This window comes from Brienomyrus brachyistius, chromosome 7, assembly GCF_023856365.1.
Source record: "Brienomyrus brachyistius isolate T26 chromosome 7, BBRACH_0.4, whole genome shotgun sequence".
Taxonomy (NCBI): domain Eukaryota; kingdom Metazoa; phylum Chordata; class Actinopteri; order Osteoglossiformes; family Mormyridae; genus Brienomyrus; species Brienomyrus brachyistius.
The window spans coordinates 9647744-9719832 of record NC_064539.1 but is presented as its reverse complement, the minus strand read 5'-3'; the positions used below and the strand labels follow the sequence as shown (position 1 = coordinate 9719832).

The window sequence follows — 72089 nt, the reverse complement described above, 5'->3', positions numbered from 1 at the left end:
TTGCTCTCACAACAGAATTAATTATTCATTTAGGGGTTGGAAACATTCCTTAGGGATTCTGGTCTGTGTTGACATTATTGCATCACATTTTTGCCAGTGGTGGAGGAAGTACTCAAACAATTTACTTAAGTAAAAATAGAAATAAACAAGCAAACATGTGCTTAAGTAAAAGAAAGTACTTGCTTGTAAATAATCTTAACGTATTAATGTAAAAGTACTTGAACTTGTAGCCTCTCATGCAGCTGTATAACATGGCAATAAGCGTATCTACTGCTTATATATTTTTGTTAAATACAAAAGTTCAGGCATGCAAATTTATTTTCCAGTCTAAACATTCTAAACATGCAATGCTAGTTTATAATAAGAGCTGCAGAAATATCATATCCTGAAATTAGTTTTACATAATTAACCAGCTACATTGATTAATGCTGATAAGCACATCTAAGCTGAGCAAATGCTCTTAGCCACACAGTTCAACAATAGTTCTGCCACTGATATATGTGTGCAGGGCTGTGTGATATGACAATATATATCAAATGACAATTTCTTTGTTGTGTCGCAAATCACAGTCTTATGTATGGCACGAATACAACCAGGAAATTTGCTTTAAAGGCCCTAATTATCACTGCCTGATCTGCAGCTGCATGCGCACTAGGTTTTGCACATGCATGCACTGTGCAACAATTCACAGGGCTGCATGACCTTTACTGCGCATGCAGAAATGCAGTTCACGCTTTTCTGTCGACCTTTTTATATTCTTTAGAATAATGTCTTATATTTCATTACATGCTTAATTAGAAAACTGCATAACTGTTCTAAATAAAAGGGAAAAATGATGAAATATGAGTAAGTACCTTATATTTACCAAGTAAATAATTCAAAGCATAATAATAAATAGGTCTTTTCATGTGATCATTTTATATGAAAAATTTATTCATCGAATTTACAGAAAAACGTGCTGTTTCATGATATTTATCATTATTGAGATATGAGATTTTGGTCATATAGCAAAGTCCTATATGTATGTGTTATTAAATAAAACTTACTAGCTAACGGCCACAGGATGCAGATTTTAACACTTTTGTCATAACATTATCAACATACTATTCACAATTCACCACTAAGCCTGATCACAAACATCCAAGGATCACCTCTTGCCATTTCCAGAGCCACTATCCATAATGAATCAAAAGGCATTGTATGTCGTACAAACTATATAGCAATCAATCTCTCCAACCAGGAAAAAAGCAAACTTTTTATCTTGCTTTTCCAAAAGTTTCTAAGAGCTGACAGGAATCGAAACCTCTGACGCCTACTCCCTGCTTTAAGCCTCTGAGCTTTACTTTGACAAGACAAGCTCTAAAATCTCAGTACTATCTGTCCCATTACTGCCTTTCCGTGGCGTCATCCAATTAAAAAAAATCAGCAGTGTGATTGTAGAATGTAACACAATGCTAAGTAGAAATGTAGTAGAAAGTAAATGTTTGCTGTAAGATGTAGCGTGACTAAAAGACACAAGTGTCCACGGCTAAATCTACTGAAGTACAGATATGTGAAAAATGTACTGTAACAAAGTAATTCATTACGTATTAAGTATTTCACTACTTTCCAATACTGATTATTGTAGCAAATTTGTGAGCTGCTAATTCATGCTGTGCATCTCCTGTTCCGCCACTTTCCTACGGTGCTCTGTTGAATTCAAATCTGGTGACTGGGGAGACCACAGAATTACAATGAGTCCAGTGCCATGTTCCTGTAACCTGTCTGAGATGACTTTTGACATGGTGCATCACCCTCCTGGAAGCAGCCATTAGTACAGGGCTGGACAGGCCATCTGGCTCAGCAAAATTTGTGGGGAACGCTGAAGTCTGGGGCTGATTCTGAATATCAGTCCAGCCCTGCATTAGAATATGGGGAAACTGTGGCTGTAAATAGATGCACATGGTTAGTAACAGTACTCATACATGCTGTGGCACAATGCTCGACTGGTGTTAGGGGGCCCAGTGTGTGCCAAGGAATCATTCCCCGCATCATTACACCACCATCACCGGTCTGTTGACATAAGTCAGGTCGGGTCCATGGATAAATGCTGTTTATACAAAATTCTGACCATACTATCTGCAAATTGAGTTTAATCAGGAACATATTCCCGGTTTGAGTAAAGCCTGCGTCCACTGCAGCCTCGGAAAACCCTCATGCGGTCTTCTGCTGCTGTAGTCCAGTGACCTCAAGGCCCAAAGCATTCAAAGAATCATTTTCCTCTGACCTTTCTTATCACCGAGGCACTTCCACCTACATAGCTGCTGCTCAGTGCATTTCTTTTTTTTTTACTTCTGTTATTTTTTTTGTTTTTCATCATTCAGTATAACCTGAGAGAATGCTGCATTTCAGTTTCTGAAATATTCAAATGACCTGTCCTGGTATCAACATCCAGCTAAAATACTTTATACATTTGTTTTGTAATTTCTTCCCCATTTTCCCAGTTCTGATATTTAATCTGACCATTAACTGAAGCTCTTGACCTATTTCTGCCTGATTTTATTCACTGAGCTGCTGCCACATGACTGATTGATTAAATATTTGCATGAATATACAGGTATACAGCTTTTTCTAATAAACTGGCCAGTGAGTGTATATACATGTAGGTTTAAGAAGTCAGTGTTTTCAAATGCAATTGAATGAGTATTTTTTTTCCATCTAAAGCCTGTACCTAGAAAGGGAATTTTGCTACACAGTATACTGTCCATGTAAGACACACATACACACACACACACACGGGCATGGAAAAAATTAAGAGACCACAGCACAATTTTTTGTTTCACTTATCATTCATTTATGGGTGTGCATCTGCTCTATATATATTGCAAACTGCAGCCTGGTTCTTCTCTATTTCTTATTAATGAAGGGCTTCTTCCTTGCTTTATGAGACTTCAGTCTTGCCTCTAGGAGCCTGATATGAACTGACCTAGCAGTGCACATCATACCACTTAATGTTTCCCATTCCTTTTGAAGGTCACTTGGAGTCATGAGAAACTGTATGATAACTTAATGGTCATCTCTGGCATTAGAAAGTCTCTTCTGCCCTTTACTTGGCTGGTTTCTGGTCGTTCCCAGTGTCTCCTGCTTCACCTTGTTCTTGTGTACTGCTGTGTTACAAACAGCCTGCCTCGCAGTGCAGCCTTCTGCCAGGATAACCAGGATTAAACCCAGATTAAACCAGGAATCCAGTGTCTCCTGCTTTACGTTATTCTTGTGTACTACTGTCTTACAAATTTTGAAGCAGAAAGTAATCTTCTGCTCAGTGCAGTCAGAACCGCTATTAAATCAAGATTCAGGAATGTAGATTTGCTCAAAAATATACAGTGGTCTCTTAAGTTTTTTTCCAGGGCTCTGTGTGCTTGAGTGTGTGTGTGTGTGTGTGTGTGTGTGTGTGTGTGTACACACACATGCGCAGTATTCTGAAAGTCTTGAGCCACCCATCAGTTCTTCATATTTTGCTTACAAAAGAGCCAGACTTTCTTGTACTTTTAAATATAGTCTTGATGAATAGTTCACCAGGCTTCCTGAAGGACTTTCAAAGTTTTTGACTCTCTTTTTCAGTGTAGTCCTTCTACGTGTCCAGTTTCAGAGGAATGTTTTTGTTGGTTAAGCCACACAGTGACCTACTTATGAATCATTCAAGCATAACAAAGCCATCTTACTTAAGGCATGAACCAGTGAAGAAACAGGTGCAGATGATTACAGAAGATCAGGCCGGTGATTAGTAGAATGCCGAGGGTTGGAACAGCTTTATCTGGGCACCTTGTAGCTCTAGGCACTTTGCAGGCTGCCGCAATAAAACATTTGTTCCCGTTTCTTTAATTTAGTCTATTCAGTATGCCAAGATAAGACAGCTTGACGTAGCATTTTTGCATGAAAAGGTGATTCCCAAAGAGCTATTAGCCAAAAACTTGGAATATCTCAGCATGGTATACAGCGTGTCTTTGAAAAATTTAGGGAAACTGCACAAGTGGAGGACACAAGAAGAAGTGATAGGCCCAAAAATCTATCTGCAGCTGATGAACAGTGTGTCAAAGTCACACGCTTAAGAAATAGGAAAAAACCAGCAAAGACCTGACACAGGACCCGAGAGATGCATCTGGCCCTTCAGTTCATCCAGGCACTGTTGGCTGAAGCCTCAGCAGAAATGGTCTCACTGGTAGGGTGGTTGTCAAAAGGCCATTCTCAAGGAAGGGAAACAAGGAGAAAAGGCTGAAGTTTGCCAAAGTACACAAGAACTGCAGTGAAAATCAGTGGCAACGGGTCGTATGGAGCGAGGAATCCAAATTTGAAATTTTCGGTTCAAATAGAAGTCAGTATGTATGGAGGAGGTGAGGAGAGCGCTACAACAGTGAGTATCTACAGCCATGTATAAAACATGGGTGGGGCTCCGCGATGATTTGGGGTTGCATGTCAGCCAGAGGTGCTGGGAATCTCATCAAAACTGATGGAGTTGTGAACGCTGAAAAGTACTGCATGCAATACCATCTGGAAAGAGTCTGATTGGCAATGGTGTCATTTTTCAGTATGATAACCATTTCAAACACACTTCCAATGCAGTCAAAGCATAACCTCGATAGAAAAAATCATGATGGAACACTGTCAGTCATGGATTGGCCTCCCCAAAGCCCAGATCTCAACATTACTGAAGCAGTGTGGGATCATCTTGACAGAGAACAGAACAAAAGGCAGTCAACGTCCAAAGAAGAACTTTGCAATGCCCTTCAAGAAGAGTGGAGATCTATTCCTGAAGACTACTCAAAGAAACTACAAGAAAGCTTGCCTAAGAGAGTGTTGAAAAATAACGTTGGTCATAGCAAATATTGACTTTGAAGCTTGTTATAATTATACAAACTCTGTGTTATATACTGCATATACATGTATGTCTGTACATGTTGCAATAAATCACTTTGTCCATTGTGCCATTTTCTATAAAGAAATGAGGTGACTTTTGCACATTACTGTATATAAACCAGTTCTTATTTTACTCTTTTAGTTGCAAAATTCATAGTTTAGAAAAGGACAAAACTAAGGGTAACACTTCTGTCCTTTATAAAAGCTTCTAAAGAAGAATCCAAATGTAATAAATGGAGCAGTTATTAATAATTATTTTTTGGTATTTAATCTACAATGCACTGAAAATTTAACAAAATGTGGGCTGCTCTTTTCATCAGACTTATACCCAGTTGTCAATCACTTTATTTTTTTTTTCAAGGAAATTTCAAAGACCATTTCGATATGAACATTACACATATTTAAATTTAACTTTTGACATAAAATTACTTTCCCTGTCAATGAGATATTAAATCTATGATAAAACAGCAAAATGAGGACTTCCATTTGAACACAAAGCTCTAATCTTCTTACAAAGAATATCAAAACACTGAGGTTCTTTGTTACCAGAAAGACTGGCAAAAAGACTTGTTGTACCTTTGGGTAGATAGATAATCCAGTCTCTGTACTGATGTCTGAGGTCCTAGACATAGAATCCTTTTTTATGAATTCTTTTGGTCATTTCACTTTTTGCATACAAGGTTGGAGTACTTTATATAAAGCAAGGTATAAACATTGAAAAGAAATATATAAAGAGGCCATTCATGTAACATGCGCAATGTGTGTGTGTGTACAGTGGTGCTTGAAAGTCAGTGTCAGAATTTTCCATATTCTTGCATAATATATATTTACTCAAAACATCATCAGATTTTCACTTAAGTCCTTAAAGTAAGTGAAGAGAACAAAATTGACTTTTAATTATGGAGGAAAACGATCCAGCAACCTGGCATGTAATTTGAAGGTGAGACTAGACTCAAGTGTTGTCAATCAGTGTGATGACAATCAGGTGTGAATGGGCACCCTGTTTAAATTAAAAGAGCATCAAGGGTTTCATGTTCAAGTATGTTTGCGCAGTATCAGTGCACCAATCCACAGTTAGACAGATTGTGTACAAATCGAAGAAGTTTAAGACTATTGTTACTCTCCCCAGAAGTAGTTGACCAACAAAGATCACTCCATTGGCAAGCTGTCTGACTGTCTGCGAGGTCACAAAAGAACCAAAGGCAACGTCTATGCAACTAAAAGCCTCTCTCACATTGGTTAATGTAAATGTTCATGAGACCACCATCAAGAGAACACTGAACAACAGTGATGTGCATGGCAGGGATGCATGGAGAAGGCCATTGCTTTCCAAACAAACATTGCTTCCCGTCTACAGTTTGCCGAAGAGCTTGTGGACAAGCCTGAAAGTTATGGGAGTAATATTTTATGGACAGATGTAAATATATCTAATATAAAAAATATAACTTTTTAGTTCAAATGAATAGCTTTATGTTTGGAGAAAGGAAGACACTACATCCCAGTATTGTTTTCCACCGGCGCAAGACCCCACACAAAATGGTTTTGCTAGTTTTGTACCAGCACATTGCTCATTTTCATGCCGTGTGTGCACGTCGTCAAAATAGCAAATGATTTTGTAGCTGCTTTCCACTCTTAGGAGTGCTTTGTAAATGAGGCGTGGCCGGGTGCATTGTCGGCACATTGCTGTTTTAAGGCGCGAAATGACATTGTGCTTTTGACCAACAAAAGTTACATTCACAGTCAGTGGACCATTGTTAAAAGGTATTTAATCAGCATGTTTTAGAAACATGCAGGCGAATACTGCCTGTTACGGACACGGCTACACCCTTAAGGTGCGCCAATGATTTTGTTTTGTTTTATTTTATTTTATTTTATTTATATGCATTTTCTAATACAGTACAACTGGTCCTTTCACTTAATCACAGTGTTCAATGAAACTTTATTAAGTAAAGAATAAACAGCATCATTAAAAACCTTCAAGCACATTATCAAAATTACGCAAATACTATAATTGAAAGGATTTTGTTTCAACCAGTTGAGTATAAAGAGTCACAGTCGCAGAGTAACTCAACTAGTTGGCTGAAACAAAATCGTGGTCTAAATTTTTACTTTCTGGACCTGAAATGTCCGCCTCTGACCAGCGAATTGTAAGAGAAACGGTCAGGACGTCTGACCATAGACCACATCCCAAGATGCAGCTCATTTGAGAAAACCAGCAACATCTCTGACTCGAGGCGATTCTGTATGGAGGAATGGGCTAGAATTCCTCCCAGACGATGTGCAGGACTGAACATAACCTACTGAAAACTTTTAGTTGCAATTTTTGTCATGCCACATACTAAAAGCAAAGGTCACAGGTTTGTGACATTGGATCATTGTCCTCAATAAATAAATGACCAGTATGACATTTTTTTCTCTTATATGAGTGTGTGTGTGTGTGTGTGTGTGTGTGAGAGAGAGTGAGTATACCTATCCTTATGGGGACACAATGTCCCCATAACGTGATAAATATCTGTTTTGGTCCCCAAAAGGGAAAACTCTATTTTATAAAAATCAGTGACTATGAAAAAACTAAAAATGCAGAAACTCTTGCATTTTGCTTGTTTACTTATGGTTATGGTTAGGGCAGGGTGGGGGTTAAGGTTGTCATGGTTAGCGTTAGCATTTTTCCCATTGAAGTGAATGAGCGTGTGTGTGTGTGTGTGTGTGTGTGTGTATTTGTGCGTTTATGCTGGCTGCTTCCAGACTCACAGTTTTTAAGACAGCAGTACAGAAGAACAATGAGACACAGAAGACACTGGCAATACCCAGAAAGCAGCCAGGCAGAGGGCAGAAACGACTGCCTAATGCCAGAGGTGACTGTCAACTTACCGGGCAATGACTCATGAATTGGAGGATGACCTCAAGTGACCATCAGAAAGAATGGGAAACATTAAGTGGTGTGAAGTGCACGGCTAGGACAATTCATAACAGGCTCTTAGAAGCAGGACTGAAGACCCATAAAGCAAAGAAGAAACCCTTCATCAATGAGAAACAGAGAAGAGTCAGGCTGGTGTTTGTAAAAAAACAAATTCTTTACATGGGCACATACCCATAAATTGACAAATAACTGAAAATGAAAGTGGTCTTTAAATTTTTTCCAGAGAAGTACATATACACACACACACAATGTTTATATATGTATATATAGTGCATGTATCTATGTGTGTGTGTGTATATATATATATATATATATATATATGTGTGGCCTAGCGATCTATAATACCCCCTTTTTTTCCCCTATGAGTAGCCGACTACGCCACCCCAGGGACACTGCCCTGGGGACCCTAACACCCCAACCCTCAAAACAGCACACAGGTTCGAATCACCGGAAAGGGCCAGAGACGCGAGCCAGTAAAAGTTATTTGTTTTATTACATTCAATGCAAAGGTTCAGTAGTCCACACCATAAATCTAAAACCCCGTAGGCGCCCAATCCCTGCCATCAACCCCGCACCCGGCGTAATACACCAACACCGGTGACGTCCACCATACACCAGGCGGGTGCTGCGCAAGGCTACTAGCCCTGAAACACAGATGAGGGAACAAGACACCAGGTTATTAGGGTACCGCCACTTTCCATTACCCCGCTAGGCCTGCTTAACCGCCCCCAAGATAAATACAAAATCACAATCAAAATAAATTAACAAACCAAGGCACACAAATAATTAAACATGCAATAAAATAAAGCATACCAAAACAACCAAAATACAAAATCTTGAGGCAGTATATGCATGGACTAGATGCCGCAATCGGCAGCGGAATTGCAGCACTCCGAGCAACTCCTGGCACCAAAGTCCCGCTCTGGCCACCCCACGAATCCACGTTCTCCACAGGATGCACAGATGTCGATCGCTGGTAACCAGACAGACAAAACAGCGGCGAGGTCCACGTTCCCCAGTAAACCTGCAATATATTAAAATACTTACAGGCCACGCTAACAACTAAATACCCCGCTAATCTCCCCGATATACATACCACCAACCGGAAGACTTAAACCACTGCTGGGGCTGCCTTCACCACCTCCCCAACAGCAACAGGACGCAACTCCCCAGCGGCATGCATTTCCCCAACCATGCGATCAATATACCGCAACCAATGGCTAAGGGATGGTTACGGAAACCAATTAACCCCCTGCCCACTCACAGCACAGCTGCTGCTTCCACCGCCAGCAACAGGAACTGCGTCAGCACCATACCTACCCGAATCCACCCTCTATATAGCGCTAAGCCCCACCCAAAACACAGGGGAACCAATAGGGCAAAGGGATCAATTTTCCCCACTTGGCTACATTCATATATATATATATATATGTGCAAATGAGGAATGCCAGTTTCTTTAGGTGTATAAATGATGCAATCATAGATTTGCCATGGATCCATGGATTTGACCGTTGCTGTATCTGACCTCATCCCTCTTCCACAGTCTGTACACTAAAATCCTTGGATTCGAAATTCCTCAGGGTTCCAAAGTTTAGATTGTCTTCTGTGGGTGGCAGAGCATTTACTGTTGTTGCCCTGAAACTCTGGAATGCCTTTCCACAGAGTTAGCAAATATACAGTGCACTACAACATTCTAGTTCCAGTTAAAAACACACCTTTTTCAGCACTGCAGTCCTGGGGGCACTTAAAACATATTTGATTACTTTCCCACAGATTACTTTGCTCCAGACCTCATTTAGTTTGGCAACACAGGGGAAAGCATCTTATAATCACAACAAGTCAATGGATTAAGTTGCTTCTCCATGATGATGTTTTTGAGGTCCTGAAATGGTGAAATGTTTATGCAGAATGAAAATGTGTTGCTTGTGTAAATAAGTGAAAGAAAGGAGCACACAAATAGCCATAGCCCCCCCCCCCCAGAGCTGCTGTGCTACAGTGTAACTGATAATACTGGGGGAAAATAAGCATAAAAATTGCACTGCTCATTGGGTATTTACAGTATACTGCTTGTCATTCCATCCGTAATTATGCAGGAATATAAATGCAGCCTTCCAGCCAAGTTATCTGACAGGAAATTAGACAGACCTATTTGCAAACAGTCCCTGCAGTCCCTCTGTCAGTTTGTGATGAAATAAGCAAGGTATGCTTGAAGGTATGCTTGAAGACAGATTTAAGAAGCTGCTACACTGCAGGTATGATTTTCTTTAGGGCTCTGGACAATTTGTATATTGTTATGGATATATATTCTCTCCAATGTATTGCTGGCATTTCATAGAATGGAAAGTTTGATGAACAGGCTGTACAGCTCCTGACTAAAAATTTTGCAATAATGTTGATGTATATGCTTTTTTCCTGTGATAAAACATATACATATTTGTCTGCTGCCTATGTGCATGTTCCAAGGGTCTTTGTTGGTTTTCTTGTTGTTGGTATGTGATGCATTCTGAACCACAAATTCTATTTCAGAAAGCCCTACCAAACATTGGTAACGTTTGGCTTGATGGGGCACAAATAATGTAGTATTACTTATGTATTAATTAACCACAAACTAAGTCTTGTTTACATACTGATCTCATGTTAATTCATCATGATGCATGTTATATCTCAAGCAGCTACTTTGTTACTATATCTGTTAATTCTGCAAACCTTTGTGAACTACTAAGGAACTATTGAAGGAACAAGTAATGAATAACGCAATAAATACTGATCATGTTTGCTCATCATTAATGAATCGCACCATATCTTTTATCTCAAGTAGCAACTATATTTGGTGGTGATTTGTTCATAATTTGTACTTCAGCAGTAACTGAGTTATTATTAAGTATTTGTGCCCCGTCAAGTAAAGTGTTGCCAAAATATCCTTTGTTCAGCCCACTTCCTATTGGTTACATTGGTGCTTCCCATTAGATTAGCTATTTAGTAATAATTCAGCCCATCCTAGGTTTCAAAGTGTAATGTATCCTATCACCAGGCCTGCTTGTCTTTGTAATGCTTTGTGTTTTTATAAATTCTTAGGCCTACAGCTTTGATGGACACCAATTAAAAATCTCATAATCGCATAGTTGCTTTAAGAAGATTAGGTTGTATTGTGTGATTTTTTTTTTAATGCCTTTTCTTCTAGATTTTCTTTTTCTATTGTCGGATCCAGAAATCCACACTCATTAAGTCCAGAGCTATTCCCTAGAGCTCTGTTAAATTAAACCGCTGGCAGCCGTATTACCCAGTAAGCGATCCCTGTCAGGTGAGAGATTAATAAGCCTCGTCAGCAGCTGGCATATAGATCATGTAAAAAGACCAGAATGCAATAATGCAATGTTCCGGTTTGCTAGGTACAGCACTGTGGATTTCCTCTTCACTGTCCTTAAAAAAAATAATCAGAGGCAAATACTCTACAACAAAATCTGTGAATTTAATAATGTAAGGAAAAGTGCTATAGAGAATTATTTTGTTGAATATTGTGACAGCTTATATAAGCCTGCCAGCCATTACAAAACCCAGAGTTATTACAGGAGAGCAAAAGATTAAAATTCTACAATTATCTCTGTATTGTTGTTTATTGCACATTATTCTTTGCTTGAGGAAAATAATGTACTATATGCAGGATAGCCAAAAATAGGCTTAGAACTGAATTGTCATTGTTTTCTAAATATGTTTATTAAAGAATGAAACACCAATTAGAGTTAATTTAAAAGTGGGGTCGGCATCATGGGGGGAGATTTGTGGCCAATTTGCCTCCAAAAGAGCCCCCGTGCCCCTCAGACGCTGCCTACCAAGGACAGACTTTTATTCTATTTTAAATAAATGCATTCATCCTCAACCAAATAAGCTTGGTCTCTCCCAGAGGCGTGGCTACATACCGTCTGTTAACCCCACACTCTTTTACTGTCTCCACCCTTGCTGTGTGCCCCCCAGTCACTCTGATGCTGGCACTGCTCAAAACAAAATTTCCCGCCATAGCAGTGTTTATGAAAACTGGGAAACAATCAAAGGAAATGGGAAAAATAGGTACCAGAGAATGGACAGAAACATTATATACAGTGTATATATATACACATTGTACTGTGCAAAAGTCTTAGGCAGTCCAAAGAAATGTTTAAAGCTGTTTATCTAGCAAGTGCACTTTGGCTTAGAACAAAAAACACAATTTAACATTAGAACATGTGCAAATTAAGAATAACACAATAAAAACTAGTAATAATTTATTCTGTTTTCTAAAAAGTTACTGATATCTGGTTGGATGGCTAGATGAACACCGCTTCAGTTCCCAAACTTCTCCTCAGGGGCACCTCAGCCGCTCCATGATTTTGTTAAATTTCACCAACAGCTCAATTAAACATTTAAATACATTGGTTTTTGAAGTCAGTGACAGATCGACTAGCTGTATGAGGTGTGCTAGTGGCCAAGTCAAAAAATACATGGCTGCACTGGACGGTCGCTGCAAATACCAGGATGATTTTAGCAGAGGTTCTGAAATGGCTAAGCTGACACACTTTGACAGGCATAATATCATAGTTTTACACCAACACGAGGATAATCTAAGCATCATTTTTTTTGCCCGCCTAAGACTTTTGCACAGTACTGTATATATATACATATATATAAACTGTCAACTGACTTTTGAGTCACTAGAAAAGTAGCCTGTTATTAGATTGACCTTAAACATAGTACATATGAACTGGTAGATCTGTCATGAAAAACTTAAATAATACCTTGACCTTACTCCTCTACTTTTGCCTGATTGGTTCCCATGTGCAGCTCTGCATGTGTTTGTGCATATCCTACTCATGTGAGTTTCCCTAACCTCCCCATGTTCATGTAGCAGTCTAAGCAGGGATGCCCAGACCTCCATCTCACCAGCCACCTACAACTCCTCCGGGGGAATACCAAGATGTTTCCAGGCCAGCTAAGGGATGTAATCTGTCCAGCATGTGCTTGGTCTGTCCCGGGGCCTCCTGAAGTGTGGAACATGCCCGAAGCATCTCTCTGGTTAGGCATCCCTGATAGTCGCCGTCCACGCGGCAAGTGGCAAACCGTTTGGCGCGGATGAAAAATGTGGTTTCCTGTTCACACGGTCAGCAGCAAACTACCCAGCGCTCACAAAAGGCACTGGATGGGTGAACATTGCATCATGAAAGAGCGCTTGCTCTAAAAATAAGTGCGATTGTAAAGTGTTTTTCAACTTGAAACTAAACATTACATTGTTGGTTTACACCAAAAAAGGCTCTCGCTCTCTTTCGTTTAGGTTGAAAAGAGGCGAAGGTTAAAAGAGCTCATGATGGGTTAGCGAAACTTTACTTTCAATACGCGAAACTAAATGTGAATTGTGAGTTGAGGGAACTTTGTATGTATGGTGAGGGTAGGTGCATTTTTTCTGGAATTAAGTCTTGATATGATTCTCAGGTGATGTTAAATAATTTGGGGTACTGAGACACTGCAATTATCTGTTTTTCTCCTCCATGTTGTTAAGTGGTTTGATTTCCAAATCACCTCACATACCCAACACAAACCGAATATTATTGCTCATGCCAATTTGCTAGAGGTCAGCAAACTAAGTCAAATTTCAGTTGTTTTGAACTTTGAGCAGTGCAGCAAAGTGGCAAAAACCTGGTGGCGACTGGCACCCGTGGTGGGACTGTGCCAGTGGACAGCGGCACCATCCTCCCCATTAACATATAGCGGCACAAACATTTAGCCGCTTCCAATGTGGATGGTGTCATCGATGCCCGAAGCACCTCAACTGGCTCCTTTCAGTGCGGTGAGGATATGAACTAAAATTGACAAGTACATCAGTAACTTTCTCTTCCTGCTGAGTTCTCTCTTTACCTTGACAGCACGGTACAGCATCCGCAGCACTTCTAATTCTGCACTGATCTGCTAGTCGATTTCCGACTCCCTTCTTTCCCCACTTGTGAACAAGACCCCTTAGACTCCTCTGCTTGAGGAAGTAGCTCATCCTCCACCAGGAGAGGGCAATCTGCCCTTTTTCAGTTAAGAAACATGACCTCAGACTTGGATGTGCTGATCCTCATCCTAACTGCTTCGCACTCAGCTGCAAAAAATGTCCCATGAATGCTGCAGCTCACAGTCCAACAAAGCCAACAGGACCAAATCTGCCAAAAGCAAAGACCCGATCCTGAGGTCACCAAACTGGACCCCCTGCCGACTCTGACGCCCTCAAGGCTGAAAAAACATTTTTTGACTACTTCAGTGACTTCAGCTTTACAGATACATAAGTCCTTCTCTGGGTCTTCCAGTTCTGCTTCCTCCAAGCAAGATGTATTAGTGGAATTTAGGAGATTCTCGAAATACTCCTTTCACTACCGCCCCATTTGAGGTCAACAGTTCTCCATGCCTGCAGTAATCGGCATGGGTAAAGCTCTGTTACCCAGTCCTAAGTCATCTGATAGTTTGTCAAAAAATTTTCAAGACTAACCAAATGGTCATTTTCCTTGGCCTCACCAAACTCCTTCCACACCAGAGTTCTTGCTTCAGCAACATCCAAAGCCGCATTCTGCTTGGTCTTCCAGGACCTGTCAGCTTCAGGAGTCCCACCAGCTGACCAAACTTAGAAAGCCTCCTTCTTCAGCCTGACAGCTCCCTTTAGTGTCCACTCCCAGGTTTCACTTTTACCACCGGGACAGGCACCAACAACCTCCCTGCCACAGCCCTACACAGCCTCCTCAGTAATGGAGTACCGGAACATCACCCACACCCTGATTCCCTAGGGATACAAGAGAAGCCTTTGTGGCACATGCAACAAGAACGTCTGCCAGACGCTCCGAGCACGACCTCATTATATACGTTTGGGTCTTCCAGATCTGTCCAGCATTTTCCCCTGCCATCTGATCCAACTCACCACCAGGTGGTCATCATTCGACAACTCAGCTCCTCTCTTCACCTGTGTGGCCAAAACATACAGATGCAGATCTTAAAATATGATTACAAAATTCTCATCAGACTGAAGACTAGGGTGCTCTGATGCCAGGTGCCTTATGCTCAAACATGGTGTTCATTATGGGGCGGCATGGTGGTGCAGTGGTTAGCACTGTTGCCTCACACCTCTGGGTCCCGGGTTTGAGTTTCCGCCTGGGTCACATGTGTGTGGAGTTTGCATGTTCTCCCCATGTCGTCGTGGGGTTTCCTCCGGGTACTCCGGTTTCCCCGCACAGTCCAAAAACATGCTGGGAGGCTCAGCTGCCAGATGCTCACCTGTGAGCTCCCCACCTGGCGTCATTCCAGGACGGTGCTCCTGAATCCCCAGTGATCATATTCATGGGGGTCTATGTAAATCACACTTAATCTGGCCACTCATCTAGGAGCATTCTACCTTTGGAGACCCTACTAGGCAAATGCCCCTGACAACATAGCTCCTAGGATCATGGAGGCACACAAAACCCTCCACTATAGTATGGCGGTGATTCATGGAGGGACACACACACATACATACACACACACACCACATCATTCTATAATAATGAAGAACATGTTTGCCATTAACACATTACATTTGCAAAAATCAAACAGTCATTGGACACATGAAATATCATATTTCAGTATACAGAGAAACAAGCTAAGTGCTGAAAAATGGCAAATTAAATTCAACTGAATAAAACATTACGGCTGCCACACTGGAAAATGCCACTTTAATGATATGCCCTTGCAACAAGGAGTGGTATTTTTGACAACTGTTGGAAATAATTATCTTTATAAGCTGTCTTCAATTGCTTCTGCAATCCACGGTGTGACTGCCTTCTCAACACATTTAAAAACTAAATCAGACCCCTTTTGATGTAAACTTCTGCAATCCTAAGTGCATTATCTGCAAACCAAAGTGTGACCCATGCAAAGCAACAGCAGCTGCAGATAAAGACGCCTTATCCGCAGCCTTAACCTCTTCTTCGAAATGTACTTGACCCGTTTCCACCTCCAAACATTTGCATATGAAAATTCAGCTAATTTTCATGCACCATCAAGATGCATTTGGGGGAAAATGTGTTCTACAGATAATTACACATATTTTCATATTTATGTTTCATTTCCCTTTGCAATTAACACATTTTTTTTCTGCCTCTGTGTTGCCAAATGTGTGTGATAGACGATATGGAACATACCATGTGTGATTGTTTACCATAATGCAATACAAGAAGGCTTAATCTTGAGTAATGGCAGAGTACTGTTTCACTATGCCTTATATGGTACATCTGCAAATTATGCAATACAAAAATGTATTTTAAGTGATATATTGTGATAGTTCATTAGCACTTCTAATAACATAAAATATACAGGCTTGTAATTGATATAGGTATTTGTAAATGTAAATGTTTCTTTTTATTAGACATTTGTATGGGTAAATGGTACCAGTAGAAATTATAATCCAATCACAATGAAAAACAAATTGGCAATATACTTTAACACATCATGTAGTACTGATTCCAACACATCAAAAGACACATCACGAGGGAACATAGATGCCAAACTTTTACTTCTACTCTCTTGTTTTGTTTAAATGATTATTTTTCTCCCTAGTGCAGCAAATTAAAACTTATATACATGCAATATTACATTTTATGCACAAGAGAAACAACTTTTATATTTCCAGTACAGAACAGCTGTTTATTCTTGATTGGTCTCTTGGTTCGTCCATAATCAATTCATTTTGAGAATGTTTGTCTCACAGGAAAAAAATAAGAAACTAAACATGAGTATAATGTGAATTGTAGCACATGCTTGTTGACAAACCAACATAAACAAATCCAAGAGGAATACTGAGGATGCAAATTATTTTTACTTGATGTTCACTTCTACTCAGGTTTATATACATGTCACCATTACTGCAGCATAAACAGGGATGTGAGTAGAGGAAAACATTTCAGTGAAAATTGTGTGCCGTCAAAAAAGATTCCTCTTGCTTTTATTTAGCTTTTATCTTTAGCTTTTATTTTTAAGTATAGTTACCACAAACCACAAAAGTACAGTTTGTGGTTAAACAGACACTGAGAAAAACATCAATATGACCAATAATGTCTATAACTGCAGAATATAACTGTAGACTACAGATATGCCTCCCCCGCCCATCCCAGAAATTAATGCAGGGAGGCTAAAGAGGGTGGCATATATTATTAATATGTATTCCAGTAAGTAAGTTCGGATACTGAGATAAACTTTATTGTTTAGTTTAAATGCATCACAAGCCATGACATTTACAATCTCACAGCTGTGCGATAGCAGCAAAGGGAAAAAAGTGTCTCTTACAGGTAAAACGTGAGATTTTACACCTATCGGATCTTCTACTGAAGTGTAAAGGAATAGAAAAGAAAAGCAAACCATGGGGTTTGCAGGAGAAATTGTCACCAGCGCTTGATTTCACACCCCGATGGTACCTTTTCTATCCCAGGGACGATATTTGTTATTAACAACTGAATCGCAAATAATTTTAGCTGTTGTACTCCTCAGTTTTACATTTTTACAGTGAATAATATTATAATGATGTAATTGTGCATATTACTCCTATAGCTGAACATGGCGTTCTAATAGCCATTTATGAACCATGCTTCTTTTCACAAGTATGAGAGCTCTGACGTTACATGACTGATTGTGTAGAAACCCATTGATTACTGTTTGAATGATTAACTAATACTAAACAACCAATTTCTCTCAACACACTCTTGCTTAGAGTCAATAGATAAGGAATGAAATGTGCATGTATGAGAATGTAAAACTTTTTTAATTATTTAGTTCTTGTAATTACTATTATATGTAATTATTTTGTTGTGAGCAGCAGAGTGCTTTGCTAAACTAAAGTGAAAAAAGCACTGGAAGCACTCCCAAAAGCTCTCTGCCAATTACACAGCTAATCAAGACAACAATGACAAGGTAGGCATCAGGAGGGAGGAAAAATTCAGCAAGTCGCTAGAATGTGGCAGACTTTTTATTACCTGCTGCAAAATATACAACTGCACAATAGCACATGTTGCTATTCAGTTACTGTACTAGGTAGAAAGTTTTTCATAAGTAATTTTTAAAAGGTTTATTGTGAACTTACCTCTGCATGTTTCAGTCACTCCTGTGAAAGGGGTTAAACATCAAGCATATCCTGGTTCCATCCATCCATCCATCCATCCATCTTCTGCCTGCTTATCCTGGTCAGGGGGCCTGGATCGTATCTCAGGTAACATAAAGCACAAGGCTGGACAGGATGCCAGTCCATTGCAGGACACACACACATTTAGAGGCATCAGATAGCCTAAGTGTACATTTTCGGACTGTGAGAGGAAGCTGGTCTACCTCCCTGTATTACAGGGAGAACATGCAAACTCACGCACACTTCAAGGAGGCGGGATTCAAATCTCACAACCCGCTGATATGAGCCCCCGGTGCTGCTACTGAGCTACACTTCTTTCATTTTGTTTAATATATTTTCCAAGGATCTTCACTGAAATACCCTGGGGTTCTGTTGCTAAAGAAACACTATGGCAGACTGCTTAGGAAAATTGCCCATGGCTGTTTGATGTAGGCTCTTTAATCAACAGAACCATTATGAAGAGAGCAAGAGAGCTTCAATTTCTAGATGGTTATTAATATAATAAATTCCATAATATCTATCATTAATATAATTTAAATACTTTTAAATGTAATAACCATCCATCCATCCATCCATTTTCCAAACCACTTATCCTGCTGGGTCGTGGGGGGTCTGGAGCCTATCCCGGAAGCAATGGGCACGACGCAGGGAACAACCCAGGACGGGGGGATAGCCCATCGCAGGGCACACTCACATACCATTCACACACACACGCACACCTACGAGCAATTTAGCAAGTCCAATCAGCCTCAGCATGTCTTTGGACTGTGGGGGGAAAACGGGATTACCCGGAGGAAACCCCACGACGACATGGGGAGAACATGCAAACTCCACACACATGTGACCCAGGCAGAGACTCGAACCCAGGACCCAGAGCTAACCACTGCACCACTATGCCGCCCCTGTAATAATCATATATGTTTTAAGTCAGCAACTTCACATTTTCAGTTTTAATGCAGACATCGAAACTGCTGCAAAATTTTAACACACATACATATTTTTAACATCTCGAGATTCTATTAAGATCCATCCTGAATGTGCTAAAAACATTAGAGCCAGCTATGTTTATGCATGGTTTAATGGAGCACAAAGAAAACAAGATAATTTACTTAATGGCACAATAGGCTCCATTATTCTAATCACATGGAAGGAACAAAACAGAACAAAATATGACAACTCTGATAATTTATTCAACCCTGCTGCTTTAACGATTTTTTTTAAAAAAAGACTTAATTACGTTTGCACAATTGATTGATTCACCATTCATTTTTATGAACCTGCTTGTCCAATTCAGGATCACAGGAGGCCAAGAGTCCATGCCAGAAGTTATTGGAACAAGGCAGGGAACAACACAGGTACAGTACAGGGTGGTAATCCATCACAGGGCACACTCCAATAGGTGGCCTATTGGTTAGGGAAGTGCCCTTGTAATTGAAAGGTTGCTGGTTTGAATCCCAAGCTGGCAAGGTACCCTGAGCAAAGTATTGCCCCCAAGCACTACTCTTTGGGTGCTGAATTAGCTGCTCCCTGCTATATCACATATAGGTTAAATTCAGAGGGCATATTTTATTCTTATGTGCTGTGGTGTGTCAACAATTAATTACGTTCACAGTTTGATAATTGCTAATCACCTTTGTGTGTTTTTGGACTGTGGGAGGAAACCACACTACGGCGTGGGACATGAAAACTTTACATATGTGGAGCTATAGCAGAGACTCGAACCCTAGCCGTAGCGGTGTGAGGCAACAGTGCTAACCACAGTTACTGAGGAGGGGAGCCTAATTTATCAAAGTTTGCGCATTATTTTACTAATCAAACTTTCACTGCATAGGCAAAAGGGTAAACCAAGGGTGACAAGTATGGCTTGTATTTAATAAGATCCTAAAAATGAAAAATGAGGTGTTTTTTTTGTTAAACAGAAACAGCTCTTTTGAGTTTTACAAATACTGTGTTTACGTTTTGCATGTTTTCAAGTGCACCAGGTTGAGATGGAACAGATGGCTCAGTAGAAATTTAACAAATCACACTTATATTCCTTGATGTATGTCCCTCCTTTCATCCTAGTGACCAAAAGCCTATCCTGTGAGGAATGGAGAATAAAGCAATGTACTCAGTTAAGTGCAGACAACTCACACGCACACGTGTTAGATATATACATATACAAAGATTGCAAATAACACTAGTGCAATCTAACACTCCACCTGGAAGTACGAAAATGAGCTCTGCTGAGAGTTCTTCCTGTTTAGCATGCAGAATGCTGATTTGGTGAGGTGTTCTGTACAATGAGGTCTCCATGTAACTCTACAGTCCAGCAGAGGATGTTGATGAGTCTCAGACCAGAAGAGATTGCAGGGCAAGCGTATTTTAAACTGCTGAAGAAGTATTTCCCATAAGAATGCTCTATGCGTCGGTGAATACATTTTTCTTTTACTTACATTTTTAAACTTTATTTACTATGAAAGCAATATTAATAAAACTGATATGAGTTACATTTTAATATCTGTGTTTGATGTTTATTGATTAACTGTTAATTCGGTCTTATGAAATTAAAATCAGTTATTTTTGTTCTGAACAAAGAGTTTAAATATTTGGTTATAGTTGCAAGTATAGACTGATAAATTATACACTTACAATGTCATTTTCATGGGCGGATCCTGGCAAGGGCAAGATGGGCAGTTGGCCAGGACGACATCTTTCAAGGGCCACTGACACAATCACTTAGTGTGAAATAGATTTGCTCACATACCTACAGGAGAAATACATGCACTTTCTGCAGTGCCACTACAGAGCAGCTCTGCTATGTGGCATGCCAACTTCGTGTGGGTCACCAACAGGCAGGGGGCATGATTCTGGGCTGTGGGGGGGGAGCTAGAGCACTCAGAGGAACCCCCCCAGGGAGGACTTGAAAACTCCACAGAAATGGAGCCATGACTAAGACTTGACCCCTGTCCCAGTGCTAACCACTGCACCACCCCGGGTTAGCACTATGCAACCAAAAGGAAACACTGTACTGTAAGTGAAGAGATGACAAAAGACAAATATTTCAAAATGAATAAAAACTGTTAATAGGGCCGACAAATAATTTTTTAATCATGATACAATACACAAGCACGTTACAGTACCACAAAAAGATTTATGGTTTGTATATTAGGTATAGAAAATTAGTTTTATTAGCATTCTTTGCTCATACTATTCTTCCACTGGGGGGGTCAAAATCAGTGCAATTACAGTTAATGTAACTGAAGAATTGTGTTTATGACTTCAAAGCACCTGTGTTATATTACATTAGATATATTCTTTTTTATTTAATTGTTTCCTTATACCTTTATTCATTTATTTGGCACTTGGAGTTGTGACCAAAGAAATAATTTAGCAGATTTTCCACCACTAAGTTTAAATTTTTGTACAAAGAATTGGGGACACAAAATCAAAAATTATACAATAAACACACAAACCACAAATTCCTGCCCACTGAGCCTAACATCTTTGTGTTTGTAAATATACACTGTACACAGTTGTTCAGAACTCAGTGTTTCCCATCCACCTTCCCAACAGGTAGGCCTGCTAATTAGGCCAGTCAGCCGCAAATATAAACGGCAGTTCAACTGATGCTAACATTCCTTGTAATAAATTAGTTATTTAGGAGGGTATTTTTTCCAAATATTAACAAACAAACATATTGAAGTTACTATGGTGTCCTACTAATGCACACAATATTATTTTCTGCAATCAGTCCACATCATGTTCCCATATACCTTAGTATAGGAACATAAAACTGAACACGCATTATAGCACACTTGACAAAAAATGTTAATCGGTGGTTTGAAACAACATTCCATATTTATTCGTAAGATTTGTTGTGGTGACTTAGCTTAGATCCAGCTCGCATTCCACATGCCCCACAATCTCACAAACTCAAAGGACATGTCACAATGGGACTGTTAATTACTGAATTAATGAATGCATATACAGATATACAGAAGGAATGGATAGATGGACATATAATGATAGGTAAATCAAATTAGTTACATTGTTGTACGACAGGGATTTCGTTCTGATGTCTCTGATGTTGGTGATTTGGGGATTTCAAGACCTCAGTTTTCCAATATCAAGTACCATGGTGGGAACATCAGGAGCCCAAGGAACTGGTCAAGAATGACGCTTCCCATCAAAAACACACATACAGGGATGCTGGGGCCGTCAACCAGGGTAAAAAGCTCAGGCCATAACTGCGCAGACAGTTTGCCATTTCTGTTTCCTGGATTCTGTGTTTTGTTTTGTTCTGGCCCTCTGTGTCTTCTGTTGTCTTTCATCGCTTGTTCGGCAGGTAACACACGTTACTGTCCCCCTCACACCCCCCTCGGCTCTGAACTTTTCTTGCCACCTTGTTATTTTTCTTTTATTTTTCTTGTTTTTTTTTTTACTTCAACAAAACCAACAAATCCTACCTTGCTGACGCTTTAACCCGACCACCTGTCCTTGCCTGTGAGCCCTTGTTTTAGTGTTCTGTGACAGTGCTGGGGAATATGGGCACAGGCATTTTTATCCAAAATTTAATTAGTGCATTTTGTTTTTCTTTTCACCCTGTTTTCTGGAACCTTGTGGGGATTTTTTCCCCTCTTTTCGTCACCCCAACATGGAGGAATAGGCAAAGTGTTTGGCAGTGAAGACTGTCAAGAACGCGATCACTCTTACGGAGAACATGAAACGGTAGCAGCAAGCTTCAGGGGAGAGTATGCCGTTGTTCGAATACCACTGAAGTTCATGCTGACTTCTGACTCCTGACCAAAAGGGTGGAGCCTGGGCGAGTCAACCAGCATCCTTGTCCCATTTCTGACTGAGGAGACCCAGAAGAATGAGTCTGTCAAGCTGGCCACTCCACCAGTGGAAAAAGTGGAAAAGCATCTCATTACTACCACACCAAACCCAGATGACCCAGCAACTCCAGATTGTGCAGCGCTGGTTGAAGCCCAAGGAGTTGCACAGCTGCACAGGTGGTGCAGCGAGTGGTGATGGATAGTTACTGATGGCTCTTGTCCTATGTTCTTCAGCTTGCCATTGGACAGATGGTCGGACTACGCTGACTGAACTGGTAAACATAGCAGAAAGGGTGAATACTGCTCCCTCCATGGCCCCTAAGAGCTAGTCCAACTGAATGACACCACTGGAGAAAAAGAACAGCCTGAACACCAAAGAGGAGGCTCTGGAGATGCAACTGCAGCCCAGGAACTCCAGCAGGCCCTGCAATGAGCCCATGCTCACTGATTCTGGACCCTGCTGTGCAGGGTGCTCCCTGTATGCTCTAGGAACAGTCAGTCCTCTCGGGATAGACTCCAGTAGCATCATTACCTTTGTCTGGGCTGACATCTTACCGGTTGCACACTCCCAGGATAACCAGTTGGGCTCACTTGCGTCTAAGGGATAATTTGACGGGTCACTGGAGCCAATATCTATAGGGCCAGCACAGAACCTAGGACCTAAATGCTGGGGTAGGGGGCTAACCATACCACTACTTATTGGGTGAGATTATCCTGATTTCCCCCAGCTCCGGAGAGGACCCTGAGCATGAAACTCACCTGACCCTACCGTGTATAAAAAGGTGGGCTCCTGCTCAGGGTGGGCAGATGTCACTAAAGCAAGAGCTCTGGGAGAAAAGCACAGTCAGTACCCTTAGTGAGCAAAGGTAATACACAGTCCTCCCCTTCAGGCTTCACGAGGGCCCCAGTGACCTTCCAGCACTTGATGGATGAGGTCTCAGCAGGCAAACACTACAGCTTGAGTAGATGACATTGTGGTGCTTTCAGAGAACTGAGCAGAGCACCATAGGAAGTTGCAGAAGGTACTGAATGAGCTCTGGGCTGTAGGGTTCAACAAAAATGCCACCTTAGGCTACAGGACACCACATTGTAAATAGCCTGGTGAAGCTGCAGGAGGAGGAGATTGCTGAAATGAATGATGCTCTCAGACCAGAGACAAAGACCCAGATATGTGCATTCCTGGGGTTAGTGGGATACTACTGTAGTTTATCTTCTCTTTTTCACTCCTGGCTGCACCCCTATCAGACCTCAGCCAGAAAGGTGGCATGAACAGGAGAAATGTACTCCAGGCCATGAAGTCAACCCTCACCTAAGGGCAAGTCCTCAGAGCCTGATTTCGACTCACTCTTTATCTTTCCTACTGTTGCCTCCATCATACAGTACTGAGCAAAAGTTCTTGGTAGTCAAAGAAAATGCTTAAAGCTATTTATGTGGATAGGAAGTATATTTTTGCTCAGAAAAAAACACGGTTTGAACATAATGCAAATGAACAGTAATCCAAAGAGTTCCTGATATCTTGTTGGATGGCTGGAAAAACACCACTTTGATTCCCAAACCTCTCCTTAACTCACTAAATGGATTAACTTAACTGATTAAATAATTTGATGAGGTATTGATTAGCTAAACAGTGAATGCTAGTGGTCGAGTCAAAAAATAAATATGTATACTGAATGGTTGCTGCAAACACTGGGGTGACTTTGGAGACGTGTTGAAATGACTGAACAAACAAACTTTAACCTGCCTAACACATACTGTAGACCAAGGAGTTCAACTTTGCCGGATGACCCTGATCCTGCGCCTGAGCCACAAACAAGGTACGCCTGAGTAGAAAAAGAGGCACTTACAATCAAGTGGGCAGTGACCAAGCTCAAATAATACCTCACAGGATGCCTGCTTTGTCTAAGTCACTGACGACGCCCAGGTACAGTGGTTGGTGCAGGCCAAAGACACCACACCAGCGCTGACAGCCGTCCACATTTGCACGCTTTGTGGGTCAGCCTCCGTGGAAGAGTGGGGAGGCTTTGGGGGTGGGCGACACCAGATGTGGGCCACTTCAGCCAGCAGACTGCTCACCACATACCCGGAGCAGCAGCTTGGACAGCAGAAAAGGGTCATTTCAGGATCGGGATTGTGGAGGCAGGGCTAGACAATAACAACCTATCCAGCTGCTGCCTGCACAGAGTGAAACTGCTCTTCAAAGAGACACAATCGGGGAAGCTGGGGGGGGTCGAGCAGGATGTTACTGCCTGAAGCTTCGACCATAACCACTCATATGACAGCACAAGCGACACTTTTTTTAGCCCTTTTTCTTCTCTGGATTGTTTGTTTCTTCGGTGTTGCTGTTTTCGTCTTTCCTTTTTCCTACCCGTGGTATCATCAGTTCCATTTTCCTCGGTAGGTAACATATCTTGCTGCCCCCCCCCCCCCACCCCCACACCTCATGGCTCTCTTATCTCTCCAATAAAGGACTTACACTGGTCACCATAATGGACTCATACTGGTCACCACCGTCTCCTGTCCACCCAAATTTTTCTCGCTGCCTTGTACCAGATGTATTACTTTTCCTTTATTTTTCTTCTGAGGCACCACCTTCCCCACACATTCTTTCCTCTTTATTAGCGTCACTCTATTTGTCATTTAACAGATATGAAAGCTGGAGCTCCCATTGTTCTGCATTAAAAACTAAGGGTGGCACAGTAGCCTTCATCCTTTAACTTTTTCATGCCTACATACATTTAATTTACTGTTTATAAATAGTGATGATAACAGAATGCTGGTACGTCCCTCAAATCACGGACATATAAAGTGGTCATCTGGGTTGGTAGAGTGGATCTAGTCCATAAAAATTACAAATTTAAGCCAAATAAAAGTACAGACACAGACGTGTATCCTAAACTAGCAGGTGTACTACCAAAAAATGTAAAACAGAGCAACAAAGTATTCAATAAAGCAAAAACGAATTTCGCTACCTAACCTCACGATTAAAAAATGAACAGAAATCAAATTATTTCAGCTACAATTTGGAACCTAGAAAAAACTGACAATTGCACAAAATTGTTCTTCTATGACTCAGGTTTACTTTATTCACTGGTAATCACTCGCCACTTGGTTTAGTTGCATGCAGAGAAAAACATCAGAACCTGGTCTTGGCTCAGCACAAAACAATCATGATCTGCCTGTGCCAAAACTGAGCATCCAAATAAGGTTGAATGTGAGTCAATATTAACAAATAGATGGCATACTGAGCAATCAATACATCCATCCATCCATTCATCCATCCATCCATCCATCCATCCATCCATCCATCCATCCATTCATCCATCCATTCTAACTGTTTATCCTGGTCAGAGTCATAGCAGCATGTAGACCAAGGCTGGGATACACCCTAGGTGGGAAGTAATTAACAATAACATTTCATTCAGTCATGCATTGTACTTCCATTGTTTCACTTAGTGGCAACAATTGACAAATTCTTAACTCTGCAAAAATAATGATGCTGAGGTTATTTTCAGAGCTGCTGCATGCAACAGGCTTCTGCTATTCTTGGTTTTCCACATTGCTCTAAAGAGGCCAGCCATGCAATCACAGCTGAAACCTCATCAAGATCAAGCACAGAAAAAAAGACAAAATACGAGTTCTAAGGCGAACCTTAATCGCGTTTTCTTATGGTGATCTTGGGGTTGAGTACTGTAGCAAAGCAAGTCGCCACAATGTTAGAAGTGATAACAAAGGTATCCGTGGGGCCCTTTAAGAATACTTCAAAGAAATATGAATGTGGAGCAGCAGTGTGGAGTATGTGACATGCTGCAGCTTTTCTCTTTATCCGTAAGCTGGTATCTCAGAAATAATCTCTGGTTGAGACTGTGGACCGAACCATGTGACACAGATTTTAAGGAAGCAGCATTCTTTTTGGGGGGCACAAGGTGTACAACACGTTGAATAAAATACAACTGCATTTTTGACAGGAGCTGAATGAAAAACTAAACACGCAAGGTGGGGATGAGACATTTTGCAATTTCGTGCGGGTTGCCACTTCTTCCAGGTTAGCAGGGTCCAAACCAAAAAGGAAACACTATGAATATTACATGAAGGACTCATAAATATTACAAGAGTGAAAAAAACATGTGGAAGCATTTACTTTGTCCCCATTTTTAGATTTTAGATTCAAGGATTAAATATTAGATGTGTTTTAATAAAAATGTATATGCAAGGGTAAATTGAAAATAGTCTACCTTCTGTAACTGCTTGCCCTATCCTGGGGGTGGGGCCTATGGACACTAGGCAGGGAATGACCCAGGATGGGGGGCCAGGCATTCATACATCATGCACACCTATGTGCAATTTAGTAACTCCAATCAGCCTCAGCATGTTTTTGGACTGTGGGGAAAACCCCATGATGACATGCGGCAAACATGCAAACCCCACACACATGGAGTCATGATGGAGACTCAAACCCTGGTCCCAGGGGCATGAGGCAAGAGCCGTGATATATTGGAGTACAACTACATTACTTTGAGTACTGTATGTTATTGCTTTTATACAACAGTTCATCAAGTAGCATTTATAAGGTAACAGTAATAAGATATAGCAAATATTGTTTATTTATTTAAACATTTATAGACATCAGCAAAAAAAAAAAAGTTCCCATAACATCAGCGAAAATGGGATGGACTATCGCATCCAAAACTTCCTCGTAACTGGAAAATTCGCTCTATAACATAATAGTTTTGTCTAATATTGTTTGTGCCAGCAGTGAAACAATTAGCTAGCTTATTAGCAGAATAACTTTGCATTGTAAATTAAAACCATGCCGTAGGTCTAATAAATACTATATTGTGGCGGTTGAGTGGCGAAGAGATCATGAGGCGAACAGCGAAGGTCAGTTACTAGCAGACTCTTTTATTGCGTGATCCTGAAAAGGACGGCGGTAAAATAAGCGAGAAAAGAATAAACTCACTTACATACACGGACGGGGAGCCTGTAAGTAGACAAAAAAGGATACAGGCAGTAGAGTAAGAGAGTAACAATTCATACTATGAAAACATAGTCTCTTAACCTAACACAGATTTGTCACCAAAATCAAGACATTCGTTTTATGAATTATGAATCCAGAAACTACTGAATGAGATCATAATTCGCCTTCATATGCAGGTGGAGATTTTGGAACTTACTAGGTTCCTGACTCTCTTAGATCAGGTCCACAGACATCAGGCCTTTTTTCTGACTCGTACTACTACATTTGATTGGATTCATTGATAAGCCCTGTGCTTCTAGGATGTCTAGAAGCCGCCACCCTGTGATAGAGTGTACCAATGAGAATTCAGCAGCTCACTGGAGCACTAGACCACTGAATGCATCTTTAACAGAAACCAATACTGTGTGCTTAGAAAGTGTATTTTCTTCAGCATTAAAGTGTTCTGTTCAAATGGATTTTCCCCCCAATGTATTGAAAAGTGATGTTCTTGAAGGCTTGTTTTCAGCTTGATTTTTGCGAAATGCCAAGCTGACGGCTTAAGTTAGTTTGAGCTTCGTACTGTGGGAAGGTTAAAATAATTTTTTGAATAAAAATGTTATTGTTTTCTACATCAGTAGGTGCTTTCATGCACAGTTTGACATTTTAAAGGAAGGTATACACATTTGCTTTACATTATAAACAAATACATTAAATCATGTACCATAATGATGATCAAATGTTTAGTATAGAGCCATATTAAAGGTGATTTTCAAATCATTCATACTGATTTCAACTTCACAGTTGATTACCAACCTTGCTTGGTAACACTTTACTTAAAGCAGTGATATAACTGCCTTACACATAGCCTCATAATGCACTATAATTCATTCATAAAGTATTATAAACACGGCTATAACTATTAATAAAGAGGCGTAACACATTATAGCTATGTTAATTACACATTATGAATGGTCACATTTATAATGCGCTATAAATTCCTTATAATGCATTATACCGACCCTTATAATACATTACGAGGGTATTTATAGTACATTATAAATGAGACCATTCATAATGCAGTATTCAGTGGTAAAACTGAGTTAAAGTGAATTATGTGGTAAAGTATATTTTAAAATATGCATTAACCAGGTTCATTCCCTAGTTATTTCACTGCAGTGCTGCAGAATGCTCTGCTCATGGATACTGGGGCTTTGAACTTTGTTTTCTGATGTAATTATTGTGAGGGATTGACAAGACAATTTTTCCTTTTTTTATTTTGTTTCTGGTGAATATGTATTGTCCTAATTTTGTGGTTCGACACACTGCCTGGTTTGAACCTTTGGGATAGATTTATCTTCTATTCATGATCCTGATCCAGGAACATGTTTCCTCCTGGATCGGGAAGTTACTGGAAATTTCTTTTTGTGAAGAAAGATAGATGAACTTCTTGTGTAGGTGATAAAATATTGTTTTCTCAGTTGTAAAAAAAGAGGAAAGGGTTTCTTTAAGAAAAATGTTAATCCATCCATCCATTAATAGTCTTTTTATATAAAACAGAGTTCAGTATGTACTGTATAGTGATGTCATATCAATATAAGCAGTAAATAGTGGTGAATAAAATTGTACTACTGAACTGGAGGCTTTAGCAATTAACCATAGTTCATCATAAATATATTTATTTGTTGTTCTACTGCAAATAACTACTTTTTCCCCCTGAAGACACTTGTAAAAGTCAGAACTTGAGGTATGTGTAGGTGATCTGGCAGCAGGAGTAATCATGTGACATTTCAGGGTCAATTGTGTGTCATTTCTGGAATGAATTCTGTAGAAATCTCTCAGTTCAAAACAACAAGAAGTTTTACTTAAAATGTTATAAAAAAAAAAAGATGTGTCCATCCTCCGCCCCTGTTTTCAAGTCCTCAGATTTCTATTAATCTTGAATACCTTGGAAAGGTAGCGACATTCATACAATGGGAAAATGCTCGCATGTAAAAATGAAATGTGGCAGTCTGTATTTTGGCAGCCTAACACGTAGGTAAAACTGGAAGGAATGATGCCTCATTGTGGGCTGGGGCAGGGTTACTGCCCTACTAAAGCTGCTGGCTCAGATACACAAATGAGCACTTGCAACAGCTGATGGGAAATACTGGGTGTGTGGAGTGGCTATGGCGAAAGAGCCCAGCACCGGTACAGCCGTGCGGCGCTGGCAGGAAACCGCGACATCTGACTGGGGGCCATAGGACTGGCTGGGATTACAGGCAAGCTGCTGTGGTTCATATTGCTAGCAGTGGAGATGGAGTGTCTAACTGGCTGCTGTCAAGCTATATGTTAGTCCCAGTGGTGGGCCATTGCCTTCTGTTTTCTGACTCTATTCATCTCACTCCAAGTTCTTTAGCCCAGCAAATAGTTACTCCTTACCTCAATCCATCATGACATACAGACATAAGATCATGCAAGATCTAGAGTTATTTCCTGCTGCATAATTTGCTTAGGTATCTCCAGCTAATAGCTCCATCTTAAATCATAGACTAGCCCAAGAGCTCCTCCACCTTATCCGCCATCTCCTACCCATTCTCATCCATAAGTAGTCTGTAATTCCTCATGATGACTCTGATTCCCTGACTTAAACACAACGCACAAATTAACATTCCACTTCCTGTAAGATGGCTTTTTATACAAACCACTTTGTAAGCCATTGGATCAGACTACTTCAGGTGCCTCTACCTCTTTGTGTCTGCACTCTAAAGGTGTATCTTCTTCAAAGCTGACCTTCTGTCAGTAGCTGGCCACAAGCAACTCATATACATTAGCATAAAAATACTCACACATACTCGAATACGGCAAGGTGACTTAGGGCCGTGCTTGTCCCCCGGTCAGAGCAGAGCAGACTACAGAGGGCTTCCTGCCCTACTGACAGACATATAGCAGCAGAATTTCAAAGTAAAAAAAAGCATTAAGGCTTTAATAAACTGTTCCATTTATTTAGCTCTCTAAGGGGATTCCTGCTTTTCCCATCATTCCCCAACTGATTCATCATGACTCTTTTTATATTTTTAATTTCTTTTTCTTTCCAGCAAGAGAAAATCAGAAATCTACAACCCATAAAACATAAATCTGTAAGTAGGGCAATATGTAATTACCCCAAGCCCAACTCTATTCCATTTTAGCGCTCTCTGACCAGCCTTCTCTTTACAGTATATAACTAAAATCAACTGGAAAAGCCATGGACTCCACATCCAGGTGTATTTGTGCGACATGTACTGAAGAATAGTTAGCAGGTAGCTCAAAAAGATAGATGAATGTACATTTGTAGTTCAAACCATTGGGGAAAATATGTGGAATGTATTTCTTGGAAGCAGACTTTGCAGAGAACTGTAGCATTACCATGCTGTCAAATAAGACAACATAACCTATTATGTACATTGGTCTATTAATTACTTCTGCTTGATAAATTGGTTATTTAGAATGCGAGTCATGCATGCATATTACACTATTTTGAGCTCACTTTGACTTTAACTGTTATAGTGATGAAATGAAAACTCCAGAACAAACTCCTCAAGAATGATTATTATTTTACTTTTTTTTACAATTAAGGTCATTTTCTAAAGAGTAAAATATAGAACCATATGTTGAAAAATGGGGTGGCATGGTGGTGCAGTGGTTAGCACTGTCGTCTCACACCTCTGGGACCCAGGTTCGAGTCTCCGCCTGGGTCACATGTGTGCAGAGTTTGCATGTTCTCCCCATGTCGTCGTGGGGTTTCCTCCAGGTACTCCGGTTTCCCCCCACAGTCCAAAGACATGCTGAGGCTGATTGGACTTGCCAAATTGTCCGTAGGTGTGCGTGTGCGTGTGAGAGTGAATGATATGTGAGTGTGCCCTGCGATGGGCTGGCCCCCCATCCTAGGTTGTTCCCTGCCTCGTGCCCATTGCTTCCGGGATGGGCTCCAGACCCCCCATGACCCAGTAGGATAAGCAGTTTGGAAAATGGATGGATGGATGTTGCTAAATGGTACTGGAATTTCCACAAGTGACTGAATGGATAACTGTAAAACTCTAAAGGTATCTTTTCAGCAGTCATATTGTTTAGGTTGCTGTTGGTAAAGTTAACAAAAACACATTTTACGTGTGGGAGTACACTGAATTAAAATTTTGTTCCTCAAAATAAATTTAATTGCCATAGTGCCCATGCTAAAACTTTTAAAGTAAGAGGCATAATCAGAGGAATGAAAGATATGAATCATAAAGAACCAACATAAGCCAAGTTTGAAAGGACAGTCCAGCCCTAATCTACTACAAAGCATCATGCAGCATCCGCTGCTTAGTTATTAAAAAACAAAAAGGTCACTTCTCACTGACTACAAACTTCACAACACAATCCTCACACTTCGACAGCTATGAAATTTCAGCATTCCTCTGAGTCTATGCCATATCTAAGGAAGTGCAAAGTCAGTTTTCAGGAGGGGGGTGACTGTCCAACCCTCAAATAGTCTTTGAAAGTTTAGGCTTCAGTTTGAGAGATTTCTAGATTCAACATATGGAGGATATCCAATAATATTCAAACAATGTACAGAAATCGGAAACACATTTCAAAGTTGTACTGATATTAATTAATTTTCATGAAATCCTAATCTAACAGTTATGATATGCAAGCCAGTATGAAAGCATTACAAGGCATTTCAAAGAATGGTTCCGATTAATCTTGTTTTTATCATTGCATGCAGGTGTGACAGGTATGAAAAAGAAAGTTCAACAAATGACCGGACCGGTTAATCTCTGCAAAAAGAAGAGGAATGCAACCAAGCAACAAGCTGTATTATGTGGAAATAAATGCATGTTATTCACTTGCCTGAGTAATCTGGGATTTCCACTGTCAAATTGAACAATAGCACAGGATTTTGTTTGGCCAATCACCTTGCATTACAATTACTCAGTAAATTACCCTAAGAGAAAGAATTATTTTGTTAGAGTTAACAGTGTTTAGTGGGAAGGGATTAAGGAATATTTATCAGGATATTCATGGCTTACATAGCCTGCCTGCCTGTCTGTCTGTCTGTCTATCTATCTATCTATCTGTCTATCTATCTGTCTGTCTGTCTGTCTGTCTTAGTAGGTTTTTCAGCCATCTTGGTTTCCGCTATTTCATGGGGCCGCAATATAATTCTGACTTATTTGTATTCAAATCATGAAGCCTTTATTTCTTTGAGCCATGCACTCATGTTCTTCCTGGCCATGTGGCAAGATTCCACCCCACAAATGGCCACATATCACATATATGGTGTGCATGGACAGATAGCGCCACCTTGAGGAAAGCAGGCTGTTCCCTTGATTTTGTAGGTTTATTGCAGGAAGAAGTTTTTTGTGTTTTCACATATTTTTCTATTTGCGTGAAAATGGAATGAGTAGAGGCATCAGGACGAGAAGTGGGATGTTTGTGATTGAATGCTGGGGCGGAGTTTAAATTATGTTAAATCATGGTGCACCAGTGAACAAGTCAACAAGTTCTGCCCAAACTACATAAATATATTGCAGAACAGGGGCCTTAGTCGGGACTTAGCTCCTGAGGGTTTTCATATTGAATTCTCTCTGAAGGTACAATGATCATAGCACTATGACGATTTTGGGGAAACACAGACCTGGACTAGCACTGTTGTGATGTATTATCAAACTGAGGTTTGAGGTTGGTTGTTAAAACATCCAAGTTAAATTATTTGGGGCTCGTTGGAATTGGCCTAAATGCCCCAGGCAATAGGAAGGTGTAGCATTAAGGTAACAAACACATATGCAAAAACCGTCTCTCATTATTTTTGGTGGACCTCCATTCAGACGTGCACAAATGGGTACGAACTATAGAAACCTATCAGCGTGACCTGTAAACCAAGATCTGTCAGTAAATGAATACCCTCCTAGTCTGGAGTGACTTGAGCACTTGCCTATAATGCTGTAGATTTCAATAAACTGCACATATGACCTCTTACTGACTTCAAAGACAGACAGAACTTTCTTAAGGTCTCATTCTGAGGCCAAGGGACAGTGCCTGTATCCGTAATACATAATGGTAATGTTTCACGTATTTTACAGCATCAGCCTGCATGAAAGATCTTATAACCACAAGCCTATCTATCTATCTATCTATCTATCTATCTATCTATCTATCTATCTATCTATCTATCTATCTATCTATCTATCTATCTATCTATCTATCTATCTACAGGTACTGCAATTCTCTGAAGTCAAACACTATGATCCAGCATCAATAGAAAGGAGCAATGCGACCCTATCCCATAACGGGCTGATTTTCAGCATCTTCTGATTTCAAGTTTGCAGTAAAAACCGATTCCAGAAAGCAAATTAGTTCACAATTAAAAGTATCGACGCCACTGCCATTTCTCACTTTGTTAGCAAATGACAAACTGCCCACGTAACCTGGAGGATCGAATCCAATGGCAACAGAGTCTGCAGAGTCATTATAGCAATCTTACACTTGCCCCATCATCATCCCCTATTACAACCAGATGTGCTAGTCTCAGTCTTAGTGGAGGACAAATCACAACCATCAGAGAACAACAATCAATATCCATTCAGCATCTTCTAAGCACTTACGCCTGTGCTGTCATGCCACTCGCAAACCCTCACTAAACTTTATGTCATGCCCTCTGACTGACCCATGATAAAGGGTCGGAAATGTGAATCACACCTGGCTACATAATAAGACCCCAAGTACTTCTATGTAGTCTTCTTCACTTGGTCACTATAAATTACTATATTTGTTAGGTATTCATAAATAATATTCTTTACTACACCAGATATAAATGTTCCAATCCATCTGTGCCTCCATAATTTTGATATATTGAATATTGATATATTCACTCAAAATTGCGTACAGAATACTTAGATGCTGCATAATTTCACAGTGTGCTAGAAAGAGTAACACAACATAAAATCATGTGTGCAACCGACCTGAAGTAATTTTGTTTCACAGACAATTTTTCGAAATATTCAGCAGGATTTTTTCATTTCACTACCAGAAACACCTAAAATTGAACTGCTTCATTCAATCAATTCATTCATTTTCAAACCCGAATTCAAATTCATTGTGATCCTGAAGCAGAAGCCATGGTATAACCTAAACATTGCTTGTTGTTTCTACCCCCCCGGCTCCTCTAGTGTAGTGATTGTTTGAGGCCATGCAGATGAGTGGTTTGGGTGGCAGTAAACACTATAGCTGAACCTGAGTAGGAAACCAGTCTATCATAGAGGTATAACACACATTGAGGAGACTGACTCTCCTTCCCAGCACGTCTTCAGCCAGTGGTAGGTAACCAGGCTGCCTTGAGGAAACCGACATGAAAACAAAGCTTTAGTGGGGACATGGCCAGGCACTGAACGGCCAAGTTATCCCTAAGTCCTGTATGTCCTATGAAAGACACATTATCACAAAGGTGACCATCTGTCATGTTTCATCAATATGTCTTCAGCGGATGAAGCTCTTATATTATTTAATTTATACTTGCGATTTAATAACTGAGAGATTGTATTTCCTTCTCTGTTAAAATCGTTATACTATTTTTTCATGTTTATTTGTAAATTTTGTTGATATTGGGTATTTCTGCCAAGCTAAGATTTACGGGATCAGAAGTATACTGTACTTATTGTAGTGTACTGTACTACACTGTACTTATTGTACTATTTTGTACTTATTTTTACTTACTATATTTCAGGCCTGGGGGGTACCCATCAGTCAGAGCAGTGGCATGTTGGGCCGATGCCAGTTGTAAGTAATTTAAGTAGCTGTGTGTATTTAGTGCGTAACATTATCATTGTGTTGTACGTAATAGTGGTGCATGTGTGTGGCCGAAAAGTGGCATGTGAGGAGACAGGGTGGCCAACATGGTGGACAAAGTATGTATGTTGTCAAAGTGAATAGCATTGTGAAGCCATTTTGCCTTTTCCTGCACGTTATCCATTCATCTGTCGTGCAATGTCTAGCGCCTGCTCCACTATATCAAGGTTATACATTTTATTGTTATAATTCCTTTGTTAGCTTAAAACTTTGCACTCTGTGTAAATAATACATTTTACGATTTTTCAAATATACATTTTAGTCATTATCAATTTTTTTTGTCAGTTTATATACTGTATTTCATCCATCCATCCATCGCTTATCCGTCTGGGTCGCAGGGGGTCCAGAACCTATCCCGGAAGCTATGGGCACAAGGCAGAGAACAATCCAGGACTAGGGGGCCAGCCCATCACAGATGTAATATATTATTTTGGGAATTCTGTATGTGGTCATATACATGTGCTGCATGTTTATTTGCTCTTTGTTTTTGTATCTGGTAAATGTTTTATTATTTCATTTAAACAAAAAAACAATCACTTTTTTCAAGTGTTTGTTTCATTTTTAATTTTACTGTTTTAATTTTTGTGCATCAGGGGTATTATATTTTGTAAATGTTGTTGTAATGAATCCTTAATTAAAAACAATGAATCATAATGAAATCCACATTTTTAAATGCTAGTCCTCACTGGCACATTTAATCCCAATCCTGTCCTTCCCTACCATGCCTCACTGCTCACCGAATAACTAGCTTATTTTGCATATGTTCTGGAAAAATATTACACCCACCAGAAATATCCTTGCCCGAAAAAGAAGTTCGCAGCATCTGCTTGTATTGTTGTGATCTGCGTGCGACAATTAGTTAGTCTAGGCAGTTATTCTCTTTCACAGGGGTTGGCAAAACTAATTAATTCATCAATTTCTGTTAACTTTCATTTTAGCAATTTAAGTCACATCATTTATTTATTTAGTTTTTGCTTTACTTGCGAATAGCAAAATTTTTAAAGAAAGAAGGTTCGCGAGAGCAAAAAAGAAAAGAAACTGTAAAGAAAGTAAAGTGATGTCAAAGTGATGCTTATAGTAGCTCCGGGTTTAGAGCTGACTCCAAGATAACCTGACTGATTGAAACACTCCCTGCAGCATTAGAATACCAAGGCAGGCAACAGAAGGCAGATGACATAGTTAATCTAATGCTGGGGATTGAACTATAGTATGCATAAACAGGAAAAGCATTAACAAGACTGCTGGGAGTTTCACTATAATGCGGCATAATTTATTAATGCCAGTTTTGCAAAAATCACTTTAAGAAAATGCCTCGACTCACACATTCTTGCAGAATAACAGCAGACTATGCTGCCTCCCATGTGTGCTAAGCAAAGTTGCCCTGCAGTGCATCCCCTGGTGGTAAGAATTGACACAGCAAGTTTACTGTCAACAAACCTGATACATGGGGAGTCAACAGCTGTGCGTTTTGGATTTTTTAAGTATGAAATAATATTATTCCTAATATATGAGGAGCATTTTAGAAGCTGTAATAGTCTTACTTTCTTCTTTTTTTTTCTTTTGTTAAAGAAAAAATAAATGAAACCCACTTAAATGTATTGTTATCGATAAATGTTGCTTGTAATTAAAATTGGGATGCAGATCTTGTTATTTGAAAAGTATGCAATAAAACAAATGCATGAGCATCATTTTGTACAACTAATACATCGTGTACAGAAGCATTTATATACATAGATATTTTTCAGAGTTCAGCCCTTATCCCTTTTTCAGATAATAAAACTATTTTGCGACACACACACACACAAGTTGGTCTACCTATCTAAATGGGGACCGTCCATTCATCTCTATGGGAAAAACCCTAATCCCAAACATGACACCTTAAACTTTTACCCATCCCTAACCTTAACCATAAGTAACTAACCAAAATTCAAGACTTTTGGCATTTTTACTTTTTTGATTGCATTCACAGATTTTAATAAAACCGAGGTTATCCAAAATAGGACCTCAAAAGATGTCCCCATAAGTAGGGAAATTTCAGGTTTTACTACACTTTGGGGACAATTCGGTCCTCCAATGTGATCTATGCAAACCCACACACACACATGCATACACACACACAGGTGGGCATATGTATCTAAATGTGAGCCTTACATTCATTTCTATGGGAAAAACTCCAATCCCAATCCCGACACCCTTAACCCCTACATTGCATTCACAGATTTTTGTAAAATTGAGATTAACTAAATGAGAATCTGAAAAATGTCCCCAAAAGTAAGGAAGTGTCAGATTTTATCGCACTTTGGGAACATTTTGGTCAACAAATGTAGTCTATGCAACCCTCCCCCCCAACACACACAAACATAAATGGGATGATATTTCAATTTGTCACATTCCACCTGATACAGAATAGGTATTAACATATACCACAGTATTTAGAAATCCCAAAAGTATTACTTTTAATACCATCAAAATTATAGACAATCTTCTTTTCATTAAACTGAAATGGAGAAGCTGTTTTGAGGTGATGTATTGCAAGACACAGGGTTAGCAGTGATTGGAGTCACACTTAATAAAAAAAAAGTCAAAGAACAAGACACGTGAGTGCGTTAATGCCACATAAACGAAATGCCGTAAACAGTAGAGCCATACATGAAACTATGGGTATAAATTATGGAGGGATAATCAAAACTAGCCAATACAACCCCCCAATAATGATGTCTCTCCCTAAATGGGCAGAGACCTCAACCCCCCCGCCAATATTCAAACCAAAGTTACACCCTTGCATGAAACATTTGTCAGCTTAGATTTAGTGTTTACATGCTCTTCTCCTGAAGCACAAGTTTCTTCCCAAATTTCAAAACCATAACTTTAGGCTACTTTGTGTGTGCTGGTACTGTGTTTTCAAGTTGTATTGCAGATCATTGCATACACTGTAACCTTACACCAGGGCTGAGTGTTTAATTCCCACATTTGACTCTGTGTCTGTGAGTCTTCTTGCTGTTTCCATGTTCTACAGTTTCCTGTGACAGCCCACAAACATGTTATTTCTATGAATTGTTGTATTTAAGTTGCACAAGGACTGGATAAAATTAACAGTGGATGGTTTTTTGGGAGGGGTGCAGTGGTTTGCACTGTTGCCTCACACCTCTGGGTCCCAGGTTCGAGTCTCTGCCTGGGTCACATGTGTGTGGAGTTTGCATGTTCTCCTCATGTCGTCGTGGGGTTTCCTCCGGGTACTCTGGTTTCCCCCCACAGTTCAAAAACATGCTGCGGCTGATTGGACTTGCTAAATTGCCCGTAGGAGTGCATGTGTGAGTGAATGGTGTGTGAGTGTGCACTGCGATGGTTGTGGATTTATGAATGTCTATCCCAGGGTTTCCCAACTGGTGGCCAGTAAGATTGAAACTGTTGTTCTGTGACCAAATCAGAGCAGAACAGGTAGCCTACTGATAATTCACCATGGTAACAAGATCACTTGAAAGCAAGCAAACTGCACATATAGGTCGTTCTTCCACAAAAGTCATGGCCACTGCCTTCCACTTGGCTTTTGCTTTATTTTACTGAATCCAGTCAATGTAAAGTTGAACTCTTTGGTTATTGCTCAGACTGTAGCTGTCTGCAAGGTGACTAACCTACTGTAAAGCAGCACTTCAACTTGATAGGGCCACATCAATAACTGCTACCTTGCAAAATCAGAGTTGCAAACAAAGGATTATGAATTCGAGTGCTACATGTTATCATTCTGTTACCTCTATCCATAAAAGTACATGTGTGCAAGAAAATACATCTGTGACATGTTTAATGAATAAATGACAGTCCTCATGCCTATTGTGAGAAACACTACACACACAATTTGTCTTCATATCTTTGTTGGGACTGACCATTCATTTATATGGAAATACACCAATTCCAACTATGACAACCTTAACCCCTACTCAACCCCAACCTTAACCACAAGTAACCAAACAAAATACAAGACTTTTGACATTTTTAGATTTTTGATTGTACAGATTGTTTCTCCTTGTGAGGACTAAAAAATGTTCTTCACAACCGGAGGTTGTCATTAGAGATTCTGGGTCCCATGAAAGCATATCATTCTGGGCCCCCAACCCAGACTAATCATATTATGTTCCAAAGATTTCTAGGAGCCCCTGTCACTCAGAGGCCCTTAGAACATCTGCCTTGTCAACACACATAGTAGGCAAATTAATTAGACTAAATGACTGATTGATTTAAAATAATTCTTTCAATTAAAATTTGTATTAAGAAAATAGGTTCAGAGGAAATTGTGTCTCTTCACAAACCTACACATACTTGCGCTCCTGGTGGGATTGGAAGAGATGGAGACGTCCTCATCTAGCGATACTTCAACTGACTGAATGCATCGCATATTTACAGGTGGATTGTGAAACGCTCGGTTTTGAATTCTGGTTTGTGCCTTATTTTTGTACACATACATACACTTCATACATCCACAATATTTAGAAGGTCAGAGATACCCACCTAAGCTACTAGCCCAGGACACTCGCCTAGGGGGTAACCAGTCTATACTTAATGGGGTAGATGTGTGGGTTTTTAGTGGTAGTGACTAGCAACTGGTTTGGAATAATACATTGTAGGCTACACTGCAGTGTATAAGCTTGCTTGGACTATGCAGTTCATTGCATTGTTATTTTGTCAGCAATACATTCTAAACTCTCAGTCCATGCTGCTAATAATACTAACATTTACACCACATCTATTGCCATTTTTGCTTGTTCAAAGAATTGCTCTGAAGAGGAGAAAAAGCCATATATACGATCAAATTGGTTTTGAAACACAATATGGATCATTCTCACAAACTCATTACCGTAACATTGGCTATCCAGTTTCACTATAACTTTTAAAATTAGTTTGACAACAGACCTTCATTATATTATATTTATATATTTAAAATGTCAATTTTGCCTCCGCTGTAGTTAATCGGTTGTGAAGTAAAACAATTGACAATACTAAATAATTGAAGAAATGAATTTACATCTTGCTACACTGATTGATTGTCTATTGTGGGTTACTTGCAGTAAAGTGTTATTTTATATTAAAACTGCAACAGTAGCATTTTTGGGGGAAAACATTTGATGTATCATTAAAGCAGAGCTATAAATTATATGGTTTTATTGTACTTAAGTTAAAGTAAAATGGGCGTGGCACAATGGTGCCTCACACATCTGGGACCTGGGTTTGTGTCTCTGCCAGGGCTCAGTGTGTGGAGGTTACATGTTCTCCTCATATTGTTCTGGAGTTTCCTCCGGGTTCTCTGGTTTCCCCAGAAACCAAAAATATGCTGAGGCTAATTGGAGTTGCCACATTGCCCATAGGTGTGCGAGGGTGAGTGAATGGTGTGTGAGTGTGCCCTGCGATGGTTTGGCCCCCCATCCTGGGTTGTAGCCTGCCTTGTGCCCCTAGGCTCCCCACCCCCCACAACCCTGAACAGCATAAGGAAATTCAGAAACTGGACGGAAGTTGAAGTCAGTAAGTGTCGGTTACTCTGCACAAAGTTCAAACAGTAACATTTTGTTTGTTGTCGCGGGATTCTCATGTTTGTGAAAATGAGAATATAAGCATTACAGGCTCCCGCCATGCTTACATTTTCAGAATTAAAAGGTTTCTGCGTATTTCAGCTGGGATCAAAATGTAAATTAAATAGTCCATGTGCATTGAGGGCGTAACCCCCTTTGCTTCTTGATCAATTAATTCTACTTCCTGCATGGCTGCACCTTTATTCAGGTTAAGTGCGGTGGGAGTGTTTGCAATCATGAAGGGAGAATAAGCTTAACTCAGACACGCATACACTTTTTAAGTTCATTTGTAACTTAAGTGCTTTATGGGAGAATTGACCCCCAGGTCACAGAATTAGAATTATAAGCAAATATTCTGTGAGCCTATACTGAATAAGCAGTTTGATGGATGGATGGAAGGATGGATGGATGGATGGATGGATGGATGGATGGATGGATGGATGGATGGATGGAGAAAGAAAAATGGAGACCAGGTGGTATAAACGGCAGTTTTCATTGTTTTTCCTAATACTGTAAATATCACCAAGATATAATTATCACTGTTGTTCAATTGCTCCATGCTAAATGCATTCACTAGGCCTACATGCACTTATGTATTTAACATATATGTCATTATTACAGATAGTACGTACGATTCCGTTTGTTTATTTACAATTTTTTGTAGCCAGTTACAGAGGCTATAGAATATTTCTGAATATTATTTCAGCCTAAAAAGAAGAAAATATTATTCTCTTAAGCCCCACAAGCATCATTCGCTGTAGAATTTCTGTCATTTCTGCCATAAGCTGTCAAATTGCAATTTAAAATGGCATCATGGGACATAAGGTACCTTCATGATTGACATATTATTTTTTTCAAATCCCAAGGCACTTTGGTCATTTTAAATCTAGCATCCTGAGTAAAAATGTTTTATGTTGATCGCTCCAAAAATATGACCAAGTGCCTTCAGGGAAACAGCTGGTTCGGGTTTTTTTAAAATCTGCCTTTTGAAGTCATTGAAGGTGATTAACAGAAATGTTACACTATTGAGTCTCTTAATCCAATTGTTTCAAATGCATATCCAACTATATGAAAGAAGAACAATTTGCAAGAATGTAAAATTGTCCTCAGGAATGGTTTTTAAAATAATGTTAATAATTGTAACAGGCCCCGGTCACAGTGGGGATGCAAACAGATTTTTACCCAGTAAAACAGGATAAATAATGAGACAAAGGACACATGCTGCTGTTCGTCTGGTCGATCTTGCCAGAATGGCAAGCTTACAACCACCACGCCATCACAGCAGTCCCCCGTAATGGTGTGTATGGTACATAATGGTACATAATGGTATGTATGGTACATAATGGTACAGTATGTATGGTATATAATGGTACATAATGGTACATAATGGTTTGTATGGTACATAATGGTATGTATGGTACATAATGGTACAGTATGTATGGTATATAATGGTACATAATGGTATGTATGGTACATAATGGTACAGTATGTATGGTATATAATGGTACATAATGGTACATAATGGTATGTATGGTGCATAATGGTATGCATGGTATATAATGGTAAGTATGATATCCCCTTTTCCCACAATCCTTGGAGGATTTATTTCCGCTGGATATGTGCAATTTCTTTTTTTTTCTTAAAACAAAATAATATACTACATTCAGTTAAACCAAAAATGTCATGTTGTGCTAGTCACGTAAGCAGACAATGACCCCAAATCAAAGTTCAGGCAACCTCAAATACATTAGAAGATTATAAACCACTAGTAAAATTTGTACTTAGGTTTTATCAATAAACTTTACTAAAACCTTTAGGAAGAACTAAGGTACCAACAGGAAAGCACACATGAACCAGCTATCCTTACCATTCATGTCTAAAAACGTCAGCGTGCAAGTTATTCATGCTAGTAACATCATTACTAGACTCAACAAATATAGGAGTTTCAAAATTAAGCTACGCAGATTACGATGTTTTTCTGTGTTTTTATGGATTATTTTCCACAATCTCAAATGAATAAGAAAAATATGATATTGCTAGATGAGACTTGGCATATGTTACGTCGGGTACAGGCAAGCAGGTGAAGGAAGCCGTGGATATAAACAAACGGGGTTTATTACGGGGTAAAACTCCAAAACACAGCGACATTAATGACAGACCTGGGGAAACGTACTCGAACGCGGACTGAAAGGACAAACCAGGAATAACATGAAACATCTGGTAACAATCAGGGTTTCACATGAGGCAAATGAGAGGGCGTGGCACACGAGAGGGTGGTACGAGCAGGTCATGACAGCATAACGAATTTTACACATTTCAAGGGTTCTTTTCAACTCAAACCAGCATATGAGGCATATCATTCAACTGTCACCCTGGGGGACTAAATACAGTCTCTAATTCCAAAGCAATGATCTAAAAATACATTTACATTTGGCACTTTTTGCCTTATTAGACCACTTCAGTGTTGCTTAATGGTGGATATTCAATGCATTTTATTTGTGTAGTTGTTGGACTAACTAACAGAAACTTATGCATATATCATCGCATTGATATTTCTAATTCACTGCTATTTTAATATCAGCTCTCTAGGTGATGCATGAGAGATTATAGCAAGACATTAATTGGACAATCCGCTGCTGTTTGTGCAGGTCAGTAAACTTTACAGATCAGATAATGTGGGTAGATTTCTCATTTGAGCAACTCGGTGAGAAGCAGCAGCAATGACAGGATATTGCTTTTGTTTGTTTTTTTTTTGTCCAATTTTGAGAAACCAGTTTTCCAATAATTTGCGAGCAGGATCTACAAGGTGTACTATGAGACAATCTGTATTGATTCACAGCTGGGACTTTTAATTTGCCTTCCAGAGACCTTTTCAGAAAAATAAATACTCAGTAAAAGTTGCTATTATGAAATTATACACTAAAATTATCTATATTACTGTATGTTATGGATGTTCCCTTAAAATCTTTATTGCTATATGTAGATATTTCAATACTATAATATTTCATAGATATTTATATTAAAAAAAGACATTAAATAGCTCATTTGCACATATTTAAGTCAAGTTTTGTATTTTTGTCTCTCACTTGCTCATGTCGTCTAGGCAATCTCTCACTGTCCGCACAGATTGTGAATGTTACACTGAGCCATTTGTTCCTGAATCTCACAGTGGGCTCTTGCCCACTTGCCGGTTTGGAGTCCAGGCAGTAATTTTCCTTTGTTACAGCCTGACTTACTCTCATTTTAACAGGGCATTTTTTCCTGCCAGGAACTTCCAGAAAGAGATCCTGCCCTACTCCCCATGATCATACCTTTAAATGTGTGCATTGGGGTTAAATGTGATTCAATGTTCTTGACATTTTATGCATTGTAATTATTCTGTTCCACAGAGATGAATATCTATTTACCTTTTGTCTTCCATGATTATTATTCCAAAGAAGTGGCCCTGTGATTTCCTTGAGGTAAACCCCATGACAATGTAAATGATACTGGTTTTGGTCGCTGGTTTTGCACATTCTGCTTTAGCTCATCATATGATATAAGATATTTCTGTATATCTACCTGGAAATTATTTTTATTATTTTTTATTTTAATCAAAGAAGCTCTCCTTAGTGACCGTGACACCACCCCCTGACGTGGTCCCCACCCCCCCCCCCCCCCCCAGCCACTCCTCTCTGCTTATCCTCCTCTGTGTTGGCCTGAACAGTTGAAGCGTGACAGTATGATAGTGCTGACCCGTCCCTGGCCCTAAACTGCAGCTACCTCGTTTTCATGCTGACCCTCTGATTCCGCTTTACGCTCACTGTGTTGTATCGACAATAAAACCCATCGCTTGCCATGACCTGATTTCATTTTCTGACGTAGTGGGAGCACAATTATGGCTGCTCGTGACGGTAAGCAATGCATATTCGGGAATTCGGTCTCAGAGACCTAAATACAGAAACATGTTACCGCTATTTTTCTTGTAGCCTTGATTTCACTGCATAGCATAAACAACCTGTAAATGTCCATCCATCTCCTATAAACGCTTATCTATCCCGGTCAGCGTCTCTCACAGGTAGCCTGGAACCTTTGCTAGGTGGCACAGGGCACTAGGCCGGGGTAGACCCCGAATGGGATGGCCTGGAAATACATACATAGTTATACTCAAACAACCATGCATGTACTTTAATGTGCAGCTCATGGTACTTGACCATAACGAGGTACAATTGAAAGTAAAACACGTTTAAATTATAGTATTTGAAACACCTGTTTTGGAACCATTAAAATGATAATATTCAATAATGCCATTAACTTCAAATGTGCAATTTCTGCAAAATAGTGTGCAACAAGTGGAATGAAATATCTTATAACGGTCAGAATAGGGGTACAGTTTTGCACTAATTCTTCGTATTTTGAAGGCTGGCTTTCTGTGGAAAAAGTACTTTAATTATTGATAATAAAACTTTACATAACTCCCGGGAAAGCAGACGACAACGAAAGTCCAAATGAAGTCAAATACTCAACAGGATCACACAATCTAATTATCCATTTGGTAGTTTTTCAGAGTTAAATTTGTAACGATCTTGCCGCGGTAAAAATTAAAACCTTTAATCGTTTTGTTTATATATAGACTTCAGACATTAAACACAATTAATCATCTGAAGCTTGTTCTCCCTATAAATATATGCCATCTCATACGGCGTTCTGCATTCTTCAGTCTTTTGGTATGACGTGTACCTAATGGTAATCGTCGTTTTGTATTGAAATTAGGCTGAATCGGCCATTCGCTTGGCCGATCTCATTTACATGCTCTAACGTCCCAACGGGGCGTGAGTTCATGTTTGACCATAAGACCGGAGGAGGGAGGGCTCACATGTGCTAATTGGCTGTCAAGGGTTTGGGTGCGCTGTCTGTGGTTTAAGGAAACAGGTTAGTTCAGAGGGAGCAAAACTTCTAGAAGCATGGCGTTTTAGGTTTGCAGCTTAAAAAACAGGCACTTTATTTTTTAGTTGCCGAGGTTTGGTTATAATTGCAGGGTTTTTACTTTTTTCCACTGGGGTCGCAAAATGAATTTGATTTGGTCGTCCAGGTAAAAACAGTATTTATATTTTTAAATCTTATGTGGGATACTAAAAGTTGCCATTTAGATATTAGTTGTTCACTCTGCTGGAGATTAATACGATTCTTTATCTTTTCTCAGACTTCTGGGTGCAACAGTTGTTTTCCTATTTATAAAGATTGGAACAGGTACGTATTTGGTTTCTTTACTAAGACTTTTCTCTATATGGACTTTAGCAGTGTTTTACGCAAGTACACATAATTGTATTTGAGCGGTTGCCTGATTTTCTTTTTAAGGGTGCGATGGCTCCGATTGTACTAAAAGTCAACGATCGGAGAAAACAACGGAGATCGCGGAATATCTTAGCCAGATGAATGGGATGAATGCGCTGTCGGATGAACGGAAGCACAGAGAAGCAGGATCCGTAATACCATTCGTTGGTATTACTGGAAGTAAGTTAAGCAAACACATTGTTCTTGTTGTGCTTATGTATTTCAACTGTCTGCACCTAATTCTTTTGGCTGTGCGACTGGCTTTGGGGTGCTGCTGTGAGTGAATAATTAGTTTAACAGCTATTATGTAAACCAAACACTAAGTTTTATGCCACCTGGACTCATGTACTGAATAATATACCGATTTTTGAAGTACTTTTATTTCTGTTTTGTAGGTTCAAGACAAAGTCGAAGCTGCTGTCAAAACGGGGGCACCTGTATTTTAGGTAGTTTTTGCGCTTGTCCAAAGCACTTCACAGGCAGGAGTTGCGAATATGATGATCGTATCAGGTAAAGAGAGAAGGGGGGAATGCCGTACATGATGTTCTGCATTACTGAATCATGCTGATGAATCTGATAATTGTGTTCCATCTGTTATAATATTTATACAGAAATTGTGGTGGAATTCCTCATGGGGAATGGGTAAAGAAAGGTTGCTCATACTGTAGGTGTGGATATGGCGTTTTTCATTGCTTCCCCCAAGTCTTTCATCATAATTGCGGTAAGTAGGTCTTTTTTGTTGCAATAATACAAGTCTTCTCCATAGACTATCTTGTTTCCATGTCTATCCAAACTGATATTGAGAGAATGCATTGTGAGTGAATGCCAGTGAGTGGGAGAGACGCTGGTCAGACTGAACAGACATTGTTAAATGCCATTCACACCTCACTGGGTAACAGAGTGTGGTGGCCTGGTGATCATCACAGACAGGCTGAGCAGAGTTGCTCACAATAGCTTTTCCACAGTCTGACGACGTGCTAACTGCTTCATTTTGCCTTAAGTATATTTTAGTGGATTCGCATTATTGATGCACAGTTTGCCTTTTCTGTTGCAGATGATACCCAGGAAGTACTATGGTTTCGCTCTGCTGGATCCAACATGCAACAACCTCAGTGTTTTGTGTGTCTAGCACTATTTTGTTTGATTTTCTTTTTCCTTTGAAGGATACAGGTAAAATCTGCAGATTTATGAGGACCCTGATAGTCCCTGTATACATCATGGAGAAAATGAGATTTTATTTTTCTCTGGCCCCTATGAATGTGCAATTCTTTTATTTGCTTCCAGTGGAAGTCTGAGCATTATGTTTTGGAGAGTTATTGTTTTAATATGTTGGGAGCTCTAAATAAGATTTTATTAGAAATGGCCGCATTGTTTTTTTCTGGTTTGATTAATACGTATTTTATTGATTGAAGTTGCAGCGCTGTGTCCAAGAATTCACTGTCCATGTTGAGTCACATGTACGATGTTATGTTTGTCTTCCTTATTGTGCATCCATTGAAGTGTCTCAAGGTATTTGATCGGGAAATAAAGTGCTGTTTTAGTTTAACCTTCCTTCAGGGTGGTTTTGGGTGTTTGGTTCGAAACAAGAACATCTTCCATTTGCATGTATGCAAGTAATTGACAATGGTTTTGTTTTAAATTTAAAGTGAAACTATACACATAATTTTCTATATTGTTTTCACTGCTTTGTTACATTTACTATGTCTTATCTTAACTTTGGTGGTTTAAGCATCTGTGAGCCGCATCTGTTCTGTGTGGCCCCCCCTGTTAAAGAAGGAACGACCCTTGATTGGTGAGGCACTTATGTGACCTTACTCTGTTTCCCTTAACAAACCCTTTTTCTAAGATAACATTTTATCAGTGTCCTGATTGAAAGTAGTCATGCACACGTCGTGCTGTGTTTGTTTTCACTGAAAATAGAATGGATAATGCAATTAAAAGTCTGAGGTGACGAGAAATGGCATTATTGAACACGATTGGTAAATTGATGGGTAAATTGTATAAAAATATTTTCAGGAAGTTTATAATTATAGATGATCTTGTAAAGACATGCTTTTTTTTTTCAAAGGGGGATCTCATTTTACTGTAACCAAAACATAAAGTTATCACCGAATTAAAATTAATGGAAGGTATCACTCTCTACATGAAAATACTTGGCAATCCAAATTAGTTCATTCATCTCCGTTTTAATATTCTACCACTATGGGGTCAAATGCTTAGTTTTTTGTATAAGTATAATTGTCAATATTTTTAAAAAAACTAATATTTACTTAATTTTTTAATTCAAAGTCAGTTTTCCATTAGTGTTGGGTTAGGTTCTCTTGCAGTTTTGCAAATGCAGTTTGGCTGGTTCCAGTGAAGCTTCATATGGGATTTGTATTACGCTGTCTTTTTAATTGATGTGAATGTATTTAAATTCTTTGTGCCAGTAGGAGGGAGACACGTGTGACATTTCCTGATAGTTCCCAGTTCCCCTTGGTTATCTATGATCGTTACACCTAGATTTGTTTCCCCACCGTTTCTTTGTAGAGTTCTTAAGTACCTTTTGTTTTTCTTCATGTCAGTTCTTGGTTCCATTTAATGCCGCTATAGCTAACATTTACATACTAAATCATATTTTGAAAGGTAAAAATAAAATGGTAGAAGATGCGGTCTGGGCAAGAGGACCATACTCCCTGGAAGCTGAAGGTAGCCTGGATTGTTTTGCATATGTGACGTGTTGCATTTTATGAATCTAGAAACTTTGTCATATACATCGTGGTCTTTCCAAATATTTTGCAGCTAGAAAATTAGATGAGCAAATTCTATAGTATCTCTTTCTATACTTTTTGCAAAAATGTATATGATTAAATTAGCTGAAATAAGTAAGTGTTTTTTAATTATCCTGAATCATCACCCATACAGAAACAATGGTCTACAATGCTGGTGTCTACAATGCTACATGTCTGGTGTTCTTCCACTGTTGTAATACTTTAATTAGAAAAAAAGTTTTTTAATGCTCTGTATACACAATTGTGAATTCAGAGCAGCTTTTGTTCCGTTGTTCCCTGTTTCTATAAGAAAATTACTGTGTGTTGAGTGCCATCTAAAAATGGGTAACATTTTACTTGAAATAATCTAGTAGCACATTTGCTGAATGTATCAATCAATGAGAAATTAAGCATTAGTTACGCACTGATCCCATGTTTGGTCATTAATAAATCATCATAGTTAATGTATTTTTTTGCAGTTACTATATTTGTTCATGATTTGTACTTGAGTAGTAACTGAGTTGCTTAAGTTGCTTGTGGCCCATCAAGTAAAGTGGTTTAGATTTTTGTTTTCTGTCAGGCACCATTTTTCCTGCTGGGATTATCATTATATGAATGTCCTCTTTTTTTTTTAAGGTAATATTTAGAGATTCTAGCACATATTCCCCTTCAGCTCCAAAGGTTCAGTGACACTTTGAAAAAGAAAACCTCTCTCAGAAATATTATTTCTCAGGTCACCGAATGGTCAGGATGTGTAGGACTCCGATAAATGTTGAGTCTTAGCTTAACCTTGCTGTGACATGCATTTAAAATAACTATATCAAAAGAAAGTTCAATATTATTCAGAAAATTGTCATATATGCCCTTAGTGGCCACTTTGTTATACATACACATAGCTAGTAGCAGGTTGGATCCAATCTTTCCCCAGGAACTGTTCCAAGATAAGTTAGGTAAGTTGGCCAGAGAAGTTACTACTGTTACCTTCTACTGTTGTACTAAATTGTTATTTTTGCATTTGTGACTATTGTGTTTGCTTTAATTAATGAGTCTTCTCTCATTGGCAAGGTGCTTCCTTTGAAATGCCATTGGCTGAATGTTTTTTTGTTCATCATGCCATTCTCTGTAAACTCATGACAGTGTAATGTGGGGAAATACCAGAAGACCGACTGTCTGAAACACTCAAACCTCCCCATCTGGCACCAACAAGCACGTCACATTCAAAAGCACCTAGGTGACGTGTCTCAGCCATTCCACAGCTTAGTCTGGCAGTAAGCAAGCCTCTCAACCCTGTCTGTATGCGGTATGTATTTGGTTTCAGTCACCTGATTGGCTGTCCTGAAGTGCAGGCTGATGGTGTTAGTAATCAGGTGTACTTAATAAACTGTCCTCAAAGGGCATTATGTATGTGTGTTTGTGGTATGATTTTATTTTTGCTGATGTAACCAAGTGGGAGAAGAGAATAAGATTGTTCGCTAATACAAGGTATGGGTTTTATTTTTTTCCTTGACGTAGTTAATTGCTGTTGAACCGGACGGAGTTTTAACTATTGACGTATGTGATGGTACTTGGTCACACTGAAGTCGCTGCACGTACACATTTTTAGTGCTATTTGTGTTGATACATGTTATTTGATTGTTGTCTTACGTGTTTTTTTTCTTTTATACATTTTGGTAGTTTTGTTTTTCTGCACTCGAGGCCTGAGGAAGCATGTCATCTTCTGAGGACATTAACCTCTAGTTTGTACACTTATGTAGCCTGGTACCTAAAATGCTACCTACTGTCTCTAAGTGGCTTAAGCATTATTATTGCATCAATCTTGTCGTAACATTAAAGGCACGAGGAAATAAATGGACTATATTATATTAACATTTTTCCAGTTTGGATTGCAGCAGATCTGTAGCCAGAAAAGAATTTCAAAGGGGGGGGGGGTCTAGCAAATTTACCTTCCATCAAATTTGCCTTTTGCTGAAGTCGGTGTACTCACCATTTATTACATGGTCATTGTATTATGTCTGGCACATAGCTGTATTGGTTTGCAAAAGGAGAAATTATATTTTTACACTGGGACACTAACACTGCTTTCTAATTTAATTGTTCATTTAATATAATATGCATCCAGGTCCAGCCCCTTCTGTGGGCGGGGCTGGGGGCTGGACAAATGGGGCCTTTTTTCGCTAATCGCACTGTAGTGTCTGCAGCTGACCGGGACCCTATAGGGCTGTGAAGTGAAAATCAAGCAAACTGTGTGTTTAAGCCTGACAGCACATTTATCAAAGGCGCTGTGTGCTGTCTGTGCGCAGCCCAGCTAGCTGGAAGGAGCAAACCTATGGGGGCAGCTGACCATTACAGGGATATTTGGTGATGAGGGGGTGCCGGGGATACCAATGAAGTTTTATCTGTATCTAGTGTCTGATGAAGGAATGATGCCGAAACATTTGTATGTGGAATACATGGTGGAACTGTAATAAAATACCAGAATCAATCGGAATGTGGACCCAGTCTGTTTTGACTGCTTTCCAGTGTCTATGAACTGATGCTATCTATTACCCGAGTTGGTAGAACGCAGTGTTTGAATTTTTTTCAATGTATTGCATAATTAATAGAATTTTGGTTATTTGTGCAGGTCTGATGGATTTTGAATGAAAACATGTTTTCATAATTAGAGTTTTCCCTTAAGGATAGATAGCTCATTAAGATTAAAACACATTTTTTTTTTGCCTGAAAAGAAATGAGTAATACTTATCGTTGTTGTGACGGAGTAGTAGAAATGATGTTGTGATGAGTCCTGTGTGTCAGACTAGGCAAGTGGATCAGCCCAACTCTTCGCAGAAAATATGACTGCTGGCAGTGGGTAATATTCATATAAATGTAAGTGAGGGATATCTACAGGATATGGAATGTGAACATTCATGACATCGGTCCTTCAGAAACAATATGTAGCATACTACTGACAGCTGCAAGTCTCCAGGATCCCATATACCATCAAAGTTACTGTTTGCTTTTTTCCCCACTCTTACATATGTCCATCTGTCTGTAGTATGCAAAAGTTAGTGAGCGGTGCAAGTAATTGGTCTAGTCACATTCTTCAGGGATAGTCATTTTTTATAATGTCAAATGAAGTCAGAATGAGAGCAGGTCACAAAGGCATCTTCTAAAGGTATCTGCAGTTATTCAAAACGTACCGTATTACAGAGGAAATGGAAGAGCAACAGAATAAGCAAAAAATAATGCCTTAGCAATGTATTTACATAAGGAATATCAAACTCATTTTAGTTAAATGGGTCACTGTACCCAATGCAATCCCTCAATCTCAATTAGACTCAGACAAGAAGTTCTACAAACAGGGACAAATTTGTTGGTACCCTATCTCTGAAATTAAAGTTTTAATAACATCCCTTATTGTTTATTCCAGGTTTAACACAAATCAGACTTTGATTTTCATTATTGATTCAGCTGAATGTTTTATATAATTAAACAAATGAAACTGGGATGGACAAAAACCCTTAATTTACTATTTTGTGGCACCACTTTTGCAGCAATCAAGGCCAATCAGCGATCTCTGTACTTCACAATAAGACGTCTGCATTTGCCAGGAGGTAGTTTGGCCTCTTCATAAGCAAACTGCTCAAGCTGTCTCAGGTTTGAAGGGTGGCGTCTCCACACTGCAGTTTTCAGATCTTTCATAGATGTTCAATAGCTTTGAGATCTGGGCTCATGGAGGCCATTTAAGAATAGCCCAATGTTTTTTGTTTTTTTTTTCTCAGCCATTCCTGAGTGCTTTTAGTTGTACATTTTGGGTCATTATCCAGAAGGAGGACCCATGACCTGAGACTGAGGCTGAGCTTTCTGACACTGGGCAGTATGTTTCACTCCAGGCTGCCTTGGTAGTCTTGAGTCTTCATTGTGCCCTGCATTGGTTCAAGGTTCCCAGTGCCAGATGCAGCCAAGCAGCCCCAAAACAAACCCGAGCCCCTCCATGTGTCACAGTAGGTATGGAGTTCAGCTCTTTTAAAGCTTCATTTTTCCTTCTGTAAACATAGAGCTGATGTGACTGGTCAAAAAGCTCCAGTTTTGTCTCATCAGTCCAAAAGACATTCTCCCAGAAACTCTGGAGCTTGTCAACATGCATTTTGGTGAATTCCACTTTTTATCTTTTTCTGTGAATAGTGGAGTCCTCCTGCATCTTCTTCCATGGGGCCCATTATTGTTCAAAATGCGACGGATGGCACAATCAGAAAGTGACGTACCTTGACCTTGGTGTTCAGCTTGAATGGTTTTGGATGGTTTCCTTGTCTCTTTCTACCATCTGCATTATCCTTCTGACCAACCTGGGGTTGCATTTCCTCTTGTGTCCACGTCCAGGGAGGTTGGCTATAGTCCCATGAATCTTATACTTTTTAATAATATTGACCCTGTGATCATAGGAACATGAAGCTGCTTGGAGATGCTCTTATAGCCTTTACCTTTAACATGGTTATCTATAACCTTCTTTCTCAGCTCCTCAGACAGCTCTCTCATTTGCTTTCTCTTGTCCATGTTCAGTGAGATGCACACAATGATACCAAACAGCACAGTAAAATGTTCTTTCCCTTTAAACAGGCTGAATGGCTGATGAAAAGCTTGAAGGCACCTGTGATACTAATTAAGGTTAAACACTTTGAAATATGACTACAATGCAAGGATAAATACTCTCTTTAGGGACAAACAAATTTACCCATACTATTTCAGCATATCTTTGTAAAATAAACAAATAATGATTTCTTTTCATAATTTTATTACTTTACTGTATCACATACTAAAGGCATGCAGGTATACATTAGACAATTTTTTATTGAATCACTTTTCATTTCATTGTTTCAATGAGCTGTAAGGGTACCAAAAAATTTGTCCACAGCTGTATGTGAAGCAGAATAATAACACAATAACACATCTCTCATTGTGTTTTTCCTTATTTATGTATGAGGTACAATATCAAGGTACTTTGTAAATGCAAAAAAACAATTTAGCATGAATCACCTACAAATCATGGTACCAATAACAGTGAGAGTAAACCGAACTTCACCTGCCTGCAGTCTCGGCTACAGTAAGGTCGCCCTATCAGCTCTCATTCAGTGCATTTTGTCAGTTATTCACCAAGAAGTAATAAATAAAGAAACTGCATGAATATAGGAAAGATCTGAAATCTTGTCTGCAGTAACATTCCTTATGTCGTTTGATTATGTTTGTGATTTCTGTAGCTTCAAGCCCGCATGTCCTCTCTGGCTCATCATCAGAGTTCAGGTAACATGCTTGGCAGGTTAAGATCATAAAATTCAAGAGGCCAATATATCAATTTCAGATGGTCTGGATATCTTATGATGATTCATTTTAGATAAATGGATTGGGGCCACAACAAAATGATTCAGAACATGAAAAATCTTCGTTATATTTAAAACAGGAAATGGAACAGAATAAATTGTGGCTCATCCTTGTTTCTTTAAAGCACTTTGGGTGTCTTGAAAAGTGCTATATAAATGCAACATTCATTCATTCATTCATTCATTCATTCTTTCATTCATTCATCACATAACGCAAAATTAACTGCATGGTAGTTTTTCTGCATCATGAAAATTCTACAGAAGGATTAACACATTACAAGCCTTCAACGCTGCATGAAATGCTGCTCCACCCCTTTGTCACGCTGTTCTGTACTTAAACCGTCATGCTGGCTTCACATCCTGTCCTTGTCTTCACCCTATTATAGCTGGGGAAGGCATATTACAGTAGGATAATTAAAGAAGATCACAGATAAACTGGAAAGGACAGTTCCGAAAGTTTTCTAAGGTTCCTTGCCACAGGGCAGGAATGGGGGGTAAATTACAACAGAAGCTTATCCAGACTGATGCGTTAAATTGTATTTGGCAGACGTGCACTTTCACAATTGCATTATAGAACACCGGGTCAGAAATAGCAACGCCATCAAGCACAATTTTGATTTGTTGATAAAAAAGGGCCACTGCTTCACAGCACTTAATTTGTCATGAGTTTACTTGTTTAGGTCACTGATTGTATACTGACATTTTGGGAATGTTATGCAAATGAAAGATTTAAAATAGCTGCAATTGGACATAGCTAATAACGGTGGATGACCACACTGTATTTGTAATAACTATAATATAAAACAGGCTTTATTGAACATTTTAAATTATACTCCATATCGAAGTCATTTTCCTTCAGTAAATTTCCCTCCCCCAACAGACTTCAAAAAAGCACCGGGTGGTTTTGTGTTCCTGGCTTACTGGAAATACTGGAATTGTAGTTTACATTACATTTAAATTCAGTACAGAGCCATTATTGTGATAGGACAGCAGACAACTACTCTAATGTACTTATCTGTAACTGAACGTAGTCTTAAATTGTAAAAGATATGGGTTCTATTCAAGAGATTGGCGATTTGAACCATTGAGAGACCTAATATCCCTGGACTGCTAACTGGGAGCAACCTTGCCTGTTTTCTGCATTTTTCACTAGCCTTAAATGTGTAACTTTTCTGTTGTGATCAGGTTGCCAGGACCAGGGAGTAATGGGGGTCGGATGAGAATGGGTGGATTAAATGATAGTATTTGTGAAGGTCCCCTCGCAGTCCTCACTGAATATCTCCCTTCCTTTTCAAATCCAGTAAGATGTATTTATAGACATGAGTCCTCACCACAGTTCCCCAAACATCTCTGCAGTAACCCTGCTGTGTAAAGCTTCGTAAGAAACTTGTTTGATAGTATTACCAATCTCCCACTGCGAAACAAAATGGAACTTCCTTCTGGAGTATGCATTTAATTATGTAGAAAAAATAACAATGTCCTACCTGGAATTTTCTATCTCACAGCCTCAAAACTGAGAAAACCTATTTTCTGGGGTTCAGCATCTGGGCAGTGATAAGGTCTTATGATGTCCCTTCCAAAAATCTTGGGAAATTCTCATGGAAAGATGTCAAAGTCATGGTTTAATGAATTGCATTTCAGAAAGTAATTTCCATCTTGGAATTGAGTGAAAATGTACCAGTTTGTTTTATAAGTTACCATGAATAGGTTCTAATTTCAGCTTAAGTCATGTGGTAGATGTATTGATAAAGAGAAAGTCAATGTAAAATATCAAAAATTCAGTCACATATCTTATATACAGTATGAAGTTATACACTAAATAAAGAGACTTTAGAATCGAATATGAACCTGTTTTCCTACCTATTCCTCTTGTGTTTTAATTCACTCCCAACATTATTTTTACGGCCAGCTTTTAAACATGGATGTAAAAACAACCGTGAGATAATTAAGGAAAGTTACATGACACAAGTCTGCTGAAAATATCAAAAAGGTGAAATTTCAGTTCTTTATTATAATGAATTTTCATTGATGAAATTAAATAGTGAATTTCAAGAAAACAAAAAGGTATGACATTTATTTTTCACATATAGGTATGAAATACTGGCACATAATGAAAGCAATTAATGTCATTTAAGTTTGAATATTCAAATTTGTATCAGTTCTTTTCTTGCTCACTTTAAATGAAAAATATCACAGACAGCAAGGAAAAGCATAATAATAAATAGATTCAAATGGTTGGTGTTGTAACTTTTATTCTTTTTGGAGGCTATAAGATCCATTCACCTTTCTGTTTACATAAATGTTTGCCTGAAATCTTACTGTTTGGCTAGAAATGCCCTTGTAATTATGGCTGTCCTACATGCGGGACGGCACCACTTCTCTGGGATCAAGCTGGCTCTCACAGGCGCAAATTTATCCACATTGCAGCGGCAAACAGAGCTGCAGTGAGTAAACAAAGGAAGGCCATTAGGTTAGCCTCATAAGAAAGCATTCCAGCTGGGGGCAGTGAGGGAATCTAAATAATGGCCAGGAAGCAGTGGCTTCGCAGATGAGTGCTGTGCTTAACACCCTACACTCTTACTGTAGACTGCGCAATATATCATGGCATAGTTAGGATGTATTTGCTCTCTGTAGGTTTATGGGGGTTGTGTTTTTTATTTATTTTTTTTTGGGGGGGGCATTCTTGGATAGTGTCAGCAGTGCAATCTGTGCATGCTCTTAGTACTCCACTGACAATTTCCACCATTATTTAGTGACAGTGGTAAAAATGAGATTAAACAGGGACCGTCATACAAGTCACATGAGGGGTCATTTGTGTTTGCTCCAGTTTGCAGTCCCATGCTTGAGAAAAGTGGGGAAACTCAGTGGGTAGCAGTAAAGTGATTGATCTTGGTGCCACAAACGCAGATAAATATAACTCTCATAATGTTCCCTAACAAGAGGGACTAATGGAAGCTGTAAGTGGGAGACGACCTTTGAAAACAGCCCCTTTCAATTAAAAAACATTTCAAATACTTAATATTGGAAATAGTTTAATTGCCACTGATGCAGAAAGACTTTACAGTTGCTAAAAATGTATGATATGAATTAGTACCCATAAATGATGTTGGAAAAAGAAAGCTTATTAAGTCATATTTTGCATTAAAATCGATCTCATTTAAACAAATTCTTTGATTTCAGATTAACTGAAATTGGAAGCCAAATAGTTCACATTTCCTCATTTATTCCACAGATCAGTCAAGAGTACAGAAACAGATTTGGAATGAAAGCTACTGATTCAAACTTCATCTAAACAAAGAATATAATCTATACCTCACCGAATGAAGAATTTATCTCTATGTTGCAGCTTTGAATTTCTTTGATACTTAACCAACACTTCAGTGTGAGGCCATCTCACTATCAGTATCTCTAGTTTGCCTGTAAATATGTACATTACAAAAGCAATTATTTACACAGCGAGTGTCCCCATCTGGCGTTTCAGGTGTAAATTAAGTGCTAATTAAAACATGTTCCCTAATATCCTAAAGGATGAGGTTTTTAACCATCATCCCCGTAACAAATATGCGATATGTGTAAGAACACACAAGACAAAACTGAAATTAAAATACTAAAAACTAAATAGTACAAATGACTGGAAATGATATCACTGATTTTATTATAAGGTTTTAAGACATACCAAAGCAAAACCAGTGATAAAACATTTTATATATAACAATTAGGAAACAAATCGATTAAGAATATTGTGTATATGTGTGTATTAAAATTTAAATGAAATATTTCCCTTTGATATATATGATTATAAAGAACTTTGGGGCAGTGAGGCATCATTGCTGACCTCTGACAGTGATATATTCTTGGTCTCAGGCTTCCTTCTCAGTTTGATGTGATGGACTGAGGCAGAGCTCATTGTTATGTGAATGTCAGCTGTCAGCTATCCTTTAAGCTGCAGCAGTTTATCACTGCTGATTCCATAACCAGCCACACTTTCGCTTATGTGTCCGATGTAATCTCCTTCATGGGAGTACTTTAACTTATTTCTCCCTTTCCTCCTTCCTTGCTCTAGGGTTTCCAAGCAAGCAATAAAAGAATAATGACAAATCTGGGATAAGACCAACAAGTTTTCCAATTTTCAGCCACCAAAGGATAATAATATTACTCTTTGCTATCATCTCCAAAGAGCCTTCAAAGCAATACCTCTAAAATCAGCCTTCACTTATCAATTTCCTCCCTGGAAATTATGAATTTTATGAGGAAACACAAGAAACAGAAAAGCAGTTGCAGCAATTATTTTCCTGCTATTTGAGGGTGTGAATGTCTCCCTTTTTGAGAATTAAAGCTCTATTCTGCTGCTATGTTGAATGTAAACTGTGGATGGTACATAGTGCAAGCATTTAATTATATTTATATTTATTAGTTATATGACAATATAATATATAAAAAATATTTATTAAAATATATTTATCCCGATGCTCTTTTTTGTGTGCAAGTAATTAGATAGTATCTGTTAAGTGCTGCCATAAATTATTAAAATCGATGCCTTAAATATTAGCTACGTGTTGATTTCAATGCAGTAAATTTTAAAAAGATACAGAAGCAGCCATATGCTAAATATACTGATATGCTAAATATTGTTGAAATGTGTCCTGCTTACATAAATGAAGCTAAAGACTTTGTTAAAGAAATGGTCTTTCACTCAAATGGTCAGAAGTTCAAGCCCCACAAGATTTACTCTTGTACCCTAGAAATAGGTTATTACACCAAGTGCCTTCAGAGAGGAGATATTTGGTTTTAAATGACTATGAGTATTTTCCCCTTTATACCATTTAATTCTGCAAATTATAGCCAATGTACATAGACAATTCTGTGCTGTTTTTTTCTTTCATTGTAACACCAGAAGGACCCAGTTCTAATCTCTGAAAGCCAGTTCTAGCATCGGTACAAGTTTTTTCTCTGGCTTCCAGAACAAAAGGACCGAGGTCCCTACGCTGAGCTACACTAAGGTAACTGGTCAGCAGCTGATCATGCTTTGGATCTGTCCAGCTCTAGACTATGGCTTACAGGTGGAAATGGCTTGCGGCTGTAACACCCAGGACTTGGACACCTGCACAGATGTCTATAAATGTGGATCAGCTGCTACTTATACTATCCTACCCTACAGCAAACCCTTGTAACACCTACTCACACCTCCATTAGCATCTTTGCTTATATTCTTGGCATATGGGAGATGTGAGAGCAGACTGCAGTCTAGCCCTGACTAAAAGAACCACCTACCTTACTTTATTCAGTGTAACCCAGAGATACAGTTCTGGTCATTGTAAACCAGAAAATATCCACTCTATCCCTCAGGACATAAGCTCACTCAGAGGCCGCAGGAACTGGCAGGATGATCAGCCCTTGGGAACAGGAGAAATCACCAATCAGACGGCACCACTGCAATAATAAGTTGGTGCTCTGTATCCAGTAACTATACAGCTACTTTTGCTCCCATGTCCCAGAAACCCTTTCATTCCTGTGCAACTGTAGCTTAATCTAGATCATTTCCCCATCTCTTGTAAGTAGAATGAACTTACAGCCTAGACCCTGCTACTTTATCTGTTTTTGTTTCCACATCCACTGAAAACCTCAACAAAATTGCAGTAGATTACATTCCCCCTGAATACTGGGCTTACTGTGATGTATTCAGCAAAGCTAAGACTGCACCACTTCTGCCACATCATCTTTGGGACTGTACAGTTCACTTCCTGGCACCTTGCTTCCTCACCGTAGAATTTACTCTTTGTCCTGACCTGAATCCCAGGATATAGGTTTATATATAGACGAGGCCCTCATTACTGTAATCATCCATCGCTCGACTTATACTCTTGCTTCTGAATCCTTTTTTGTTGAAAAGAAGGATGTGGATTAGCCAGGAGCCCGGAGCAGCCCTTTTACAAAGGTTTCATAGCCACAGTGTTTACCGAGCTAGACCTCCATAGTGCTTACAATTACATTCAGACACTAGAGGGTGATGAGTGCAAAACTGAACTTGTCAACACTAGGGGGCACTGTGAGTACTCTCAGTATGGACTGGCTAACACCCCCTCCATCTTGCGGTCTTCCATGAATGGAATATTCCATGACGTGATCAATATTAATTGTTATTAATTACATCAACAACATCTTAATTTACTTCAGCAACCTCTCTTTTACAACTATCACATAGATACTCAAGTGTATTCATAAAAATGGCTGTGTCTTAGGTCTTGGGGAGATTAGAATGGATGATTCTAGGGTGAATTCTAAGATTTAGTTACAATTTTAGCTCTGTATCTAAGTGTTTTAATCGGTGACACTGATTTAAAAAATTGCCAAGCTTATTTTCTGGACTAAGGTAGCTGAAAGTTCATTCTCCCAGCAGAATGTCTTGTGTACCTCAACTCCCATAGTTAAACAACTCAATCTGGAACTCCCTTTCATACTTTAAGCAGATGTATCTGAGGTCACACTGAGGGCTATCCAGTCCCAAAGGCAAAGATATCTTCCAAATCTACATCCCTGTGCCTATTACTGACATAAATGAACTCAGGCAATTGCGACATCGGCAATTGTGAATTACTCAATACAAAACCGGCTCTTGGAAATGGGGATGCTGCTTGGAGGGCGGCTACACACCTGTTCGTCATGCTCAGAGACCAAAATTATGCATTCAGGAAGCCAGGAGATTAAACCCCAGGCAAACCTGATAGCTTGACATTTTACCCTGTTCCAGCTGACAGTCACATATTGCCCAGGATCCAAAAATGTAAAAATAGATAGAGTTTCGCAACAGTTTGAAACACCAAAAAGCTCCACAGATCTTGAAATCATTCTGCTATTTTCCTGCATCACAGATCCTGTAAGATGGGAATTGACAAAGGCACTTCAGGAAGCTGTACAGTATGACCCAGGGCCCCTGACACACTTCCTGACAAGATGCTCATTCATTTCCTTCACATGGACATCACTTGGTCAAACATGTCTGCTAAATACATAAAAGTAAATGGTCGTGCATGTTCTGATACATCCATAGATGTAGCCAATAACAGTGGGTTCCAAGGACTGGAGTTGAGAATCGCTGCTTTATTATTGGCTGATTGAGAGGCCATCCCAAAAACCCGCACTGACACCGGCTCTCCATGGATCAGGTTCCCTACCCCTGCTCTAAAGGATCTATCCCATGCCATGGAAATTGAAGAGTTTTTTTTTCTTCAAGGGGTACGGAGAGCCTTTTGTAACCATCTTGGGTTAAAAATGAATATAATAACTGGATATCACCCTCAGTCTAATGAACAGACAGAGATTACATTCAGAAACTGGATGTTCCCTACAACAGTATTGCTCCATTAAGACAGACAGGAGTTAGTATCTGGTTCAGGTTGAATAACTGCAAAACTCCCTGGTCCATACCTCTCTGAACCTAACCCTCTTCCAATATATATTAGGCTACTAGCCACCCCTCTATCCATGAGAGATCGATCGCAGGGCTGCAGGCATCACTCCATCTCCCCTTATAAAAAGTCAGCCCATGGTATATTGGTCCCTTCAAGATTCTAGAATGTATCAGCCTGGTTAAATATCATCGGAAGCTGCCTCCCAGTTACCGGATCGCCCTGAGCGTTTATGTTTCTCTGCTGAAACCTGTCTGCTGAGCTTCCTTCACCACTGGACGCTGATGAGGAGCCTGCTGGCTTAGTTCAGATTCTGCTGGAATCTCAGTGTTAGAGAGGTCACGTACAGGGGTATGGCCTAGAAGAACAATTTTGGGAGTGGGGGGCACAAGCCAGTTTCCGATTAAACACCTGTTGGCTCCACACTTGGATCCTCTATTTATTTTGTAACATTGAGAGAATTAATAACTATTTACAATCTTCTATATTTACAATAAGACCATATGTTTGGAACTGATAATATACACTATAACCCAACGAGGTACCAAATGATCCTTTCAATACCAGCTACATATTAATCACTTCACACCTGAAATTGGAATACTCTGCAAGATCCTCCCTTACCAGTTTTCCTGTTTTATCATAAAATAGGTTTTTATTAATCAAATAAAAAAACCTGTCTTCTATGAAAAAATACTAATTATTCAACATTAAAGCCTTTGCCAAACCCAGCTTTTCTGTGGAGACAAAATAAACATTATTATGTCTTTGCAGAGATTTCCTATTTCAAAGCTTGTCAGTTCCATTAGATATTCAGTCAATTTTCATATTTTGTACATGTCTGGGACAGAGAAATTACACTTGATATATACAACAAAAAAGATAACGGATTGCATTTGTTGAATTTACACTTAATTAAAATTAAACCTCGGTAAAGAAAATGTCTTAATAAATTTAATAATACAAATTATTTAATTTTATTGCTTGAAAAGAGTATGAAATGATATTTTAATTGATGTAAGCTTTAAAAAATCTTTTGGATTCCCTACAAAGTAAATAACAACAGAAAGCAAAGAACTATGTTCAAACATAGCTGCTCAAAATGAACTGAGAAAATGTATTAATCATTGTCAATAGAGTTGTAAAAGAAAACCCTCAAACTTTTCAACTGCTTTGATATTACTGACATCCACAATTTCAAAGCGTGAGGACTGAGCTGTTTTCATCAGCCTGCAGATAATAAATATTTCAAATAAAACACCTTAATTAATCTATCATGTATCTGTTTGACTGGCAGAGGTGGAGCAAGGGTGAGGATATAAAAATTATTCACATGAAATCCTGCATTCTCTGGTTAGTCTTCGTGACATGAGATTACTGAGTGGCTAAGAAGGCCAGAGATCAGTTCTGTTCCCCTTTTTCAAATGCCGTAGCTACTTGCAGGTTGCACTCATTTTATTAACCCACTTCTTGGCTTCTAAATCAGAACAGTAGTCTTCAATTTGCTAGATGCCGACAGAGTGGTTTACAGTGCTGAATTGTGAAGGCTTCACTAATCCTACAAATAAACACCAGGTTAAAGCTAGCCACACAAACGTTACATGATAGTTCACATGGGACAAATCTTCACCGCTCAGTTTCCCGAGGCATGTATCATTTTTTTCAGTTTTACAAATTAGAAAGCGTAGCACATTTAATGATGGGTAACCAACAGTAGATTAAAAGTGAGGAATGCAAGAGGGTTTCGCCTAGTAAACTTGTACAACTGTTTAATGAAACGGGATAATAGAATCAGAATATTGAAGCATAATTGACATATTATGCAAGACTGATGTAAAGTCGTCTTTTATAGTACATCTTGGGATATAGTGAAGCTGTAAAGCAAAACCCTACCGACAGAACATCACTGATGGAGCATTGATGGTCTGCATACTGGCGCCTCACCTTGACAATTGCATCTTTATTGTCTCTCATTTATAAGTTATTATTTGAGAATAAATTCCATAATAGTAAGAACCACTTAATTTTAAACATATCAGGAAGTTCTGACAGTCTTAATGTCGCATTTGTAATGTCTTGCCTAAGGGTAGTGTTTGGCTCTGGGCATTAGGACATTGATTTCATCATTGGCTCCTTTAGCAAAGGCCCTTAATCCCAAACTCCAAGGACTGGCTGCTTTCTCAGTTTGCTCATGGAATGGCTTCTACAGGCTTGATTTGGAAATATCTTCATACTATTTACCTTTCACAGGGTAACCGGAGTATTTCAATTCCTATTACAGTTGTTACAAATATTATATAGAACCGTATAAGTGTACATATAAAGGAAACCAGAAAGGATCTTTTATTTGTTATATAATCACTAATTCATCAATTTTCAATAACCACTTATTAATCTGTATCACCATGGTGATCTGCAACCTATTCTAATAATCAAGGCTTTAAATGAATTTTGAACAGGATTAAAATGATGAAGTAATTATTAAAACTGTAAAATATATTACAAATGAATAGTAATAATAATAAAAGCAGCAATATCAAAAATATATATTTTAATTTTAATAAAATGCATATTTAATTTCAGTAACTCCTTAATTTAACGAATACAAAATGTACTTGAAAATAGATTCAATTATAACTTTTGAAGGGGAAAAAATGGAAGGAATACAAATATTAGCACTGGGGTAAGATACTCCAAAAGTTGATCCTCTTTCTTTGTCTGGACCTTGTTGTAACTCTTCCTCACTCACTGTGCTTAGGTCTCAAAGGAAGCCCGTCTTGTAAAATCTGCTTTCCTCACCCTCTTTGCCGGCTCTCCTGAGGAGCTGATGACAAAGTTTCACCGCGCTAAACAATGACTATTGGCATATTTGGTATTCCTGTTTCATAATATTCTGATATTGACAGCCCATCATGGCCAAATCGTCTTTTTTTTATTTTTATTTTTACAGATATTTCATAACTTTTATAACATGATATAATCAGCAATTGAGAATGACTTTGTTGGACTTTCAAGAACTTACAATGTTCAAAATTTGCTTATCCTACAGACTAGTTCCCTCTTTTTAGACAGATCGCTTGTCTGCTTCAGAATTGAGCAGACAGTAGCGGCTCTGACTCATCAGCTAACTTTATTCTGCGTTATTCCAGTCTGGCACTCAGTGGTGTTACTTCCACACAGCTTGCAGCAAAAGAACATTTAAACTGAAGGGAGAGCTCACCCTTTGTGCTGCTTAAAGACAATCTATAAATTAAAAAAAAAAAAAACTGTTCGAATTATAATACCCGTAAAACCTTACTTTGTAAGTCATAGGCAGCATCACTAACCGTCTTTCTTGTTAATCCATTAAGTTACGAAATGATTATAAGCAGATTTCTTCCATAAGATATGCACCGTTGCCCCATTGCTTTATCTCATGCTTTTCCAAATCACACTGTAGCCTGTATAGGCTTAGGCTGACAGCACCATGCTGCTTTCATGTATTGTAAGGCTTGTGACTCAGAGCAGAAGAATCACTGGTTTTCAGCTCAAGACTGCCCTCATTTTGTTTGTGGCAATGCAAGCCTGCCAAGGCTTTTGCTATCGTCCCACAAATCTAATGTTATACCAAATACCTATTCTGACACATTAATATTTTAACCAATTAAGCAGATCTTTATATAAAAAAAACTATTATTATCCTTTTTATCTCTCAGCAAATGTCACTTAAGACTGAGCTCTTGTATCCCAAACCAATCCCTTTTCCATACCTGGTTGATCTCTGCAGGGTGACAGTGAGTACAAGCTAGGGGATAACCCAAGACAGGGTGGCAACCTATCGTAGAACACACACATACAGCCTTCATAAACTGGTGACGCCAACTGGCCTTAGCGTGTTTTCTGGACTGTGGGGGGGGGGACCAGAGAAAACCCCACAACAGAGCTGGACGGACACAAACGCAGGATCCAGAGGCGTGAGGCAACAGTGCTAACCACTGTGTCACCATGCCACCCCAAGAGTTATTATTATTTTAGTTATTTTAGGTATTATTTTTTATTTTATATCTGTCTTCTGAAGTAGACCGGATTTCTTTTTTATCTAGGCCATGATTTCTGGTTATGAAAAAAGCTTTTAAGGTTTTCCATATCGCAATTCTGCACATACATTTTGATCATGAGGCTGGTTTCACCATTTACAGATTCCAGCAGGCCTTGCTTGCCATCTTGTATGGCATTATCAATACCACACTAGTCTGGCTTGTTTTTCACCTAAAATACATTCCACATTCTAGTCGTATGCCCTCGGCTGAATAGTCTCTGCACATAGCCCAGGACATTGATGCAATGGAGGGGCTGCAAGCACATTCTGCTCTACTGGGTTTAATACAGAGGATCAATGAAAGCATTCTGAAATTAGCAAGAGAAAATTTTATTTTATAGGCAGCATATAGTATACATAGCAGGGGTGGCCAATCTTATCCGCAAAGGGCCGGTGTGTATGCAGGTTTTTGGGATAACCTTTAGATCAGCTGGTAAACCCAGGTGTGAAGAGTCTTCAGCCAGTCAGTCCTCTAATTAGTAATCTAATTAGGGAGTTGCAGCAGTCCTTTCTGGGTAATATTGCCTACCCCTGATATATAGCATACATTAGAATGTTACCTACTGTAGAGGAGTCCATATAAAATCTTCACACTGTAATAGAGTACATGCAATCGCACACAATATTATGTTTATAAGAGCTATCAGTTCTTGCTAGTAGATAAGAGTGAAAAGCTTCACTGTTTTCTCATTCTAGCCTCCAATCAGCATCCTAGTAACCACATTCAACCAGACCACACCCTAATTTAGCAAAATACCAATGGCACCTGCATCATACCTCTTTATTAGTGTAAGTGAGGCGCTGAGCTTGTACCTTGCTGTACTGTGTTGAGCTGGTGCATTTTTCATTGATGACTGTTTTCAAAATCTTGCTAGTGAATTTCGTCACATGTATTGCCATGGATTGTTGTTCGCCTGTGATTGTTCCTTGGTCAAGTTCCACAGATCACTCACCATACCTTTTGTTCTGGATCTCAGTTATTTAAACTGAAACTATGATTCCAGTATTACGGAATTCACTTTATCACCTTCATTCTTATTGTCTAATTGTGGTTAGCATTTACTGCAATTTTCTACTGAGGGAAAAAATTATCACATTATAGGGAGAAGCCAAGACTGAGAAGATTTAATTTGAACACAAGGAAGCCTGCACACCAAATATATCTTTATTATAATTAAACAGAGAATATTTAGTCTAAGTGAACCTTCAAAGGACCTGCTTCAGAATTCAAGTTGTATACTTTTGTGTGATTGTAATGAGCTGGGTTCTTTTTGTTTGGTTCGCTACCTTCGTCTGCCAGGTCTTGATAAACAGAAAGTAACTTTAATTACCTGCATTCTGGAAATGTTTAATTAGCACACTCTCGCAGGGTACATTCTTATAGGAGATACACAGCTTCTGAATCTCTGTAGTGACCAGCCGTAAAACAGGGACTCTTTGTTGTTGCTCTTTTACTCTCAGGCTGACCAGTAGTACGTTATATTGCTAGTTAAATGAATTAAAGGAGTAAAATATTGTCAGTAGATGGGGATGTGGGGGGGGGGGGGGGGGGGTCCATGGTGCTCTATTCCCTTTTACGGTCATTTTCACTCATTTGGCCCATCTTGAAATCTCAGCAGTAACAATGACTGGCATGGCACTGGGAAGATGAAGATGCAATGTGGTTCCCCTACATTGCTCTCTAAGGTGCCCTGGGACAGATTTTATTGGACTATAATAAAATTTGCACATGCAGTAAAATACAGAGTTGCTCCAATGCCCAGATTCACCGGTGTAACAGTTTTTCCCATTAAACAACCTCTCCAATTTACCACCCATGCAGAGCACTACGGAGAACTGAAGGGTGAGAATTGTAAAAGTGTTACATTTATTATTCTGGATAATTGCACATCACAAATGAGATTTAACATTGCAAATGAGGTTTGATGTTCAAATACTCAGTGATATGAGAAAATGCTTTATAAAAAAGCACCCTTTTTTCTTAGTTAACGTAAAAGATTACTTGTGCAAGAAGCAGGTATTCAGGCATGACTGAATATTGAATATGAAAGGATTATATACACACATAAAACACTCTTTGGAGAGCAAATAGACAATCTGGTTTATTCATGTGCACTCAACATTTATACACTCGCACACAGGAACTGTTAGCTTTTCCTGAGCCAGTACATTTGGTACCCAAGTGCCTTTCATCAAATCCATAGGAGCAGCTGACCAGCCAAATGCCGGGGCGTAGAACAACAGGCCTGGCATGGCTTTTGGGGCACTTTCCAGCCTGTGGAGCTTCAAATGACATTATTCATTTAAACAGGCACCCAAAAAACTTCTGCACAATGTCCCACAGCGTACTCCGTCATGGTCTTTGGTGATCCCATAGCAGCTGACTGTGACAGGGTGTAGATCGTCTGCCCTCCACATATTTCAGCTGCCTGGAATATCAGTCTCGGAGGAGGCTATTTCTGACACAAAACTATATTTGTAGGAGTGACACAATATCAAACAGCAGAAGGCATTCAAAGGATTCTCAATGCTTCTGCATAAGGCAAGTACAGCGAAAAAGGTTCCCAATGACTGTATTTTATACAATATGTTCTCACAAGCCTAGTGTCCATGGATCATGTTCTACCTTGAAAAACTGAGAAATGTGTCTCCAAGTGAAGACAATAACATGCTGCATTCAAGAATTGTACGCTTTAGATTTTTCTCCTTGATATATCAGTTTATCATCAACATCAAATAAAAAAAAAAAAAAAAGTTGTGAGCTCAGGATATAAATACATGTGTTACCAGTACAGTGGCGCTAAAAGGGTGCAAAAATAAAAATTTGCAGCTAAACTTTCTAGACCCTTTGTGACATGCGCTGAAACTGGAACAGGTAATGCAGTGGCAATATCAAAACGATGATTTGGTGAGGAGGCCCATTAGGTAGAAATGTCTTGGCAGAAAACCATTCACCTTGACACGCCATTAACTGCTCAGATATATGACATGCCAAATAAGGAGAGAAAAACTGCCGTTTGGAGAGGAAGATAAATTTAGCAAATGCAAAAAATAAACAGCATGGAATGGTTCTCATATGTGACCCTCCTTTCCTACATATTATGAAACAATATGCTTTTATAGATTTAAAAAACAATTAAAGAGGAGTTTACTACAGTATATGGCTTAGCAAGTAAATGTGGTGTATAGTCTGACAATAAGCAAAGCTGCCTGAGCTACAAATTTTCAGATTTTTCTGAATGTTTATTTTAGGATAAACAGTGGTCACAGAAACATTAGCGAATTTAACTGGCATATATCCTGAAATATTTATTTTAAGAAAGGTCTGCACATGATTGCTAATTTGATATAATTAGTGGGTGAACTGCAACAAATTTATAACAGTGTAGGTTAATAGTCCCCCAAATCAAATGTAATCAAAATTATTTTCTCATTTATTCTTTTTAATTGTTGCTCATCGCTGTTTGCTGTTCTCTTCACTAGCAGGTTAACATCCCTTATTTTTAAATGTTGATTCTTCTCTGGAATCCATAACACCTTACTCAAGTACAACACCCCCAAACAGTGATACGGGATTATGACAACATACATAGATTTGCAAAGTGTCTGTAGAGCTTTTGCTTATGTAGTAAGAAGCATTATCAGAGTTCCACAGTGTCACACGCTAAATGTTTTCAATTTGCCCATAAATCAGGGGCATTCTTTTTGTACTTTACTGTTTGAGTGGTGACAGTCAGTTTAGTACATGCTGACAGTGTAACAGCCCACTAATGTGGAGATAATGTTACTGATGCGGGCAGAGGAAGAGATATAATCAGCTGTACTGATATATCACCTGTAACATACAATAGATACAAATAAAAAACCATCATAGACTTTTTTTAATTTTATCGCAATACTGTTTAATTGTTAGAAATGTGTTTAGGATGTTGGGTCAAATACTTTTGTTCAGTTATACAATAAATGGATGGATTGATGGATGGATTCTCCTGTGGAATGCATAAAAGCTTACTAATGTGTTTACTAAATAGAACACCCTCATACAGTGACACAATAGTTTTATTTTTATATTTTTCTTAAACAAAAATGCTCTAGTCACATGCAAATTGGCATCCTACCCAGGGTGTACCCCTGACTTACGCCCATTGTTACCTAGAACAGGATCCTGTCCCCTCTACCCCTGCACTAGATAAGCAAGGAAGATGGACTGGTATTCTTAAATGCTGTAGTGTTGTAATTTTCTACGCTAATGCATTTCTACTTATTTACATATTAAAATAGTTTAGACTGCATTGTTGAGACTAACATGCTATTTACATATAATTCACAGCATTGATATATTAACATGATAATTGCTAATCTAGATTTTGTAGTAGCATTTTCTATAATTTCTCCTCAAATCGTAGAAAAGACAATGGAAGCGGCTGCGTTTATTGGGCGGCACAATGTACCAGTGGGTCTCACCATCGTCTCACACAGCTCAAATCGCCCGTTACTCCAGTTGAAAATGCTGCTTTCAGCATTGGAAGAAAACTTGCTCCTGTCTGTCTTGATAAGGGAGTCACCTACTGGTAGTTATTCAAGGGTAGGAAAGGCTATGAGGTCCCTAATAAAGCTGTTAAGTGTCCAAAATATCTCTATCCATAGTTTTCAAGCCTGGGGCTTTCAAGGGTGGGGCTGTTATGTGGACCCATTCAACATGCAAGTTCAGACAAATTCACATAATTATACACATGTGCCTGAAATGGACAGATTTGCCTAATGAGCATTTTATTCTTATAATCTATATATAAATCTTAAAAGTATGATAAGTTGAAACAGGTTTGACATTTTATGCATAAGTGGTCTTGTATCAATGAGTACCTGTGAGTAATGTAATAGCGGGAGGGGGGGCTCATAGCCCCAGCACTGGGGGTTCCCGATGTGGAATTGATATGCTCTCGACGTCTCATGTCAGTTTCCTACAACTTTCCTTAATACTGCAGTCCAGAGACATGCAGTTAGGCTAATTGGCATGACTAAATTGCCTGGGATCGGTTCCAAGCTCTCCCCTCCCCCTGTAAATAATTATTTTGTAGACATTCTTAAAGAAACCAATACACTAAATAAACTCAAGTAAACAATAAATATTACACTCATTACAGTTTTGGACTGTCACACCCCTGCAGCCGAAGGGTTTAATTAACGCTGGATGTCCCAGATTCAGTATATTCTGAGCAGTGAGCGATATTCAGGGCTGTAGCCTGTGGTGTCCATGGACTGTCAAACAGACAACCTGCCAGAATGGGTGCAGCAATCTGCCTGATATGACAGTAAAGCCTGTTTCCACAAACCTTGAATCCTCTTTGTGATATTGACATTTTTATAAAATTAAAATTATTTATTAAATTATTAAAACTGAGACTAAATCTTATAAAGTTGATGCCTTAAAATCGATAGATAAGGCAGGGAAGAAAGAGAAGAGACAAAAAAACACTTGCTTGAATGGAAGGAAGATATAACCTTGAGTGGAAACAAATCTCCCTGGGGCCTCTCTGCTCAACGGTTCATATCGTACTCATCCAGATGTAAGAAAATTGATTTTTCACACAGCATAATGAAATTCCCTGTAAGAAAAATCATGGCTCCTTATTTAATCTGACTCTATTTGATTAATAAAAACAACATACAAAACAGTTCAGTTAGTGGAAAAATCGTACTATGTAACAATATAAAAAATGACTTATGCAAATGGTGCATGGTAAAGACCAGATATATGAGATTTATAGATGTAAAATACTGGCATGAGGAGGGAAAATGGGGGTGGCAAGAAAGCAGAGAATAAAAGACAGGTGCATAAACGAGGACATGGTCTCACTGAGAGAGCAAAGCAACAGAAATCCACCAGAAGAGAGAGAAGGCAATATGCATACCTCCTTTATGTCATACTGACAATAACAATTACTATATGTTCCTGTTGACCAATCAAGAGATAGCACCGCATTTAGGGCCATGTTATGCTTGGCAGTTGTGACCGTGTGGTCACAGCAACCAGCTGCTGTGTACTAGTGATTTCCAAGG

At 39.1% G+C, this 72089-nt stretch overlaps 1 protein-coding gene across 1 annotated transcript; it reads left to right on the top strand.

Moving 5' to 3' along the window:
- The first annotated feature begins 45703 nt into the window (after window positions 1–45703).
- Window positions 45704–47984, top strand: tdgf1 (teratocarcinoma-derived growth factor 1). Its single transcript, XM_049018859.1, has 6 exons — window positions 45704–46196; window positions 46308–46354; window positions 46463–46618; window positions 46834–46948; window positions 47050–47159; window positions 47493–47984. The coding sequence occupies exons 1-6, from the start codon at window positions 46174–46176 to the stop codon at window positions 47597–47599; spliced, it is 558 nt and encodes a 185-aa protein (XP_048874816.1). The 5' UTR covers window positions 45704–46173; the 3' UTR covers window positions 47600–47984.
- The last annotated feature ends 24105 nt before the right edge of the window (window positions 47985–72089 follow it).

Bases quoted from the DNA above. Each gene is read 5' to 3' on its own strand.
- tdgf1 (XM_049018859.1), top strand. From the start codon at position 46,174: ATGAATTTGATTTGGTCGTCCAG. The intron at 46,197-46,307 runs GTAAAAACAGTA...ATCTTTTCTCAG, and splicing joins AATTTGATTTGGTCGTCCAG to ACTTCTGGGTGCAACAGTTG. The intron at 46,949-47,049 runs GTAAAGAGAGAA...ATATTTATACAG, and splicing joins GAATATGATGATCGTATCAG to AAATTGTGGTGGAATTCCTC.